At 41.0% G+C, this 70,254-nt stretch overlaps 6 protein-coding genes across 12 annotated transcripts in view; 4 read left to right on the plus strand and 2 right to left on the minus strand.

Annotated features, from left to right (window-relative positions):
- Positions 1–9,925, plus strand: part of gse1 (Gse1 coiled-coil protein) — a 240,123-nt gene extending 230,198 nt beyond the window's left edge. For all 7 annotated transcript variants that reach the window (XM_021312087.2, XM_021312086.2, XM_021312090.2 and 4 more), the window contains 8 exons: positions 1,147–1,790; positions 1,886–1,998; positions 2,082–2,352; positions 3,242–3,355; positions 4,440–4,814; positions 5,713–6,063; positions 6,392–6,495; positions 7,029–9,925. In XM_021312087.2, the coding sequence (XP_021167762.2) occupies positions 1,147–1,790; positions 1,886–1,998; positions 2,082–2,352; positions 3,242–3,355; positions 4,440–4,814; positions 5,713–6,063; positions 6,392–6,495; positions 7,029–7,169 (2,113 nt within the window). In that variant the 3' untranslated portion in view covers positions 7,170–9,925. The remainder of the gene's footprint in view (positions 1–1,146; positions 1,791–1,885; positions 1,999–2,081; positions 2,353–3,241; positions 3,356–4,439; positions 4,815–5,712; positions 6,064–6,391; positions 6,496–7,028) is intronic.
- Positions 9,926–12,802: 2,877 nt separating this feature from the next.
- gins2 (GINS complex subunit 2) lies at positions 12,803–16,552 on the minus strand. Its single transcript, XM_012855105.3, has 5 exons — positions 16,368–16,552; positions 16,152–16,266; positions 14,034–14,133; positions 13,819–13,945; positions 12,803–13,107 (listed from the first exon to the last, which is right to left on the minus strand). Exons 1-5 carry the CDS (start codon positions 16,455–16,457, stop codon positions 12,979–12,981), a joined length of 561 nt encoding a protein of 186 aa, XP_012710559.2. The 5' UTR covers positions 16,458–16,552; the 3' UTR covers positions 12,803–12,978.
- Positions 16,553–18,866: 2,314 nt separating this feature from the next.
- emc8 (ER membrane protein complex subunit 8) lies at positions 18,867–22,417 on the minus strand. The gene is made up of 5 exons (XM_012855103.3): positions 21,903–22,417; positions 20,601–20,677; positions 20,427–20,496; positions 20,090–20,184; positions 18,867–19,970 (listed from the first exon to the last, which is right to left on the minus strand). Exons 1-5 carry the CDS (start codon positions 22,113–22,115, stop codon positions 19,811–19,813), a joined length of 615 nt encoding a protein of 204 aa, XP_012710557.2. The 5' UTR covers positions 22,116–22,417; the 3' UTR covers positions 18,867–19,810.
- A 25-nt stretch (positions 22,418–22,442) lies between these two features.
- LOC105919737 lies at positions 22,443–25,676 on the plus strand. The gene is made up of 5 exons (XM_012855107.3): positions 22,443–22,558; positions 23,279–23,355; positions 24,844–25,008; positions 25,148–25,279; positions 25,358–25,676. The coding sequence occupies exons 2-5, from the start codon at positions 23,280–23,282 to the stop codon at positions 25,492–25,494; spliced, it is 510 nt and encodes a 169-aa protein (XP_012710561.1). The 5' UTR covers positions 22,443–22,558; position 23,279; the 3' UTR covers positions 25,495–25,676.
- A 1,850-nt stretch (positions 25,677–27,526) lies between these two features.
- Positions 27,527–51,168, plus strand: dusp22a (dual specificity phosphatase 22a). Its single transcript, XM_012855104.3, has 7 exons — positions 27,527–27,822; positions 30,739–30,772; positions 33,883–33,965; positions 34,348–34,397; positions 39,693–39,767; positions 43,207–43,378; positions 49,625–51,168. Exons 1-7 carry the CDS (start codon positions 27,802–27,804, stop codon positions 49,793–49,795), a joined length of 606 nt encoding a protein of 201 aa, XP_012710558.2. The 5' UTR covers positions 27,527–27,801; the 3' UTR covers positions 49,796–51,168.
- Positions 51,169–54,748: 3,580 nt separating this feature from the next.
- irf8 (interferon regulatory factor 8) lies at positions 54,749–58,285 on the plus strand. The gene is made up of 9 exons (XM_012855101.3): positions 54,749–54,993; positions 55,127–55,337; positions 55,517–55,700; positions 55,805–55,905; positions 56,139–56,196; positions 56,604–56,657; positions 56,757–57,149; positions 57,256–57,371; positions 57,508–58,285. Exons 2-9 carry the CDS (start codon positions 55,167–55,169, stop codon positions 57,703–57,705), a joined length of 1,275 nt encoding a protein of 424 aa, XP_012710555.1. The 5' UTR covers positions 54,749–54,993; positions 55,127–55,166; the 3' UTR covers positions 57,706–58,285.
- The last annotated feature ends 11,969 nt before the right edge of the window (positions 58,286–70,254 follow it).

Consider the following 70,254-nt stretch of genomic DNA (forward strand, 5'->3'; position numbering starts at 1 on the left):
CAGTGGTTGGTGGGTTTCTGCAGTTCTAAAACCAGGCGGGTGTTAAGTTTTGTTTGAGGCAGTTCCAGGAACAAAATTAACCATTTCTGGAACATGACAGATGCTCCATTTCCCCTCAGACTTCCTTCTAGTGCTGAAATGAAGAAAACTGCTATGTATAGGTGCTGACGAAGGCTGTAATGCTGGATCCTAATAGCTCCTGCTTAGGAGCGGGAATTGATAAGGGGGTTTCAAACAGGCAGGGAGTCAGACTACTTGGACACACAAAGGCTAATTCTCAGCTAATCCTCCCAACCATGCACAGGATAAGCCGGGTACCTACCTCGCATTGTGAGGGTGCCTGTGTTTTTGTTGTTCATGATTCAGAGGTAAGTGTTGTGGTTAGTGCTGGCAGGACTGGAGAGCTACACACACACACACACACACACACACACACACACACACACACACACACACACACACACACACACACACACACACACACACTATCAGTAACCCTTCAGTGTAATCACATAATCACAGCTCAAAGGCTGCAGATTGTAGATATGACACACTTACTTATGCACATACACCCAGCATGCATAGATAATTAAACTGGCCATGCAGCGTGTGCAATGCTTCCACATTTTAATTTTGAAATAGACATGGGGGGGGATGTGCATCAGCCAACTACCCTTACTTCCTGCTACCGTTACCCAACCATTTATTGGTATATCTATTTGTTTATTGCCTTTAAAATGACCTTCTGTTTTTTACCATCCGTGTGTGTGAGTGTTTTCTCCTCTGGCACCGCGTCAGGAGGACGTTTCCGCTGGCCTCTGCTTCCCTACACAGCTCTCTTCTGTGCATGCCTCACTACAAAGGCCTAGCAGATCAAAAAAAGAGAGAGAAAAAAAAAAAAAGCAGCCTCTGTGTTGGGAGGAAAGTGTGTGCCTTGGCCACATCCTCACTCTGCTCAGGGCTACTCTGTCTGGGTTTGATAACGCTGCTCTGCACAGACACACTGACAGGCCTGAGAGGAAGCAGGCACGGCGCGCGAGCTCTGTTGTGTGTCCCGGCTCTGTGCGTTCGATTGGAAGTGCTTTTTTTGTTTGGACGAGGAATCGGGTTTTATTTATGCATCTAACATTATAATTTCCCCTGCAGGTCCATGCAAAACCACCACGACCCAGGAAGCAGGGACCATCACCCCCACTTAGGCGCCCCTCCGCCCCTCATCTCGCCCAAACCTTCGCAGCCCCCGCGTGAGCACCACCCTCCACCTCCGACGACCCTGTGGAACCCCGCCTCGCTCATAGAAACCACCTCAGAGTCCAGACGCAACCACGAGCCCTCAGGGATGGGCCACTACGAGCTCAGTCGGGGCCCCCCGGGGCCCTCCAAATATGAAGATGGAACTCGGAGGAGAGACTTGGCGGCGATGGAGAAATACCCCCCTCTCCGAGCTCCCCTGGTGCTCCCCGAGCACAGCACCTTCCTCGCGGATCTGGAGAAATCCACCCAGTCCTTCCTAAGCCAGCAGAGGGCATCCATGTCTCTGCCAAGTCAGTATGAAATGGAGGGCAGCTTGAAAATCAGTGCTGGACTGAAGAACCTCCAGGGACATGCGGTGCACAGCAGACACGGCCAAGGGCTCGGAATGATGGCAGGGCCTGGGATTGGACCGGTCACTGCGCAGGGGAAGGGTCCAGACACGGCGCTGATCTACGACGAGTTTCTCCAGCAGCACCGAAGGCCCGTCAGCAAGCTGGACCTGGAGGAGAAGAAGAGGAGGGAGGCCAGAGAGAAAGGTATGGGTCGCAGAAAGCGGGTCAGACGCCTCACACATCCTAATCTGTCATCTTCGTGCGAGGGAATAAGAAATATTGTGACACGGTTTCCGCAGGTTACTACTACGAGCTGGACGACTCGTATGACGAGAGCGACGAGGAGGAGGTGAGAGCGCATCTCAGGAGGGTAGCCGAGCAGCCCCCGCTGAAACTAGACGACTCTACAGAGGTAAGATACCAGAAAAGGCAAAAAAAATAAATGACCGAAACCAAAACTCCAGCACATTCACCCTTTTGTTTTTTTCCACACAGAAATTAGGGTTTCTGAGAATGTTCAGCCTGACCACCGTGAGCCAGCGGGACGAGCTGGTGCAGCAGAAGAGAAGAAAAAGGAGGAGAATGCTCAGGGAGCGCAGCCCCTCGCCTCCTGCCTCGCAGTCCAAACGCACGCCCCCGCCTCCTCCCGCTCAGCTCAGCACGCGCTTCACCCCGGAGGAAATGGACCGAGCGCCGGAGCTGGAGGACAAGAAGCGCTTTCTCACCATGTTTAAACTCTCTCACGTCACCGTGCAGGAGAGAAAAGGTCAGCCTGCGGCGTTAAAGACGCTTTAGTTCGTCACGGATAGAAAAAATAGAAAGATACTTTATTGGTACCTTCAGCACTGAAGTTTAACAGAACATTGATTGGCAAAGATATGATATCATTTAAAGCCAATGACAAAAATCAAATGGTTATGTAACACTCGTTTTCTTGAAACTGCTTTTATATTATTTGCTAAAAAGGATGCACAAAAATGAATGGATATGTTGCATGTAAAGAATACAGCATCTTTTAACTGCCTCAGTGGCACTAACCCGTCACTAAAACATACACATGGGTCACTTGGTGCGGATCCCATTTCAGCTGAGCGAGGCCCGTTTGGATCTTAAAAAGCAGGAGCTGGTTGCAGTCGGTTCTGCAGCCTGCTGATGCTTCACTTCAGATGAGCTCCGCTTGGTTTATTTGCACACTACACTCCTATGAACATGCTGACTCAAACCTCAAAGGAAATTATAAAAGGGTCAAAAAAATGATGTCAACTTGGCATCCCCGTGTTATACGCAGCGTGCGTCGAGCAAACGTGTGCACAACGAGTCGTTTTTTGCACCGGCCCAGTCCGAGGAGAGGACTCGTGTCAAAACAGTGTGCGCGCACGGAAAATTGCGTTTTTTAAGCCGTTTACTTATTGGCTTTTCTCAGTTCAAAGAGAGTTAGCATTCAAATCAAAGGACAACCTCATAACCTTGCATTTAAAGTGTCCAAAATGTCCTGAAAAGCTTCGGTGGTTCCGTTAAAGATGGCAGACATGGTCTGAACCGGTAGTTTAGGCAGAAGCCCTGCAGAAACGGCACTTTAACTGAAATGTGAGTGCATCAGCAATGGTAATTGAGAACCTCACAGACACGAATAACGTTGAACTGTTTTCTTTTAGACAACGAAAGGGTGGTGGAGCTGCTTCAAGCCATTAAAGAAAAAAGTGTAACCTTGGATACAATCAGACATGCACCTCATCCACTGTGCAAGAGCCCTCCAGCACACGCCTCTGGTAAGATGCTTGTCGCTTTTCCGTCACTTAAGTATTTCTAAGGCTTTTTATAGATTTTGTTCATGCATTTCGAGAGCTGTAACTGTACAGTACAGGACTGTCTCAGAAAATTAGAATATTGTGATAAAGTTCTTTATTTTATGTAATGCAATTAAAAAACATGAAATGTCATACATTCTGGATTCATTACAAATCAACTGAAATATTGCAAGCCTTTTATTGTTTTAATATCGCTGATTATGGCTTACAGCTTAAGAAACCCAAAAATCCTATCTCAAAATATTAGAATATCGTGAAAAAGTATACTAGTAGGCTATTCAACTAATCACTTGAATCGTCTAATTAACTCGAAACACTGCAGGGTTTCCTGAGCCTTGAAAAACACTCAGCTTGGTTCAGTAAACTAAATCACAAGCATGGTAGTGGTTAAGAGACGACATAAGATTCTCACAGTAACTGGTGTACTGACCATGGCATTACTGTCCTTGATTGGCCTGCCAATTCCCCTGACCTGAACCCCATAGAGAATTTGTGGGGTATTGTGAAGAAGAAGCTGAAAGACACCAGAGCCAACAATGCAAATGAGCTAAAGGCCGCTATTGAAGCATCCTGGGCATCCATAACACCTCAGCAATGCCACAGGCTGATTGCCTCCATGCCACGCCGCATTGATGCAGTAATCTGTGCAAAAGGATTCCCAACCAAGTACTGAGTGCATTAATGGACATTTTCAAATGTTTGATTTTGTTTTGCTGTTATAATATTTTTTTTTACTTGGTCTGAGGAAATATTCTAATATTTTGAGATAGGATTTTCGAGTTTTCTTCAGCTGTACGCCATAATCAGCGATATTAAAACAATAAAAGGCTTGTGATATTTCAGTTGATTTGTAATGAATCCAGAATGTATGACATTTCATGTTTTTTAATTGCATTAGAGAAAATAAAGAACTTTATCACAATATTCTAATTTTCTGAGACAGTCCAGTATGCTTGTACAGTAATGGCCTCTGACTGCAGTGCCACAGTAGCGATGATGCGGCGCTTGACCTCATCCTGAATAACATATGCTGAAATAATTGCAGATCCAGCGTTTACCCAGCACTCCTCTGAATCCGAAGACCACCATAATGTCAGACAGCATAGCCCTCCGTCACATTGCCCCGCATCCCCCAACGGCCATCCGAAACCCCTTGGGGACACCTTGCGGCCAAAGGCGCCCCCCTCCCCAGCTGTCTACCCAGACAAGGCCCGGGGGGCCGGTGACGGACCCATCTCCAAGAGGAGCTCCAGCTTGCTCAACAGCTTGCGGCCGCCGCTCCCCCTGCAGGGTAAAGAGGGACTCCACAGCATCAATGGGCGTACGAAACCCTGGGACAGCTTCACCCCAGAGGAATTCGCCCAGCAGTTCCACGAATCTGTGCTCCAGTCCACTCAAAAGGCTCTGCAGAAACACAAAGGTAATGAGCTTCCTGCGCAAAAGTGATTTAATGCACAATGTCGGTACAGTAACATCTGAGGCTCAATGCCGATATCAGTGGTTACTTCCACAATCACTGTTTGTTTATTTCAGCTGGTGGTTAAAATGAGGAGCTGAAGCATCACAGGTTCTCACTCACAACTCCATAAACAGACGTGACTTGATATTCTCATATATTAGAAACACATCTATTAGTCCTGCTGCAGGATAATTATTCATTTATTATGCTTGTTGGATGAATAATGTTAAGACAAATATACCCTCCTGAAAAATAGGTCGACTGTTTTATTTCAAATGTATTTAAAATAATTTTCAGCAATATACTGCCTTTATACTCATAATGAATACTGTGTGTAAATGTAACGTATAGTTGTTGTAAAATTACACGTTTTAAGTCTATTTGTCTTTAGACATAAACATTTGTATGACTGCAGGTTTACAAAATATGTCCAAACTTAAATTCATTCATTTATTAGACAATATTTAAAATTCAGAAATATTTTATCTTTGCTTGTTAATACTGATAAATATTGGTTAAGTGATGCCAATAATACTCATCAAAACCTTAAAACTAGACAATGATTATTTTTCTATGCTATTAATTTGCTGTTTTGTGGAAGAAATTTAATGATATTTTTATTAATTGTACATCATTACTTATTTGCACCAACCCAACCATGCCTCCCTATTTTGTAAAAACACTATATTTATACATATTTACAAAAAAAAAAAATGTATATATTTGTCCTCAATATAGGATGAGGAGTAGAGACAAATATTGGAATTTGGCCACATAACCTAAATACTGTAATATTATTACTACTAAATGAGTAACATCTGATGGATAATGATCTTTTTTCCGTGGTTTCTCTCTTTAGGAGTAGCAGCAGGTGTGTCAGAGTCATCTCACCCCCAGGAGTCGTCGGTCCACTATAACATTCCCGAGCTTCAGAACGCCCCCAGCCGTCCGCCTCCACCACTTTCACAGCCTCACTCCAACGCAGCATTGTTCCCCCTGCCCCTGTCCCACTCCCACTCCCACTCCCACGCTCAGCCCAATGGACAGCACTTTCCAATGCCCCTCCACAAGGAAGCAGCGGTGATGAGGGAGGACCTGTCTGGTCCAGAGGATTTGGAAGAGGACGACGATGAGGAGGAAGAGGAGGCTCCAGTTCCCAAGTGGCAGGGAATCGAATCTATATTTGAAGCATATCAGGAATATGTTGAAGGTGAATAAAATCTCACAGTTCTGCTGTTCGTCTGACCTCAATCATGACAGCTTGTGCTGTTTAGCTGACCATGAGCTAAATTTAGATTTCTTTTTAACGGAAAAATACATGTTCTATCAATAGATGTGTTGTAGCATATCTCTGCCACTAGAGGGCGGTATTTATCCTTTTCAGGTGAACATCTGAAACAGCCCTCTCGGTGGTTTCAGATGTTGAAATGAGAAGATGTGTGCGCCTATAGATGAAGCAGGAGATGCTTTACTCTGGCCTTCTACTTTACTTCTCACTGAACTGCTGTTCATTCTTCACCTTCTGCTTTTTCTCACAGAGCAAACTTTGGAGAGGCAAGTATTACAGAGTCAGTGTCGAAGACTAGAAGCTCAGAACTACAACCTCAGTCTGACAGCTGAGCAACTGTCTCACAGCATGGGGGTAAGACACACACACATGCACAGAACATATAATACGGCCATAATCTTAAAATTTCAAAGGTTTATAGGAGAAATGATTCTACATCCTTACATAACTCCAGCTCAGTACCCAGATAACCAACTTGTAGCCCCATTCTGTCCTTCCCTGTACAGCAGACCTCAAAGTGTTTCCGTCACCCTAATCATTAACTCGCATCCCATAGCTTCAAGTCAGGACTCTAGCTGAGCTTTTACAAAGCATTGATATTACTGAGTCAGAAGAAATGTGTTTATTCATTTTAAAGCTGTAGCTGCTGATCCTGTTCAGAAACATTTTTTGTCGTACTGGCTGAAATGGTCCTTCCATCCCGACAGCAGTCAATACATTTATATATTCAGAAAAAGGTTAGAAAATAAGGATGCAGAATTTTTTTTTCTGTGAACCCGGTGTGCTGCTTGGAAGAAAAAAAAAATCTTCATTCATTCATTCATGCATGTCCATAAAATGAAGGGATGTCTTCTCCCTCCTTAATGCTCGACTCCCCTGCCCCACAGGAGCTGATGTCCCAGAGACAGAAGCTGGCGGTGGAGCGGGAGAAGCTACAAGCAGAGCTGGAGCACTTCAGGAAGTGTCTGACACTGCCGCAGACGCACTGGCCGAGAGGCAGCCATTACAAAGGATACCCTCCTAGGTGACCCCGACATGCCAACCTGAAGACCCCGCCCCCCCCCCCCCCTCTGGCCCCAGGCTGCCTCCCTTTCAGACTTAACGTTTATTTTTTCACCGCTCGGTCCTCGTGGCTCCACGGAGGGGAATGTGGCTGGCTAGATGAGAGTGGTGAGTTAAATAGCTTGAGTGAGTGAATAAACCTGTGAATGCACAAGAGAGAGAGGACCATTGAGTGAAGGACAGTTAAGTCTTCGGACCGTGGCTCGCCAGGGACTCGTCTAAAAGCCACTGACGCGTGCCAATGTAGCCAACCCTGAGGTCAGCAAGGCAGGAGGAACCTGAGGATCACAAGCTGATGCCTGCTGGTCCCGCTCTTCATCTCCTGCAGTTTAGTCCCTGCATCCCTCACCGCCACACAGACAATCCTGCCAATGAAGGAGCAGCTGCCCCCCACCCCCCTCCCCCCGTCCTCCCGAGGGGTTTCATCACAAGACTTGAAAGCTCCAAATCTCCGAGCGAAGGCTCCCGGCCCGTCGGGACTGAATTTTCCCACCGCAGCCACGTGAGCTTTTGGCCTGGAAATGCACTTAAGAATAAAAGCTGAAGAACTACCTGTTGGTACTGTGTTACGACAAAGAACTATTCAAATTAGGGAGGGGGGAAAAAAAACCTTAGAAAATGTACATTTTTTTGAAAAGAATTAAGGAAATGTTTTATTTCAAAACAGAAAGTTTGAAAATAAGAATTTTAAAGGGTGCTTCAGCCTTGTATTGTACATAATATGAAGACTTAAATGAATTTTGTATGTTTTCATTACTTTAATCATTGTTCTTTTAAAAGAAAAAGCCTGCCATTTTTATATGTTTATGCTTTTATTTGGGGGAGGGGGGGTTGAAAAAGAAAGCCTTGCTTGTAGTGTTTTTTTTTTTTTTTTTTTTTGCTGCTGCTGGCCAGAAAATGTTCCACAGGTGGAGTTGAAAGCAGGACGCGCTCCTGCTTCCTTTCTGTCTGGACTCTGAGCAGCTGAGACCCGGCCACAGCCCACCTCATCTCACCTCTGAGCTCAGCAAAGCTGGCTCCGAGACCCTGAGACGGGACCCCTGCCGTCTCGTCCCCGCCCCGCGCGCCCGCCTGTTTTCACTCCTCTCCTACGCTTCACTGCCGCTGGCATGCCTAGTCTGTTATATCCTCGTCCATAAACCACATTCAGGTGCATCCCAATACTTCAAAACATCATTGAGAAATTAAACCCCTTTCAGTTACAAAGAGATTTTTCTTACATAGTTCTATATTTTAAGTGACTATTCTGGTTAAATTTGTTGCAGCAGATTAAAACAAAACATTTTCCTGGAAATATATTTTTTAGACAGACTGTACTGTTTCTGCGCTCAGAACTTGGCCGACGCTCCTTCAGCGTGATTTACCGGCCCGATGCGGCGTTGCATGGAGGCGATCTGCCTGTGGCTCTTTCGAGGCGTTCGCAATCGCCTGTTTTGAGTTGAATATCCGAAATTATCTTTTCGATGTTGGTCGAATTTATCGGGATGCACCTTTTTTAAGCAGCCAGCAGGCGACAGTGCTTCTTGATTCTTTATCTAAATATCGGATCTCTAGAACTCAGCATTGGCACCACAGTAATTATATTTACGCCGTACGAAATTAAGCCCTCGTCAGCCATTAAAGAACACAGTGCCAAAAAGAAAAAAAAAAAACAAGATTTTTAAGAATCTTGGCTTTGATTAGAGTTGCAATTGGAGAAGCCAAACTTTCAATCAAGAATCTTCCGCTCATTGCTTGTTGTCGTCTGGAAGGATCCGGCTCTGCTGCCTAAAGCTGTCGGCATGTTCTGAATATTAGCCCCCCAAAAAAAATTAAAAATCTCTCGCGCGTAATTGAACTGGACCAGATTAAGAAGGGTTTGCTTTCACGTGTTTACATCCTCTGCCCTGAAATCTGTCCGCCACTTACAGCGACCTGCTTCCACCACCGCAGTCATTCAGCCTCAGCTTTAGGGTCTGGATGTGCCATCTGAAAGTGACACAGCCGTGTCCTTGTTTTTAAGGCGTTGACGTGAAGCCTTTTTTTTTAATAAGAAATCATTTTAAATGTACCTAGAGGCGATGTATAACAAAAGGTCGAAGCACAACTACGCCACACGAACCCCCCATATCACGTCCAAGTGCCTGAGGACATTGGGAGCATGTGAGTGAGTCGCAGTCCACATCTGGAACATCATCGATCAGGGACTTTCCATCCGAGTATCTCACACCTTTTTAAATAAGTCAGAGAGATGACACTAAATTAGTTTACCTGAACACATGTCCCTTCGTTTGCAACCTGTCTTTTTTTTTTTTTTTTTTTTTAATGAGGCTTGAACCAGATGAGAGATTTTAAAAGGTGCGGTCTGTTACTTTTCCACAGCAGTAGAGCCAACCGTGCAGCCTATTAGCAAACGAGGACGCCCGCATGCCGAGGTAAGCTGCCAATTAGCCGGAGAGGAAGGTGCAGGAAGATAAGGCTCTTACTCAGCCTCCCTGGGTCTCCGTCTCCAACCCACGCACGCCCATGCAAACAGCCCTGTTACTCAGTGGAGGATGTCTAGATGCTGTGAAATCCTGTTATGTTTTTTTGTTTTTTTTTGTTTTTTTTTATGTACTTGTTTAAATTCATCATAATGTAATATATTCTTTGTTGAATGTAGTAATTAGGTATTTATGAATATATGGCTGTGATTTCAGACAAAAAAGAAAATAAAATACTTCAAAAATGTCAAACATCAAAATGAGTGGGTGTTTGTGTCTGAGACGGGGTTTTTTTCTGGATAACTGATTCCCAGATTGTTTTATTTGAACTTCATTACAGGTTATAATTTTACAGGAAGTTTATATTTTGAACGAAAAGGCTACTTTGGTTAGACCTTTTCCTTACAACTCTGCCTATTAATCTCATTTAAAAATGTATGCTTTGTTTTTTTGTAACCATGTTGATCTTCAAACTACAGACGACCTCAGTAAAAGGATATATATATATATATATATATATATATATATATATATATATATATATATATATATATATATATATATATATATATATATATATAATATTAAAAGTCTACCCAAACCAGCCTGACCCTCTGTGAACCAGTAATTGCAGTAAAACCTAAGAACTGGATGAGCCTCCTTGGTGGCAGCACCAGCCATCAAGCACCCGCGCTAAGCCCCAACAAATCTTTAACATCACAGGGGAACTCTTCCTTACAGACATATTCAATTCAACCACAGCATATCCATTGGATTCCATCTGGACTTTGACTAGGCCAAATTATTTTTTTGTTTTGTTTGTTTTAGCAGAGAATTTAACTGTGGCAGTTCAACTATGGATTATTGTCCTGCAACATCACCGTAGTGGACTTGAACTGAAGGTAGCCAACTTGATATTTTCCCTCAGGGCTTAGACGTCTCATCCGTTGTGACAAGTCACCTCAGTCCTCATCACTAGTGCCACGGTTGACTGCAGGGATGTTTTTTTTTTAAAGGTGCTGTTAGTTCTTCACTAGATGTAATGGTGCACGTCTTTCAGTATGTTCCTTTATTTCATTAGATCACAAAATATTTTCCCCAAAATGTTTTTCTTTTTTTTTTTTCTTTTCTTTTTTTTTAAGGCAACAGTGGGACGAGCTTTATTGTCAGCAGAGGTTTTGGCCTCAGAGCTCTGCCATGGATGCCGGCCTATTTCCTGTTGTTGGGGTCATGTGAGGCTTAACTGAGGTCCGTAAGGCATTGCAGCGCCTTAAATGCGGTTCTAGGTTCTTTCATTACCTCTTGGATGAATTTGACAAGTTTGCCACTCCTTTGAAAATGTTCATGTTTTGTCATTTATGGACAACCTAGTAATAACTTTTGTCTTCAATCAGTACTGCTTTTCTCTCAAGACGCATTTCTCCTGTGTTTCAGTTCATGTTTCAGAGGACTCCAGGTATTTCTGTTTTTGTTTAATTGCTTTACACTCATTGGTAATAAATTCTCCCCTACGCTTCTTAATCTTTCAGGATTTGTCATTTACACTATATTGTCAAAATGTATTCGCTCACCCATCCAAATAATGGAAAGCAGATGTTCTCACATTGCTTCCACGACCAGAGCTGAGTAGAATCAAGCCCCCATTTATGCAAACATTTATGAAAGAATGGGTCGCTCTCAGGAGCTCAGAGAACGCCAACATTGTTCTGATACAGACGGCACCGGTAGGAAGAGACCAGTGGTGAAACGTCCTCGCTCCTAAATATTCCACAGCCAACTTTCAGTGGTATGACGAAGTGACTGAGAACGACAGCAGCTCAGCCTGTCGCTACACACCTCCAAACTTCTCGTGGCCTTCAGATTAGCTGAGGAACAGCAACCAGAGAGCTTTATGGACTGGATTTCCCTGGCCAACACTGCAAAAACAGACCTTAAATTAAAAGTTCTTAAAATTTGGGTTTGGGATTTGATTTGAGCAGGTAAATAAGATTATCTGCCAATGGAATGAGTATTTTGACCCCTAAGATAATTAGAAATCCTGCACCTGAAATAAGACGATGGAGTTGAGTTGTCCCCATTTTAAGTGCAAAAATCTTATTCAATTGGCAGATCATCTTATTTAGCTGCTCAAATCAAGGACAGATACACTAATTTTAAGAAAATATGACTTATTTTTAGTTCCACTTTTGTAGTGCAGCAGTTGCATCCAAGCCATTCATCACCATGTGCTAAGCGTTGGATGCAGTGGAGACGCGTTCTCTGGAGTAACAAATCACGCTTCTCCAGCTAGCAATCTGATTGGGTTTGACGGTTGCCAGGACAACTGTACTTGTCTGTCGATATTGTGTGAAGTTTGATGGGGGGGGATTATGGTGTGGGGTTGTTTCTCAGGAGCTGGACTTGGCTGCTTAGCTGATTTTGACCAATTCCAAGCTCCCAACTCTGTGTGAAGAGTTTGCAGATGGCTCTTCCTCTTCCAACACGACACCAGAGCTCAAAGATTCATAAAGACACGGATGGGAGCGTGGTGTGGATGACCTGGACTGGGCCGCAGAGTCCTGACCTCAACACAATAACAACACGTTTGGGATTAATCAGAGCGGAGACTGGGAGCCAGGCCTTCTCGGCCAACATCAGTGCCTGACCTCACAAACGCGCTGTAGCTGCAGCGGATGGACCAACATCATATTGAACCTTATGGATTAAGAACGGGATGTCACAGGGCGGGGGAACGAATGCTCCTGGCAATAAGGCACGCGTTGCATCCACAACGACCCGGGGCGTAACAGACTCCATGTGGTTCGATGGAAGCTCAAGGCCAGAGAAATGCTTCAGGCAAATTTCCCAGATTGACGATTTACGTTCCACTGGGGCATGATGCATTGCATTCTCAGATCTTTTAGCCCATTTCAGGTGATTCACTCCACAGGTCTAGCAACAACAACAACAACAACAGTAAGGTTTTCCCCATCAGCCCTACAGACGTTATCAATGTGCAGGAACTGCTGGAGCACCACAGCACAGAAAACTACTCAACATGCACAGTACATTTATTTTGCCACGTGGTAAAAACAAACAATGAACAACCATTACACATTTACATTAACACTATTCATCACAAACAGCTGATCCATATATTTTTTTTTTTATAAATGCTAATCTTCCTCACAAAAGGCGTGGGATTCCTTAAAAAAACAAACCGCGGCTTCCAGAAATGCAGCGCCTCGTGAGTCGCAACGGGATAGGTCAAAGGTTAAAGTCCGGTCCTCTTAAAAATCTCCGGGCGACATCTGTGATTCCTCGGCGATCTGGATCAGTAGTCGGCGAGCCGGCTCTTGGCTGAGGCGGGCTGCCGGTTGGAGCGCAGCTTGTACATGCAGTTGAGAGAGTCGAGGAGGAACTGGCGTATGGTGTTGATCTCCATCAGAGTCAGGTTGTCCAGCTGCAGAGAGACGGACACAGGGGAGAAGACACTGAGACCTGGCGCTCTGACACTTGACAGCGAGTATCCCCATCAGGCGTTTGCCGTTTCTAAACCCGCAGTATTGACACGTATGAACAGACGAGGAGGCTTTTAAAGAAACACGGTGTGGTTTTTTTGTCAGCAGATGTAATTCAGGTAGATATTGCTCGCCTCCATCAGCACACCCACAGATGATGATAGTTGTTAAAAAAAAAGTAGAAACCCATCAAACATTTATTGACTTTTTTTACGTTACACTGGGGGATCCTAAAGTGGCCTTTCATCTACAGAGTCGGCTGCAATATCAGAGCGAAACAGGGAACAGCCGGGACACGGGCTAAAGGGATAAAAGGATCATCCGAAGTATTCTGCGGCGCGGCGCGGCCATGACTGGTAATCCTGTTACGAGGGAAAGCAGGTGCTGCGAGCTCAGGTTTGCCAAATTAACGTGGATCACCTGAAGATGAACCTAATCACATTTCCTCTGCTCCGCGTCTCATTTCCTGTCGGGTACGGCTGTAGTGGTTGAGCTTTCCTCGATGGAAGACGAACGACAAGTTTTTATATACCCGACCTGAAAATACCCAAAAAGGCAAGAAACGGGGGCGTGCTGCCGGGAGTTCGGGTCTTATCGGCAGTGTATTCCCCCCCCCCGCTGATGAATCTTTGTGATTGAGTGATGGGTGTTACCTGAGCATGAGCCTCCTGCTGCCTGATGAAGCTGTCGGCAGACAGACGCAGCTTAGCGATCCGGGTGTCCCAGATGTCTTTGACCAGCGTTCGGATCTCGTCCGCTTTAGGAATGTTGTCGGAAGCGCTGCGGAAACAGAAAAATGGTTGCGTAAGATCTGTGTACGACGGCCGACGGGGGGGTGGAAGGCGACACGGTTACACGTGTGACTCACTGGTTGAGCAACAGCTTGGTCAGCTCCATATAATATGGACTGGGAGCGGGAGCGAAGGCCTCTTCTCTCCTCTCAAGCTCTCGCATCGCCTCCAGTTTCTCTGCAGCGGGGAGGAAGGCATTAAAGACAGGAAGGCGATGCCAGAGGGAGGAAACGTGCACACAAAAAAATGCCTTTGTGCTAAAACTTGTCTGTCGTTTCAGATTCTTCCCCCTGTGGATCTCTCTATGCCGTTTCTGATATCATATATTTTTTGTTTTATCCATCTTAAAAAAAGAAAGTTTCAATAAAACAAAGCAATAATCAAACCTTGAACAGACGTAATCCCTTATCTGATCTAAACAGGATCCCCTACTGCAAAAAACTCACCACGTTTTGACAGCGAAAAGATGTTTTAGCACCAAAGAGTTGGTGGCGTTAGACATGTAGTCCTATCTCTGGCTAATTTTCAGTGGGTCTATAAAAAGTTCTGTTGTTTCAGGCCTGAAATCAAGACCGTCTACAGCAGATGAAGGTCCTGGCTGTAGGAAAGAAGGGATAAAGGTCCATCAGAGCGCTGACACAGACCCGGCATCCTTCCCTCAGCTTTAGCTCCTTCTAGTGGTAAAAAAAAAAACAGCTGAACGCTTGTGGCTTTTTATGACTGAATAATTTCGCTGCATCATCGGTTTGGACGAATGAAGGATTTTGCAGGATTAGGAGAAATCGTGGTACCGTTAAAATGAGCGTGACTCCTTTTTTAATGTTTTCCATTTAAAACAGGAGTGGTGGCCTAGTGGTTAGAGCACAGAGCTTCAGTCCCAGAGGTTCTGAGTTCAACTCCCACAAGCTGCCATTCTGGGTCCCAGAGCAAGACCCTTAACCCCCAGTTGCTCCCCAGGCGCCACACAGTGGCAGCCCACTGCTCCCCAAGGGGATGGGTTAAGATGCAGAAGTGAATTTCTCCATTGTGAGATCAATAAAGTTCAATTATTATTAGTATTATTAAACGTAATGCAAAAGTTTTTTGTACACCTTGAACATTTCCCCCCACATTTTCTCAAATTACAACCCTAAAACATTTTATTTCATTGGGATTTTTAGAGGTCGACTATTTGAATGGAGTGGTAGCCCCGTTTACTCCCATACCCCTAAATCATATCCAGTGCAGCTCGGCTGAGCGCAACTTATTCTGAGTGTTTTCACAGCTGTTCTGTTTAGAACTTGGAGGTTCGTTAGAAAACATCAGCGATCAAAAAGCAACACACCAGGCAGGCCGGGTTAAAGCGGGTTTAGGTTTTACACCAACAACCCACCAAAAACTTTAGCGGGGCAGCCAAAAGGGACGGAGCTCTATAGCTACAGTGGGACTTGACAGAGAGTTGCTCTCTCCACAAATCCGACCCAAAAACAGTCTACTGAATAAAGTAAACAGCTGGAAGATGATTCTTTGGTCAGATAAGACCAAGATTTTGGTTAACAACTAGCACTGCGCATCACTGTCAACACACTTCGGTAAAACATGGTGATGGCGGCGTCATGCTGTGGGGATGCCTCTCTGCCGGTCAGAGTTCATACGAAGGACGAAGGAGCTCAATACAGGAAGAAACAGTGTGAAGGCTGTGTGAAGACAGTGTGAAGAAACAGTGTGAAGGCTGCAAAAGCCATTCAAGGCTTTTGCAGCCTTCACAAAGACTAGGGTGGAGGCTCACCTTCCAGAAGGTGAAAGGCATAGCTAGAACGGAGCAGCTTAGATCAAAGCACATTCCTAAATAGAAATGGCCTAGTCAAAGTCTAGGCCGAAATCCAATCGGATACTTGTGGCAAGGCAAGTCAAGTCTGACGAAGCTGGAGCCACTTTGCCAAGAAGAATATGCAGAAAAGTCTCCATAAACGCAAGGTTGGTAGATTAATTGTTGCAACGAAAGTGGGGTCTATTCAAGGGGGCTGGATACAAGCCACACCTGTCAGATTTTAAAAAAAAAAAAATCATGTAGCGTTTTAATTTCATTTCACAGGTATGTGCTGCATGGAGGGGTTGTTCTTGTAGAGAGACTGAATGTGTGTGTGTGTGTGTGGGGGGGGGGGGGGGGTATTAAGAAAGTATGAAACGATTCCTCACTGTTTCGGCAGACCTACCGACATCCATCCACTCAGGCGGAAGAATCCGACATTTCTGTCTCTGCTTGAGGTTCAGCGCCAACCACACGGGGACATCAACAGGAAGTCCGGGGTTGAAGGGTCCCAGATCGCCCTGACCGACAGACAGACAGACAGACAGACAGACATGGACGTAACAATGTAAGTTTTCAGCAGCGTGCCGCCGACACAACAAGTCGCTCCGGGCGTGCTTACCCCGATTAAATAGATTTTATCCAGGCTGAAGTTCGGGATTATTTTCACAAACTCTTTCTCGGATAGAAACTCAACCTCCGAAGGATCCATTGTTCCCCCGGACCTTTTCTCATCCCACGACTCTCTGCCGAGAGTTCCCGCGCTAGCTGAGCAACAAACCCAGAGAAAACAAATAGTGGCCGACTACGTCATCACCCGGAAGTGTGACGCCACAAGTCTTTTTCTTTTTCTTCAAATTTATTGGCGGTTTTTAAAAACGTTAAGCTAGCATTACAGCCACCAACTGGTAAGGAGTGTGGACCACATGACAAAAAAAAAATTATATATATATATATATATATATATATATATATATATATATATATATGTATCCTATTATACAACTTACTCTGTTTAAAAAAAATCTAATATAACCTGATATCCTCTGCTTCCTGATTCCTTCTGCAGTAAAACAACAATATCAAGTTTCATTTTCATGTTACTAAGTTTCCCAATTAACTTGTTTCTCTGAATCAAATATTTCCTACAACTCAAAATAACATTTTCCACTGTCTCATCTTCCCCACAGTCACATTTCCCTGTCTGATGTTTCCCTTTCAAAAATAATGATCAATTCAATCCTGTGTGTCCTATTCTAAGTCGTGAAATAATTATCTCTTCTCTCCTGTTTCTTTCTGTTCTTCTCATTTGTCCAATGCTGTTTTGGATTTTATAAAACCACCTTCCTCTCTTTTCTTCTTCCCATAACTTTTGCCACCTCTCTTTTGTTTAATTATACGCTTTATTTCTGTTATACTAAAACTAACATTAATATCTATCATTACCTTGTTGGTACTCTCCTTAGCCATCCTGCCTGCCATTCACCTTAATCCCGTTATGTGCCGGAACCCATACAAAATTTACCATTAGCCCCATCATATTTATTCTGTAGTGTTTGTTGTATTTCAATTAATATCAGGTCTACTGTCTGACTGATTATTTTGCAAACTGACTAATGACGAACTCGAATCTAAGCAAATGATAGATTTTAATGGTCTTACCTCTTGCACCCATTGAATTGCTAAAAGCAAAGCAAGCATTTCTCCTATATATGCCGAGACTCCATTATCCTTTTCCCTACCTTTATTTGAAACTGTGGTACAATAAATGCTATCCCTAACCAGGGGCCTGTGCCCCTGTAGAACTGTTGCTGGCCCCTGTTATGGCCCCTGTACTAAAAACATGATATTAAATTTCTTACAATATTAAATGCTGACAAAGATATCGTGACCCAGTGGTCATTTGGATCAGTTGTATTTTTTTCGTTTATGTTTTTACCCAATAATAAAATAACAAAATAATTAAGAAAGAAATATTTAAAAAAAAACTAATTTAAAATTAAGCTTTTTCACGTTAAGTTCCTGCTGTATTGATAAAAGATCAGGGGTCTGCAACCTGCAGTTCCAGAGCCACAATTGGCTCTTTGGCTTACTTAATATATTAAACAACGAAATGTTGACCTGTTAAGTTCCCCCCCCCCCCCCCCCCACCCCAAATCTTTTGTTCTGTGCCCCTGTGAAAAAACACTGGCCCCACCCTGGCCCCCTGCTAAATTTGGTCTAGAACCACCACTGTCCCTAACTTATTAGCTGTTTTTTTTCATGCACCACAAGTCTTCCGCCATTGCGTTGAAATATGTTTTAAGTACTTTACTGCTTTGTGTTTTCTTTCGGCAGGTGGGTTTAAGAAAACTATATTATTTGAACGGCGTTGATTGTCCAGTAAGTGACCTGCTGATAATGACGAAACCGGAGGTCCTTTCGGCTCCTGCATGCAGGTGCCGCCACAACACACTTGACGAGTTTTATTTATTTTTTTTTTTTTTGCGGTGTATGCCCATCCTGATGCAACTGGGATTCGAACCCGAACACCCCAAATTTAAGACAGTCCACTACAGGAGGACCAGCACTATGAGACGGAAACCCCAGCTGCGCGCCACTAGATGGCGATGTTTTCTACAGTCACCTTGTTACATTTATGTGGCCTGAAGGTAACAACTAAAATCCACTTAGTAATTAAATGTATTTAACACTTAAAACTTGTGTGTTAAAGCAAGATCCCCAAAATGAATTGTATACATAAATGTACTAGTAATCTTTTGATCCAGCACTACTGATCTACTTATTTAGTAGGCCACATATTGCAGATGGAAGATCAATATATTCATTTGCTGTAGGGATTCCACCTTAAAAATAAAATACATTTCCAGAAATAAAATAAACCTTGACAAGTACTTTGGATTTTGGAGTGCTGGTCAGCATGTCATCTTGGTTTTGCTCATAAATCATTGTACCTCATTGTATTCATAACAATCATGATAAAACAAATTGTTAACTGCCTCTCTTAAATATTAAGCAAGGTTTTCTATATTTTCACTTCACTATTTTAGTATATAACAAAAATTGTGTATGCTACCGCCTATCTGCTCCACCACTGTGTTAGACTAACAAACAAAGACAGTTGAATAAAAGACTGCAAATTTATTTCACAAATGGAAAAAAAAGTTCAGCAAGTACCTTGACACTCTCAGAAACCCTTTTCATTTTACATTCAGTTCATAAAGGTTCTGCAAAAATGCCATGTTTTTTAAACAAATTTGAGGTCAGTCCTGAACAGTTCTATCATTAAATACAAAGGCAGCTTTATAACCTGGAAATCTGTATATAATTCCAACAATTAAGTGATTTAGAGAAGTCAATTAAGGACACACGGGCTATAAGCAAGTTATTCAGAGAAGCATCTAGAGCAAAACAAAATCCACACATTCCTTTGACCTGATGCAGTTCAGAAATTTAAATAAGTATGGCAAATCCAAACCTATCTGTACATCTTCTGTATAGCCAAAAACTAACATCCAAAAACATTGTAATGAAAACAAGAAAAAAAACACAGTAGTGTGTAAGCATGAAAGTAGGCCAGAGTAGGTTTTTACAGCATCAGGGTACATTTAAATATGTGAATCTTGTTTTGAACCTTAAAAAAAGATTTCACATTTAGATGTGATCTCTATAGATGTATTCTCAAATTTTAAAATAAAATCATTACCTGTGCTTTATTAATAAGTTAGAACTTCACTTTAGTATGGCTACTAGCTATTCAATTTTCCATTATTCCAACGCTCTAGATCTTTCGCACATATCTGAATAAACAAACCCTTTCGAAAACCAAAAGAACAGAAACGTTTATTTTAAGAACAAATCGCCTTTATCGCCTCCGCATCACCTTGTAAAGGTGGACAAGGGCCAACAGTGCATGTGTGGCGCCTGCACTTGAGAGATTTCGACCAGGATGATCAGTGCTCCGCCGATTTCTTTCAGTGCAGGAGGTTCTCAATGTAGCATCATGCAAGCGAAAAATGGCCGCAAAATTTCACGTGGGGCTTCCGAAGACTTCAGCGGCAGGTCTTAACAGAGATCCAGGACGGACTTGTTAATGGCGGGGTTGGTCCAATCGTTTCTTAGGTCATCCAAGTGGTTGTCAAAGTCAATCAAGTTCTCATAGGACCTGCCCACCAGCAGAGCAGATGTGATCGTCTGTGCTTCGTTCCAGTCCTCAAAAGCGTCCCTAGAAGACATGAAAGTATGCGCCCAGTAATCAGCTTGCCACTCTTTTAGTTTTAGAAAACACAGCGTTTGTACGCAGGGAGCAAAGAACCACGTGAAAATTTAGTCTCAGACACTCACGTTGTTACTTCTCTGTTTTTCCACTTGTTTTCAACGTGATCGTAGATAAATACGATGGGCTCAAAACAGCTCATTGTTAATCTGCTGCTGTCCACCTGCAGAAATAAGACGGAGGAAAGGACAGGGGTTAACGGGACGATAGGATCATCGGGAAAGGTCCACTAAAGGTGATGTTGATGCTGCTAATGTATCCGATGCGTTTTCAGGTTTGCTCTTTAATTCTTCGGTATAGTAGGTTCTAATTTTACCTATAAAAACTGAAACCTTAACAAAACATAAAGAAAATATTGGACGCTTTGCACAAAAAGCAAGGCTAGTTTAAAGGACCGGACGTTACCATAACGATAACGGCTTCATTGAAGTTCTCAGAAATCCTGGCAGCCACTTTTTGTGCAACCTGGTTTGGTCTGAAGAGAGGGGAAAAGATGCAACACAGATTAATCATGGGTTTAGTTTTAGTGAAAAAGTGAAGGGGGGGGGGGGGGGGGTGTATTTGTTCCGATCTTTCTACCTTGAATCCTGTGTCTGTTCATTGGCTTGATAATATCCGACGATAACGTAGTTATTTTCCTTACACCAAGAATCGATCTGGCATGAGAAGGAAGGAAGCAAACACATAGGGTCAGAATGGCAGCCCAGGCCAGATTAGGTTTATTTGCAAGAGGCAAAGAACAAAGCTATCTTCACTTTAATAAATGCACAAAGTTGAAAATATTTTCAAGAAAATTGTGGTTTTGTTAAATTATATATGATATCTACTGGATTAATTTTGAGAGCTCCAGTGATATTTCTAATCTCTAGTCCACCCTATAAAGTCATTTTTGTAAGTTAATTAAGTTCAATATGTAGATCACATCAGAACTTTACTACAAGAAAAAAAAAAAAAAGAAGAAAACAGAGAGGTGCATCAATTAACCGGCCAATGATTGGAACTGGACAATTTTTCTTTTCATTGGTAGGTAAACAATGAAGCATCAGATATTTTCCTATTCAGTAAACGTTTCAAAACTAAACGCGTCCAACATTTTCAGTCAATACACATTACTACTGGTTGTTTTGATACACTTTTTCAAACAACCAGAAATATAATAATAATAATAATAATAATAACTTAAATAAATCACAAGGCTAGAGACATACTTTCACGCATACACAGTGGTGATCTTGTAATTTGTTAATTTTCTGTTAGATCCAAAACGGCCTCTATTGCGTTGTCATCATATTTGTTACAGTTTGTAGAATTAAAAAACAACAAACTGGAGTTGGTGAAAACCCAAATCGACATAAAATTAGAGTCGACCAACAAAAAGACGATCTGTTTATTTGCTACAAAACACAAAAACAACCTTTGCTAGCTTCTAGTTTGTATAACCCACATTTTAAAAGGAATAATAAACTTCACCCTGATTTAAAAATGTTTGCTTTCATTTGCAGTTATCAGTGGGATCACATGGAGGAAAATGTTTCATTAAGAAGCAGTCCAGTACACTAAAACCACCCGTCCAGACATCACAATAACAATTATAATATTTAATAGTACCTTAATAAAGAATCGGACCTATGACCGACCCCTTCCCCTCATCCGTGAAGTGCACAGGAGGAAGTGGAATAAAGAAAAGATGGTGGCAAGGACTGACCCGCATGCAGAAAAACTGTCACAACTAAATGCATTCCAACATGTCAATCCCAGAGAAGCCTTAAAATCAAACTAAGCTCGGCCATTTTTGCAGCTCTTTTCAAAAGAACGCACTACACCCAATCCGATCAGCAGCATCAACTAGAAGCTAAGTGTGCTTTATGCGTAAAAACTTACCAGTGTCAAAGCTACTTCCAGCATCGGTGCCAGAGCTAGAGTGCCGTGGAAAAGAGGGACACAGTCCACGCACAGAACGGGACCACCGTGGCCGTCTTTCTTCTTCTCTTTGGTCTTTTCCGCCACCAGCAACCCGTTGACAGCGCAGTGGGGATATTTGGCTGTGTGTAACAGCATTTTACAGTACGCCTGACTAGTCAGCTGAATATGCATGTCTATCACAAACAGGTGGAGGGACAGTTTCTTTCAAAAGTGTCGGAAGTGGCTAGCTGCGGCGAGGAGCGTCTGGTGCTGCTAGCTATCCTTACCAATCATGCCCGAAGAAAAGTAGAAATAAACCACAGCGGTTCCCTTTTTTTTGCCTATATATTAAGAGTCAGTTATGGCTTCAGAGTAGAGCAGATACGCTTGGTATCTATTGGTAAGTATAACAGTATTTTTGTAAGATGATTAACTCGTGTTCAGTCAGAGAAGCTAATCTTGCGTCCACCTTCCACTCGTTTCTGAAGCACTAGTGGTGCCGTAAAGCCGACGCGCGTTGTCGTAAAGTGCCGACGTACGTGCTCAGGCCCCAGCAAAGGCCTGACGTTCTTCCGCCCCGCAGACCCACTTCTCTTTCAGACCATCGGCGGACAGGAGAAAGGGAGGCGCTGCAGGTCGTTTGTCTATTATTTATCTATATCGCTTTGATTGTATGAAAACTATATCACATTTAACTTTTATTTTACGATATGACGCTACGGATGTCATATTAACACGCAGCACATCCGGGAACAAGGCAGTTTAACTCGGTCACTTTGTAGAGCGCGTCTGAACCAGACTGAGCTAATTTCCCGGTTAGCTTTTGCTAGCATTCATAGAAAAAAAACGTTGCACCGGCTGGAGATGTCAATGTACAAAATGTTTTATTGCTCAGCCATAGGTTTAAGAAAATTATTTTTTACCGCGTAGAACATGATTACCGCCATAGTGTTGTATTTAAAACGCTGACAATTTTGGTCATTTTTTTCCGGGGCGCTGTGACCTTGTGTTTGTAGCTAATGCTAACTTTAGCTTAGCTTCACAATGAACGGGAAACCTTCAGCTTGGTCGCACAGCTTCAACAATATATCCGTTTCCCTAAATATAAATGCCATGAAATTAGTTATATTAATGAAGACCCTAAGCAAATTATGATTTAGACCGATAAGAGCTTCATAACGAGGGTTATACGTGTATATATTATATTGTTCCCCACAACAAACCTTCTAATATCCGATGCAGATGCGGGTATTCACCGGATCCGTGATTTAAAACGGACTGCTTTTATGTAAACTAAAGATGTAAAGTGTAAAAAATGATTTTGTTTTTCAAATATTATCTCATTGTTTCCACAGAATGCTGGCAACAAGAGCCCTGAGCCATATTGGCAAACGTGCCATTTCTACATCTGTGTGCGTACGTGGAGGGCATGGTAGGTCACTGTGCCAAGCTGAACCCTATTGAATATTTTCCTGTTCCGGCTGTTGGTGCAACAATACGGGGACTTGGTGCCAGTTAAAGTTTAACGGCTCTTAAAGGCCTTTTAAAGTTTCTACTAGACTTCGTTGATCCATAAATGTGATTCATGTCGTCTCAGAAGGTGGCAGCAAAGATTTCTGCACCTGCCGTGTTTCTAACACGGCGTTTTAGGTTCTCCTGTTGGCAAACAATCGTCCTGCAGCGAGAGGGGTAATGTGAGCTAAAGGAAGTGCTCCAGCTCTCATTTCTTCACACTACCTGAATACAGATAGGCAGTTGTATCACTGGAAGCTCCTACCTGAAGAGCTAAGGAGAACTAGCAGCGTATTTCAGACTGGGCATTCTGTGGTGAATGTATGTGTGTAGATGTTTTGTTTTTATTTTTTATTGCATTATTAAATGCGGCATAGTGAATAGAATGGCTGGTAATGATGATATGCACGTGTCTGACATCCCACATGGTCTTTTTAAATCAGCATTATACAAATCCTTGAGGCAGCCGATGATACAGCTGTAGCTGTAACGATCAAGTGACGAAGGAATAGCAACCTGTTTTATATTCTTTTTTTGTTTTTTAAAGCTTGCTGGAGTAAAAAAAAAAACTGTTGAATATGTCACCAAGGATTTAATAACCCACTAGATTAGATTCTATTTCAGAGAACTCAGTAAATTCTGCATTAAGGACGAAGTACTTTTTCTTGTCATTTTTTTTAGTTCTTTTATTCTTATTAACCCTGATGTTACTTAGTTAACTGACCTTTACAGGTGGCCAGTAAGGCACTCTGACTTGTTTTTCACTAGTCATTTAAAAATATTCAAGTATTTATATTGAATTATAACATCATCAGAGAAATTCTACCTTACCTTGGAGTGACCTGTGTACTATTACTCTCCTTCAGGAGTCCTCATTTTACATTATCATTACACATTTCTGTGGATCTAAGCTGTTGAGTTCTCTCCAAGCTGCCTGTTGCAGTGGCATTTATCATATTTTCAAATCAAATCATATTGTGACGTAGGTTTATTGTCTTTGTAAGTTAAATTGTTTGAAAATGCTTCCAGGTGGGAAAAAAAACAAATTAAATGTATCAGAGCTAAAGTGATGTTGATATCAACATTGCAAACAGTCTAATTAATAATTGTCTGTTCGGTCATTTGCTTTTACAAACATATGAGAACAATGTGATACAAGTCATTACTTTTGTGCCTGGATAGTTTTTTTTCGTCAAGCGGTTTCTCTCCTTGTGCCGGGTCACACGGCATACACTGCAATGAGTTTGATTAGAAGAAATCAAATTGTGACCGTTTTATGTCTCATGGGTTGGATCGTTTCAGCCCAACATCCCTCGATCTAAACTCACACCACCTCCCTGCATCAATACCCCCAAATCAGTGCTTTGGTTTGAACAGTTTCACATGAGCCTTTGTGTAATTTCTGCAGGTGTTGCTAAGGTGGAGGACTACACTCTCCCCCCCTACTTTGACAGGCGGGAGGTCCCTCTTCCTGATGTGGCTTATGTGCAGCAACTTACACCCGAACAGAAGTCCCTGAAGGAGAAGGAGAAAGGCTCCTGGGCTGCACTCAGTAATGAGGAAAAGCTTGCACGTAAGGGTTAATGACAGACAGCCTTTTATCTGTTTTTGCTCATCAAAACACATTTTGCAGAAGTAAAAAAGTGATATTCTTTTCTTTTTTTCTAATATGTAAAAGAATGAATGTAGACATGTGTGTCTTCCATGTTTAGTGTACCGTATCAGCTTCAAGGACAGCTTTGCTGAGATGAACCAGGGAACAGGAGAGTGGAAGAGCGTGGTTGGGGGCATCATGTTCTTCATGGGCTTCACTGGCCTGGTTGTTCTTTGGCAGAGGAAATATGGTAAATATCAATAAATCTAAGGCATAGTCTTTCAGTTTTCTTGCAGTTTAGTGGTTAATTAATTTGTTCTCCCTGCAGTGTATGGACCTGTCCCACACACATTTGACAAGCTGTACAAGGAGCAGGAACTGCAGAGGATGTTGGACATGAGAATCAACCCAATTGAGGGCTTCTCGGCCAAGTGGGACTACGAGAACAAGCAGTGGAAAAAGTGATGTGCCAACACCATCACTGCCTTCGCTTGGATCTTGGCAAATCTAACTCAAAAGATGCAAGAATATCTATATTTCTGATTTCATCGTTTGTTCCCAATACTGCAATCTGTGCGTTGTGGAAGACCACTTCCTCCTAAGGTCCCCGTGTATAATAAAATAAAAACGCGTTAAACCAACAAAAAGCTCTCCAGTTATTTCTTTACTTTGTTTAATCTGTTTACTTCTTTACTCTGTTTTCCAAAAGTGAATAACGATTAGATGCGTTTAACGCCGTTTATATAAAACATTCAGGTATTCAAGATTAGCCTTCTGTGCGTTGACCTCTGCATGCTTGTAAACTTGTCAATTCTCTAATCACCTGTGAGACCAGGCTAATATTTGCACAAACTTTTAAGGACAAATTATTTAACATGTATTTAAATGTTTTTGGAAGTCATAAGAAGCCCAGTTAGTGTTAAAGCTGTCGTGATGGACTCGGGTATAATGCAGCACAAATCTTTAGTTTAACCCAAGTCTTTACTGCTTCGTTCATTTTGGTAACAAACTTAAATCCTCTTTTTGTGCAACAAGTAGGCTTTTTCAAAATAATCAGAATTTCAGATGGCAGTGTAAAGACCCCTATGATGGACTGGTGCCCGTTGAGTGTAACCCTCCTCTGGCCCAATGACTGGGAGATGTAGGTACCGACCAGCATGAATACGCAGGTATAGACGATGGCTGGATGGAATGTAAAAGTCTTGACTCGGCTGGATCCAGGACTTATTTCTGCTTTATTTCCGGTGTCTCCATATAACATGGATGTAAACTATATAAGGCAAAAAAATGTCGTCATAGATTACCTTAAAATCAGATGTCTGTAATTAGTTCTGCGTTGTAGAACATATACTTAGCTGTCTGTTCGCATAGCTATTTATTTCCATCATTTACACCATAAATGCTGATATAAGCTAAATACCACTTTTATTCCATCAGCTGCAAACCTGACTGCTTCCCATTTTATTTGTACTTGCTCCAAACTTCAGACCCAGCACACTGTTTTTTGCCCCTCTGTGATGATTTACCTTTTTCATCACTCCATTGGTTCAACTAACAGCTCTCTTTTTGGGGCCATTTGGTCATTCAGCCCTATACAGCAGCTCCATCGAGTGTGCAGGGTCTATTACAGGTTTGTATGGGTATTTATTTTAGAAAGGCAAATTACAGGTTGATCCCTTATTTTGTCTCCAACACTGATTGATTCCATAACTATTACTCCAGACTGAGTGAATTGATTAAATTAGTTTTCCTAAAAAAGAAAATGTTTTACATTGTTAAGGTTTTTTTTTGGTTTGTCTTTCCAAAAAAAAAAAAAAAAAGAAAAACTACTGAAGTTCTCCAAGAGCACTGATGTCACATTTCTTCCCAGGAATTGAAACGACAAGCCAGAATCTTGTCTAATGATACAAATAGTAATAATGTAGGTATTGTAGCTATAGTTAGATTTGTTTGATCTGGGTTTCTGCTGATAGGATACTGGGAGCTAATAGCTTACCTGCATGGTGGTTTGAACAAAAAGTTAAATGTATATTTGGATTGGTATGTCCTCGATGGTACCACCACAAATAAAAAAAAAAAAAGTGCCGAAGCCAAATAAATTCTCTTAACGTTTTAGCTGAATATTTTAGGGAAGGACTCAAAGTCTGGATCAAATACCCCTTCAGCTCATGAATAGAAAGTCTATCCTCTGTGAATACAAACAAAGACATGAAAATGGAATCAATTTTTAAATGGATTTCAAATTTTACAGCAATTTTCATTCATAATTGTTAAGTACTATCACTTTCCATGTGTGTTTGCGTCCTTGAAAATGGTTGCTTTAAAAGTACCTATTCTGACTAAAGGTTCAAATATTTATTCATTTATTTTTTTGACAGTGCCATAATGACTATCTTTGATTGCAACAATTGTGTTCCGTGTTTGGAAAATGAGAACAGGTGTGTTGTACTTTGTATTATATGTTACAACGGCCTGCCATAGCGGTGACTGCAGCTTGCCACTTGCCGGAAGAACAGCGCGTGTTCACGTCAAAACAATCCGGAAGACACTGGAGCGGAGACGAGGTCAAGGCTCCAGTGATCGCAAATGTTCATGGAAGCGGAATCTGATGCACCTCTGGGTTACCGTGCAGAATAGGCGTCGGCCGGTGTCAGCTTTATGAGCCAGAGCTGACCCAGTCCCGCGTCACGGGTCGGACTCCACGTCCATGCGTACATACCGCAGCTTTTCCAGGTACTATCCGAACTGGTGTGGCTCTGGTCCGGGGACATCATGGGAAATGGAATGAATAAGGTTGGTTGTGCTTTGCTTCCTGTGGTGCTCCGTATCTATGCAGTCAACACTTCACAGCACCTCTAGACACAATTCAGAACGGAGACTCGTTTGTGGTAAAAGCTAATTACCTGTTTGTTTGTTTGTTTGTTTTGGGGGAGGGGGGGGTGTTGCAAGACTAAGACTGCTAGGTAGGGGGCGCTATGCAAATGTGTTCTTTTTATTGCAATAACGTTTTATTTATATAGCGCCAGTCCACAACACATCATATCAAGGCACTTTACTGCCAATTCAATCAAATCCTACAGACAGATTGGTCAAAAAGTTTCCTATCTACGGAAAACCAGCAGATTGCTTGACAAGCAGCATTCACTCCTCCTGAAAGAGCGTAGAGCCACAGGGACAGCCGTCTGCATCTTCAATGGGTTTGCAGCAATCCCTCATACTGAGCATGCATGAAGCGACAGTGGAGAGGAAAACTCCCCTTTAACAGGGAGGATAAACCTCCAGCAGGACCAGGCTCAGTGTGAACGGCCATCTGCAGAGACCGAATGTGGGTTAGAGAAGACAGAACAGAGACACAAAGGCACAGAAGCACACATTGATCCAGGAACCTTTTCAATGTTAGAGAGGATACTGTGCTGATTGGCTATGTTACCTTCTTTGAGGATCTGGTTATTCCTCGTAGACTGTGTCGGACTTTTTCCAAATAATCAACCTTGGTTCTCCAAAGCTGTCGAGAGAAACAAAAGTCTTACTCAAGGTGACGTGGCTTTGTATAGTGTCCTACAAAAGGAGGCGAGAAGGACTATCAGATTAGCTTAACTTAATCAGAGAAATAAAGTACAGGGTCTCTTCACATCAGGAAAATCCCGTCCAGCATGGGAGGGTGTAAAAACAATGATTGGCATGGAATCCCAAAAGAAGGCCACCATCCCAAATGGTGTCACTGATGCATCTGACTTTGACTTTGCTAATGAATTGAACACTTTTTTTATTTTTAAATCGTTTTAAAGTTCACAATCTTAAGCATTAATTGTCTGATTTTCTAGAGGCTGCCCCTGAGCACAAAGACAATGTGCATTTAGATAAGGACACAGTCCTCCTAAAGGTGTAAAGGAGAGGAAAAGTCCCGGTCCTGATGGTATTGGGGGGGGGGTTCTCAAAAACTGTGCGGAGCAATTAGTAGGTGACTTTTGTTATGATTGTTAAATCTCTGGAGCTCTGCAAAGTACCCAACATCTGGAAATCTTCTATCCTGGTTCCCGTACCACAATCCAAGTCACCTAAGGAGCTAAATGACTTCAGGCCCGTGGCACTCACTTCTCCCACTATGAAAACCTTTGGGAAAATCATCAAATGGGAACTTTCGAATCGCACCCAGTCAATGCTAGATCCACTCCACTTTGCCTACCGAGCAGGAAGAGGGGTGGATGATGCCATTGCCTCCTTGCTTAACACGGCCCTCACTCACCTTGAGGGGGTCAAACATCTTTGTGGGGTTTCTTTTCATTGAGTTCTCATCTGCTTTAACTCCATCCAGCCCTACTTACTGGCACAGAGACTCCAATCCAGCAAGGTGGATACTGCTTTGATCCGGTGGCTAATTGACTTCCTGATAAATAGAACAGAGCGAGTCAAAGTGAATGGCTCTCCGGTTGATGCTGTGGCGTCCTTTACTGGTGCGCCTCAGGGTGGCATCTCATCACCTCTGTAGTTCGTTCTAGACACAAACATGGGCCAAAGTCAGCGGGAGAATCATCACATTATTAAGTTAGCTGACGATTCTGTCATTGTGTCCTTGTTGAATGGCGATGCCCCAGATCGGTGACCAAAGCCAAAAAAGTGTTGGCAGACCCCATACACCCCCTGTCTAAAGAGTTTAAGCCCCTCCCCTTAGGTAGGAGAGCCGCCATACCAAGGTGTCAAACCAACAGACTGAAAAACACTACAGTCCCTACAGTCGCTGGCTTTTTAAACAAATTAGATTCTCAGGTCCTGATTTAAGGTTGCTATCTAATTGCTGGACTTTAACTTGTAACTTCAGCTTTTATCATTAATCTTTACTTTAAGTCTTAGCTCCAGCCTTACATCTTTTACAAATGTGTGTTTTAGATATCTTTTATTAGTCACTTCCTATCCTTCTGTCTTGTCTATTGTCTGTATTGTTTGTGTGATGGTTGCTACTGCTAATACTTACTTTTTGCAAACGCCTGGCCCTTCGGGGACCTAATAAAGTAAAGTCTAAAGGGTAATGGCAGATGATCTGCCCCCCTAGATGGTGTCACAGCTAAACAGAAATCCAGGCCAGATGCACCTACCATGAAGAGATAGACAGAGCGAACATACATTTAAAAGCTGAAACAACAACAAATAATGCAAAATTGGAGAATTCAGCAGAGTGAGAGAAATAGATCTGCAGGTCCTCCAGCAACCTCAGCCTATAGCAGCATAACAACAGAGATAGCTCAGGGTAACAATAGCCACTCTAACTATAAGCTTAGTCAAAAAGGAAAGTTTTATATCTTCAGTTTTTTTTTTTATAAAGAGAAACAAATAATACATTTACCCTAAGGATGTGCCTCATTATGTCCACATACCTTTGGGAAATCATTTTAGCAAAAACTCATTAAGATCTTGCTTGTAGGAGATTGAAAAACATTGCACGTCATCATAATAACATATTGAATACAGGCAGTAAGTGAGAATTCAGTTTTCCTCCTTTTTTTTTTTTTTTTTTTTTTTTTTTTTTGAGTGGCAGTTCTGGGCCAAAAGCTCACCCCTTTCTCTGCATGGCCCACTTCAATCCTTGTATGGCTGTGAAGATCATTTGCTAAGTTCTTAAGCCTTAAATCCAGCCTGGCCTGACCCGGAGCGAGCGCGGTTCTGGTCTCTGGGAATGAATGACTTTAATTCAACATGTCTGCTGCTTCACAGGTTGTTGATGGACTCTACCTGGGCAACATCAGAGGTAAGACCAACATGTTTTAAAATGGAATCCTAGAAAATACAGGCCTTTCAGTCAGTGTAGCTGTGTTTGATAGCCGATAGCATGAATATTTCAGATTGTCTCTCATCGACTGATGCAACACACACTCTTAGAGTCTTGCATTAAATCAATGTTATATGCTATTATTTTATCTCAGGGTCATTGGGTAATACTACACTATATACTTTCAAATGTAAATGCACCAGTATGCATGCTCTATCTTCATGTTTTTTCACTGATTAGACTGCAGTAAGATTCAGTGGACGTGTGAGAGTTATAATCGTGGGTTTGGCTAGACGCACACCTTCTTCCCAGCAACTGTGGTGTTACATTTCCACTAATATTAGCTCCCTCCACACGATGGCAGAAGCACCGCGGCTAAAATGGGTCCAGCTGACACAGGGCTAATCTGTACTCGGCTTTCAGCCGCACTGTTCAAAGCTCTGTTTATTTTGTGTAAATTATTCACCCAGAAGGGTTGGAAATGCATATCCTCGTTTTTGCAACTTTGTGTTCAAGTGTGTCGCTCAGAATAGTTCTCCTCAGTTCAATGTCCGAAATGAGGGAATGGGTGAAAACAGCAGCTGAAGATGAAGCTGAATGTAATCCTGAAGGTGAAGATGTCGTATCAGTGGATTGATCCAGCGAGGAACAGGAAGTCAAATAAATGTTGTCTGAGAGCAATAGCCTGGAGACCTAGCAAACTGGCACCTTACTCGGGGATTTAGAAAGTGCTCTGTGGCGAGCAACAGCCTGCTTGACTTTCACCGCGGTGATGATTGTCTACTTGGGACAAAAACCTTCATTCAAAGCACAACAATTGTAGCAGCGTTCTGATAAACGTTGACAATAAAGGTTTGACTCCATTTTAATCTGGTTGTGTGACGACGGCATCCAATGGGCGGAGCTAATCCAGCTCTGGAGCAGTTTATCAAACTTCAGATGACACAATCTGTAAAAAGAGCTACGGGTGTAGCAGACAGCAAAATAAGAACAAAACTATGTTTAGTTACGATGAACGCTGATTTTTATTAGATTTTTACTTTTTATAAGTTTTAAAAGCTCGTAACTGTCAAAACAGTTTTTAAAAAGGGAATCTTTAACACTTGGCCTATTTGTGTAGCATCTTTATTTTATTTCTATGTATTTTACTATATTCTGTGTAAGTATCTTCAAGTACCATGAAAGGTGCTCTATAAATAAAATGCCTCTTGTAGTTATTATTATTATTATTATTATTATTATTATTATTATTATTAATATTAAACATATAACATTCAACATGAAAGTCTATCATATTGTTGAACTAAATTGAAATTTAATTCAAATAATTGTGCACATGATAATAGCAACAATGAGCATATTATTTACTCCTGCATCCTTTTGCTCTCTGCTCATTGCACTGTTGCATTATTGTCTCAGTTTGTCCTCTCTGTTTATAGTGTGCTCTTGCAGACTGGGCTAGATTTTTATTACTGAGTTATTGTAATATTGTATAAGTAAACCCATATTGTACAATCCAGGGTGAAATCCCTTGCATGTGTTCACATACCTGGCAAATAAAGTTGATCCTAATTAAACTCGAGGTTTATTCATTGCTATGTTCATATCTTGACAAACTATCAAACAGTTGATCTGTAATGGTTGTGGTTGATAATCAACATTTTTGACCAGAACTCCTGTTTATTTACTTATCTGTTTTTAAAAGAGCTACTCATATGACTCTTTTTTTTTTTTTTAAAGCGTTAGAAAAAATATAATGTTCTGGAAAAAAAATATCAATAAATGAGACTTGTATAGTGCTTTTTTTTGGATAATCAAAGATGCTTTCCAAAATAAAAAAAAACATATACGAAAATCATACTAGGGAAAAGCAAGTTTAAATAAGTGGGTTTTAAGATCTGAAGAAGTTCTGCAATGGCTCTGATTTCCTGATGGTGGGGGCAGCAGTAGTGAAGGCTCGGTCCCCTATGGTCCAGTGTTTGGTGCGGGTGATGGGTGTGAGGAGGTTGGTGTCTGCAGAGCGGAGCGGCGGTGGAGTTTCAGAAGGTCGGTCAGATATGGAGGGGCCATATTATGACGGGACTTGTAGGTGAGGAGAAGAACCTTGCATTGGATACGGTATTGGACAGGGAGCCAGTGAAGCTGTTGTAGGACAGGGGTGATGTGATCTCTGGACCGGGTACAGGTGAGTAGGCGGGCAGCGTAATTCTGTTTTGTATTGTAATTTTTGGAGATGACTGAAAGGAAGACCATAGAGGAGGCTATTGCAGTAGTGAGTCTGGAGGTGATGAAGGCATGTCTGAGGACTTCAGCTGCACACTGGGAGAGGGATGAACGGATGTCACCATGTTGTTGACTCTGTAGGTTTCCTGGACTTTCAGACACTGGATTTAGAAAAGGGATGTAATACTGTCAGGTTTACTGATGGGAATACTCAGAGGGATACACTTTCTCGCTGTTGTACCTATTTGAAGCTAATCATTTCATGTCAGTCTTGAGTGTAGCATTGCTGTTTTGTCATGTCTTTACTTGTAACGACACATTTTTTGTTGTTTTTCACACCTCAAATGTGATTTGTGACATGTTGAAGAATCATAACTCCTCTGTCGGTGCCTAATTTCCTCTTAGTGGATCTCAAGGTTTTGGGGCCGTTCTCTCTCAAAGAAAGCAAACCTCTCCTGAACCACCTCATTGGTACACGGGACATGTTGTTGTTGTTTTTTTTTCTGCAAAGATGCAAATAGTTCTTTTTTTAGACTCTGAGTCAGCAGAGGTTATTGTCAGATGATGGCGTTTCATAGATCAATGCCTACTGACCTGTTTTGGTATCTATCTATCTATCTGTCTGTCTGTCTGTCTGTCTGTCTGTCTGTCTGTATTATATCTATCTATATTATATCTATCTATATTATTGTATCTATCTATCTATCTATCTATCGTTCAGCAAAGGTTATTAAGCATAATTCAGTCCACGTTTGTGGATATTGTCATTCCATCTGCATATTTTCCCCTTGAAAGAAGAGGTTAAAATAACTAAGCAAACAATTCAATAACTGCCTGACTGACGTTTCTTATTTTTCTTTTTGCAGATTCGGAAAACAGAGAGAATCTCTCCAAAAACGGAATCACCCACATCCTTTCTGTGTACAACAACGCTAAGCCAGTGTATGAGGTCAGTGAAGAAACCAGCCTGCAGGGTATTTTTCTTTTTTTGTCTGTTCCGTGGCGTGTTTTTAACGCATTAAACCAGCGCTAATTTTTGTAAAGGCCTGGCCTCTTTTAATAAGTGTAGTGCAGCCTTTCAGCCGGCAGGGGGAGCAAGTGACCTTCAGTTGAGGTAAAAGTCAGCGTCAGAAACTGAAAATTTACTTTCTGGGGTGTTGGAACAGAGAAGGAGCCAATGTCAGATGTTCTGCTGCTGGTTTATTTAACATAAAACTCAAAGTTTATTATGAATAACCCACGACACATCACATTAAGCAGAAATGTAGATAAGCTATAACCACAATTCAAATGCAGATATTACTTTTTTTTTTTTTATTCTTGTTTTACAGGACATTACATACCTTTGTATCCATGCAGCTGATGCATCCAGCCAAAACCTGTGAGTAACAAATGGGCTTATTTTATCAACGTTATCAGTTATCAATACTTTGAATTAAACGAATGGTGTCGGAACGAAGGAAAAACTGGGCAAGCTTAAAGTTAATATTTCCCAATTATTTATCTGTGTAATGGAGGTAAGATTTGGAGATTCTTTTCCTTCAGTATTTACATTAAGTTTTCAGGTTTAACATATTATGACATTTGGGAAAAAAACATTTTTAAAACATTTAAAATGAGGTAAATCCCACTTTAAGAGTGAAAGCATCAAATTAAGGAGTAAAGGGTTTCTTTAGCAGTCGTTATCTTTAATAACTTATCCGTCTCTCGTGTCATTGCCCCCCAGGGTTACTTTAGTTTATTGATGTTTGTGGACATTGGTTTATGTGTAGGTCTCTAAGATCTACATGCAGTATTTCAGTCAGGTTCAGTCGTGGACTCTGACTGGTTCATTGGTTTATTGTACATCCTTGATTAGTTTCTTTTTCTTTTTCACTGCTGTTGTTCCTGACCCATTTCCATGCAGCCGTCCTCTTTAGGAGGGATGCTGTTGTTTTTTTCACATTTTACTCCAGAATGCTTAGGCCATGCTCACTCTCTTGACTGTGCTGTGAAAGTTCAGCAAGCACAAACGCTCTCCACTACCAGGTCTTTCAGTCAACGTCTGGTGATTTTGCTGATATTGTTCAGCTTTTTACCAAGCTTGGTGCTCTGGGTTATTACCAAACATTTCAAATTTGTGACTATTTTTCCAAAGAAAATGTTCCCTAAAGCTTGTGGTTTATGTAGAAGCGGCTTTGCAAATCTAAACTGTATTATGTTTTATTTTGAAGAGGAGAGGCTTACATGCATACTTGATTGGCTTTTTTCCCCTCTCTCTGACTTTAATATTTCCATCTTTATCATACAACTGGAGGCCCAGACAGTCTAAAATGTTTTTTTTTTTTTTTTTTTTTTTTTTTTTTTTTTTTTGCAACTTCTCTGAGCATTGCACAGCCTAACCTCAGTATGAACTTTTATGGGATGTAAACATCTGTGAAGAACAGCTGCTGTCTTGAATGTTTCCTAGCCGTTTTACATGTTTACATGTATATTCAGGTCGTGCAGTGGACACTTTCACCCAATCATCTTACTTTTGATGGAGATTCAGCATCTTTAGCAAGTGGCACGTCTGAGGATCAAATCCCTAATCTTTTTAAAGATAGAGAAGCTTTCTGTGAATGAGCAGTGGTTTTAAGTAGTTGTGAGACTAAAATTGTAATAATCAGTAAATTAGTTTGGCAGCACCTAGATGCTACCATTTACTTTAATTCCTATTTGAGCTGGAAGGGGGAACTGAGTTTGCATGTGCTGCTGCTGATAATGCCACAAGGTACAATATAATGAGAGGTTGTTTATCTGGCCTAGTCAAGATAAGATGTTTATATGGTCGTTAATATAATTATGACAGTTCTGTCTGACCTTTCCCACAGTTTAAAGTCCATTTAATGAAAGTTGTGCATCATAGAATAACAGTGTTTCCAGTCCACCCATAGCTGCACACTGCTGGTCAGCTTGCTGATGGACAGCCACTATACGTTTCTGTTCTTTATAAGAAAGATGGATTCAGCTGTTTGTTGTTTAGGCTGAATTAAAATATATATATATTTTTGTTGACTGAGTATTTACCAAGCAGGCAGTTAGAATCACTGTGTGGTTCTGTTAAAATGCTCTGCGTATACAGAAAAGCAACCTAACGGCCCAGTACGTGCGTTACCAAAAATAGAATTGAAAAAATGAAAATGAGCGCACTGGAAGAACTAAAACAGGTCCCGCTTTCATATTGTACAATCTCCGTTTCGTCACATTTCCTCCCGTTTTCCCTCAGAGTGATTTTCGTTTTGCTACTATAGCTGGGCCGTCCATCTTAAACCATTTTCTTTAAATGGTTTTTCTAGCTGGAATGCCTAATGTTCTGAACGGATATATTTTTTCCGTGTTGTTCGGTTTTGACAAATGAGAAAAGCCAAAGAAAATTAAAGTTTAGAACTTACATTTACTTCTAATAAAATAAACATTTCTGCATAAATTGCAACTCAAAATGCCTACATTTCGTTAGGCAGATTAAAATATTTCAAGATGATCGACTTCCTGAGAGACACACTTTCTTCAGCAGCCAGTAAAGTTGACTTCTGAACTGGTGAAATTAAGAAGAAACCTGCATAGAAGTTTTCAAATTTTGCCACGTGGACCAAAGTTGTCAAGTGAAAACTTCTTGCAGGCCGAAAGAAAGTGTTTTTTAAACAAAAACTTTTTTTTTCCAACTCAGCATTCACTATTGTTTTAGTCATTCAGTATTTTTGGGGATGTGTAAATCATTGTAGATCTAACGTTTGCTGCTCATTTGCCTCATTAAAATGAAGGCGTCAAGGTTGCAAAATCATTATGACCTCAATTGGGAAAAAAAATAAATAAAAAAATTTGTAGTCTATTCTCAGCAATAAGAGTAAAAGGCAATGGATAGGTGTGTTCCAATCTTCTATAAAATTATACACAATGCAAAAATCCTACTTATTAGTAGACAAGTACTTTATTTGGTACCTAACATTTTACATTGTAAGAACGTTTTAATATGTTGGGAATAATTTTGCATTGATTAAAAAATCTCCATCTTCATAAACCACCTGTGCTGGGGGGCATAATATGTGTAATTCTTTCCGTCGGTAGGTGGGGCGGCATATATCCCCTGAGCCACACTTTGGACCCCTCTGGCTTACAGCTACATAATAAAACAAAATTTGATTTCTTAGAATATTAAAGTATTACATCAAACTAGTGAAAAATATATAATACAGAAATGTGGGCTTAAAGAACAGTATGTTTAATATCTGCTTAAAGGTTGTTATTTTCGAAAGATGCTTTAAATCTGACAACAAGCCTCATCGTAACACATATTCTAACTTACTGAAAAGTACCTGCGTTATGCTCCATTGTAAATGGCAAAAGAGGTTTCTGGGACCCAAACTAGGATCCGGTTCCAGAGAAGCAGAGCCTGAGGGGGAAAACGTTGCTTCTCCAGTGACAGTTAAACCAGCCGCAGGTTATATCTTCTATGTTTTTGTGCTTCGGAGGCAGGTGAGCTGCTGTCATTTCAAGTGCCATCGGCTGGCATGGCTGCATGTTGACAGAGACGCGAGCTGCACCCCCCCGTCCCAGTAGCGGCTGCTGTCGTCACAACACATTACTCATAAAAGTAATATCTGTTTCTGCGAGGTTTGCGACTTCCTGTGACACCTTGCTCAGAAGGGGGGGGTCCTTTGGTCACAGTCTGCAGTTGGCGCATTAATGAGCCATCTTCTTTATTGCAGAGCACTCTGATGACTGATTGTGAGAGCAGTTTGACAAATGCCAACTTTCTGTTTAGGGCACCGGGCGACGTGGTTTCTAAAGGTGTCTGTGCCGTTTCTGCCAGCATAGTTTAAAGTGGCAAGAGTGGTCGAGTGCATTTCCGAGGCTTTATGTCCTGCGATGCATTGACGGCTGCAAAGAATTGATTGTTAGGTCCGACCAAAAAATCTCAACACGGCGGAGTTTTCCCTGCTTTATAGGCTGCTGATGAGGAAGATGACCGAGCGCTGCACGGCGCTGGTCGGTTCAGCTGCCGGAGTCATCCGGGGTCTGAAGAGGAACCCGTTTTTAGGTGAAACGCTTAGTTAATGAGAATCTAACTGTTGTGGCTGTTTGGCTGCTCTTGATTGGGCTGGGTGTGGGTGGGGTCTGGTGCGGTGGGGTTGTCTGACCCACTGTCGCAATCAGGCGTCCTTCCCTCCGGCAGCAGAGGAAGGAAACCTCCCAGTGACATCTGGCTGTTTGCTTCGACCACCCAGGCCTTTATAATAAGCCCCCTCTGTCACAATCACTGGTCTGACTGAGGAGAGGGTGAGGCCAACCGCCGTCCCGCCACGCTTGCCATCACACAGGGGCCCCTATGGTCAGATCTGACGGCCCTTCTTATGCCTTATTACGTGACAGAGAACAGCATTAGTGGTCTGATGGGCTACTGACTCCGTCTGTTTTAAGACGGACTCTACTCTTTATTAGTCTTCACGGACTCGAAGCTCGTTTTGTTGTTCTCGAGCTTTCGGTTTTAACGCAAAGCGATCACAGACCGTGAAGGCATCAGCCGATTTGCATCAGCATTTCCAAATTTGTGCAAGGTGTCCTCAAGTCCAAACTGGTGCAAAAACTAAGCAGACCATTGTAATTTAAGGAAAAGAAAAAAGGGATAATCAGCGTAAAATATGCCAAATATATACCGCAGATTTGAAGAAGCTCTTTTTGAATTTCAAACATGCAGCAGCTTCTTCCAGCTTTATTCTCTTTTTTTTTTTTTTGTCTTATTAAAACCTCAAACTTCTCTGTCACAAGTTAGTTTTCTGCACATCGAACAAGACCGCCGGAAACCTCCGTGCTAGGAGGACAGAGCGAAGTGCTGAGGGAGACGTTTTAAAGAGGAGTTCGGATCTCGAGCAGGAGGGGGGAGGAGGAGGGGGGGGGGGGATAAAACCCGAAAAAAAAGCGACGGTCTATTTTAGCTCCAGTCTGTTACTGAGTCTGCTGTTGAGTAACAAGCATCTGCTCCTCCAGAGACGGCGTTATCAGCCACACACTTCTTGATTATGCAAAAAAAAAAAAAAAAAAAAAAAGATATCATTGTTTTCAAGATGTCTGAGGAGCATTTTTCTTTTTCAATCCCACATCAGCTCTGTCCTGGTGCTAGTTCATCAGGAGCTTTACTTTGTAGTATTTCTATCAAAGCTTGAATGTGATGTCATTTTGCACATAAAGAAAAAGTAGACGGCTACTTCCTCGTCTGTCCCGGCTGTCTGTGCCCTGGTCTACCACAAACTCTCTGTTTGAGCAGACCCAACAGTTTTCTCATATGACACGAGCGACTCCTGACAAGCAGTTTCCTAGAACAGATTGAAAGCTATTAAAACGACGCCACGTTGCCATGTAAACCACTCAACCCGTTTGCAGTTTCCAGCGCTACAGTCGGGACGCCATTGTAATTTCTGAAACACTTTGGGAGCACCTTTCGCTGGCCTTTAACGGAGTTTCGGTTCAAGGTGTCTCTTCTCAGATCCCGTTAAATGTAACCCATTTTTAGCTCCACAACCTCCATCACAGACAAGAAGCTTCTCTCCCTTAATTCCTGAGCCACTTTACTTATTTATTTATTTTTTTCTTATTTAAGACGTTTATTTACTTGTGTTGCACAGTCTTTCCTATTTTTTTCTTGTGCGTTTCTTTCCAGGCTGCAGCATTTCAAACAGTGCATCGGCTTCATCCACGAGTGTCGCCTCAACGGCGGAGCCTGTTTGGTTCACTGGTAGGTTTTTTTTTTTTTTTTCAGATCCGACCAGCTTCCTCATGGTAGCCGGGGTGTCAGGTCATCCCTCTAAATAAGGGTTACGAGAAAATCTCTTTCCTGTTTAAGGTATTTTTAATTAAAGACATGCTCTTTAGGTTTGAAGCTTACCTGCACTCATAATGGGCATGAATGCCGTATTCATTTTGGCTATTCAATGATGCAAATAAAGCCTTTTTTGTTGTTGTTGAGGTGTAATTATCAAATAACTTTAATTAAAAAAATGGGAATTGGATGCACAGGTGAGACATAATTGTTGATTTAGGCTTTTCTGTCCTGTATGTACAGGTTCCAATACGTAATATTTGGGTGTAGTTGCACCTTCACCACACACTGCTTGGTTAATTTGATTGGTCCCGGCTCAGATCTCAGTACTAAGCACATTGTGCCACTTTTCAATCTGGTTCAGGTTTGGACCATTTCTGAGAAAAACAAAAAAAAACAACTTTATCCATTCCAAAACCAACTTCGATGTGTGTTTCACATCTAAACCGGGCCATTGTCCAGTCTGAACACTCCCTTGTGTCCAAGTTTCCACCCTAGGTCGGAGAAAAGTGGTTGGAATAATGAGGAAAAGCCCAGTAGCCACCGAGGGGCTGGCCTCTTACAGACAGCAGGGCCCCTGCCTAAAGTAAAGCCTTGTTTGCATTGCCGATGATTGAGAGTGTCCCAATAAGGAGAAAACCACCCTGCTCTAAACCAGCTTGTCTGAAATGTGCAGTTCTGCACATGTTCATGGTCTCTCTTTCTGATGCACATTGCCATTTTCTGTTTTTCACGCAGCCCTATTGGAAACGGGCTTCTTGACCAGTGCTTCTCTTTTTATCTCTTCCATGCGCTGAAGCCTTTGGTTGGTTGAGGGAGATGACCCTGGTTCTCTGGAAGGCTCCTCCTTGTTGAAAGGGAGTGGTTTCTCTCCACTGTCGCAGCATGCTTGCTCAGGAGGTGGAATTGCTGCAAAGACATTGACTCGATGCAGTAGGTTGGATAGATGACCTTTTATCAAATGAGAGTAAACACTGAGTTTGACGTCATTATTGCAGCGAGAACTGAATTGGAATCAGTTTTATTTCTGTCTGATTTCATTAGATATTTCTGTAAATAAATCAGTTCAATTCAATTTTATTTATATAGCGCCAATTCATGAAACATGTCATCTCAAGGCACTTTACAAAGTCAAGTTCAATCATATTATACAGATTGGGTCAGATTATACAGATTGGTCAACATTTCCTATATAAGGAAACCAGTTGATTGCTTCAAAGTCCCGACAAGCAGCATTCTCTCCTGGGGAACCGTAGAGCCACAGGAAGAGTCATCTGCATTGTACATGGCTTTGCTGCAATCCCTCATACTGAGCAAGCATGAAGCGACAGTGGGAAGAAAAACTTCCCATTAACGGGAAGGAAAACCTCCGGCTGAACCGGGCTCAGTATGAACGGTCTTCTGCCTCGACCGACTGGGGTTACAGAAGACAGAGCAGAGACACAACAAGAGAGACAAAAAAGCACAGAAGCACACATTGATCCAGTAATCTGTTCTACATTAGATGGTAGTAGCGGGTGATCTGTCTTCTCTGGATGATGTCACAGTTAACAGAACGCCAGACCAGGTGTACCTGCTATGAAGAAAAAGAGAGAGAACAGAAAGTTAAAGCAGAAATGACAACACATAATGCATAATTGAAGAACAGTAGAACTCAATAGAGTGAGAAAATTAGATCCTGATATCCTCCAGTAGCCAAAGCCTATAGCAGTAAAACTATAAAGGTAGCTCAGAGTAACATGAGCCACTCTAGTTATAATTTTTGTCAAAAAGATAAGTTTTAAGCCTAGTCTTAAAAGTAGACCGGGTGTCTGCCTCACGGACAAAAACTGGGAGTTGGTTCCACAGGAGAGGAGCCTGATAGCTAAAGGATCTGTCTCCCATTCTACTTTTAGAGACTCTAGGAACCACCAGCAGACCTGCAGTCTGAAAGCGAAGTGCTTTGTTAGGAACATACGGGGTAATCAGAGCTCTGATATATGATGGAGTTTGATTATTAAGGGCTTTATACGTTAGAAGGAGAATTTTAAATTCTATTCTTGATTTAACAGGAAGCCAATGAAGGGAAGCCAAAATTGGAGAAATATGATCCCGCTTGTTGATTTTCATCAGAACTCTTGCTGCAGCATTTTGGATCAGCTGAAGACTTTGAACTGCATTTTGTGGACTTCCTGATAGTAAAGAATTACAATAGTCCAGCCTTGAAGTATCAAATGCATGGACTAGTTTTTCAGCATCACTCCTGGACAGAATGTTTCTAATTTTGGCGATATTCCGGAGGTGAAAAAAGGAAACTCTGGAAACCTTTTTAATATGGGATTTAAATGACATGTCTTGGTCAAAAATAACACCAAGATTTTTTACTTTATTACCAGAGGCCAAGTTAATGCCACCCAGATTAAGTGATTGGTTAAGAAGTTTATTTTTTGAGGACTCTGGCCCAAAGATTACAACTTCGGTCTTGTCAGAATTTAAATGCAGGAAATTTAAAGTCATCCAGCTTTTGATGTCATCAAGACATGACTGCAGTCGAAGTAATTGATTGGATTCATCAGGATTTATGGATAAATATAGCTGAGTGTCATCAGCATAACAGTGGAAATTAATCCCATGCTGTCTGATAATCAGTAATTTAAATAAATTAAATAAATCAGTATTTAAATAAGATCTTGGAAAGTACCTTAGGATGACAGGTGGAAACCGGTGCCATATAAGTTGTACAATAGCGTTGTATAAATATCTTCAGGAGAGACAAAGACTCAGTCCACAAGAAATAAAGGTGTCGAGTGAGGACACAGTACCAACTCCTAAGCATGGTAGGGCTGAAGCGTCACGGTGAGGGTCTGTTTCACTAGCAGGGCTACTGCTGCGTTGCACAATGTGGAAATCAAAGCTGGGTTGAAAACAGGAGAGCGGCGCGTTTAAATCAGAGAGGGTTCAAGTATCCGTCCAGAATTGTCAGAAGCTCGTGTTTGTGGTTGAGATGCAACTTGCCAAGGGGGATTTAACCCGGTATTAGTGGCCGTGTTTGTGTAAAATCTTGTGCCAGTCTGGTTGCGATAAAATCCACGATAAATTCAAAGTTGTGCATCCAACTCTTTTTTTTTTTTTTTTTAATGGTTTAACGTTTTTTGCCGTACGGTCATTCCAGAGCGCTCTGTTTCATTATTGAAGCGGCGAAATTGCATCAACGAAGCCCTGCGGCATGGATGCTTATGATGAGTGTATGTAAACTTCTGACCAGCTCAGTCATGGCTCACTGCCATGAGCATTTGTTTTCTTCCCTGCTTAGAATCTGATTTGACGTGTCCGCTGTTTACCAGACTGAGTTGCGACTGTTCCTGTGCCGCTGTAGCCTTGCAGGTGTGTCCCGCAGCACCACCATGGTGGTGGCCTACCTGATGACCGTCACCCACTACAGCTGGGAGGAGTGTCTGACCGCCGTCAAGGCCGTTCGCTCGTTCGTCGGCCCAAACTGCGGCTTCCAGCAGCAGCTGCAGGAGTACCAGAACACGCAGGTCTCTGAGGTAAAACATGACGAATGCAAAAGAAGGAAGGGGGCAAAGTCTTCTGGCGGCTTCAGTGCTGAAAGCTACAAGTCCGATGGGTCTTAGGGTGAAGTGTTCTCAGTGAGAGCTGCAGTAAGGTTAACACTCTGTAAATAGTTTGATGCGTTAGTTGTGATTCACTGCTCAGGCCGGGGCAGGATGTGTCGCATCCAGCCATCGCGGCGCACATGTAGACTGTGGTTAACCAGACAACTGTTAATCGCTGCCATCTCACATAGGCTTAGAACCGTCTTCCAAAACAGGTTAAGTTCTTTTTCTTGCAGAGAACAACACGCAGCTATGATCTGTTTCACTGTACAGTAGAAGTTAGAGATATACAGACCAAATCAATAGATTAGGTTATTATTAAAAAGTGCGTTTATTCCAGTAACTCCATTCACTATGTGAAGCACGTCATTTAGATTAATTGCACAAGGACTCATGTTCTCAAACCTTTATTTCTGTTAATTATGACGGTGTTCTGCTTGCAGCTGATGAGAAAAACAACATATAGCATCAGAGTATTTCTCTTTTTAGAGGGATAGCAGCCTATTATTTGGATTAATGAGATATAATATAAAATGTCTTATGTTGTGTCAATCTGTAGACCTGTTACCATTAAATTCTCTTATTGCTGGAGCCAGTGGCTCAATAAACATGACCACATACTTGGGCTAAGGGGGCATCCCTGTCAACATCCCATCTCAAGAAAGAGTGGTTGAGATGAGCTTCCATTCATTATAGTCCTGGCTGTGGAGAGCGATATGGAGACCTCAGACTCCCAGTCATTTAATCATTAAAGCCAAAATGTTTAAGAGTTAAACACAATAATTCCCAACAAACCGAGTCAAAAGCCTCGCCATCAAGGCTAATAACTACAGATTCATTATTGCTGTTTCTGAGGTGATCAGTGAGGTAAAGTGACCGGCTCATATTGTCGTGGGTCTGCCTGTACCTAACAAAGCCTGTGTGGTCAGTGTCTACGAGGTATCCTCCGGGCGTTTAGCTGGTATCTATTCATATAGTTTATAATCATTGTTAAAAACAGACATGGGTCTGTAAGAACTGCCTTACCTGGCTTAGGAAGCACTGAAATTACTGCTTGGCTTCATGACACAGGGGCATATCTTGCATTACAATTATGGTTAAAACCTTTTTAAGCTTAGGCTTTATTATCTATAAAGATTTTATAATATTCTGATGTATGACCATCAGCGCCTAGCATTTTATTTGACTTTAGTTTTTACATGTTCTTATTTATTTCATCAACTGTTATGCCCTGAGCTGTCCCGTTCTGCTCTGTTCTTATGGATGTTAGGTCCGAGGACTAAAACCCCTCCTATTTCAGAAGCTTCGGGTTGAGCATATAAATTGGAGTAGTATGTGTCAAGAGATTTCTGTTTGCAGTGGTTGCCAAACATATTCATACCCCTTGAATTTTCCCACATATTATCTGTCACATTACAACCATAAACCTAAATATATTTTATTGGAATTTAATGTGAAAGACCAACACAAAGTGGTTTTATATTTGTTCATATTTTATAATCATATGTCCGTCCAAGCTGAACGTAAAAAATATGTCATTCTCAAGTATGTTAAATGGGGATGAGGGGAAAAAAGTAGAGTTTTATCATGAGGATGCAGATCTCTCCATATCTCAGTCATGCCTAATTCATTGAGCAGCTTTTTGAGTTGCTTCAAGTTTTGTCTTTTTTATCGTATTTGTGAAGAATCCATGTTTGGGCACATATGAATCTTCCAATCTCCTCCATATGTTAACACACCTCAGATCGCCACCAAAATTAGGTAAAGAATTGCATTAATTACCGGTCTATAGTTTCCTGGTGGCCTATAAACATTCACTAAGGTGACTTTGTTGTGGTCAATAAAACCTTTGACCAGTACCTATCGCCCAGATGTAAAGGTAACTCTGCTTGAAATTAATATTGTTACACTCCTCTTTTCTTCTTTCAAAAGATATTTTGTCTTGTCATGTTTGGTATTTGAAATATGTGTTTCTTGCCAAGATGTAATGTCCTGTTTGTTTCTCGTCGTTTCAGCATCAGCCGTACTTCATGTCGGCCACTTGCTGCTCCGTCTCTTCAACTCGTTTTTTTCTCACATGTGTGTGCCGATTTAGCGGAGTTATAGGTTCATTTCTTCTGTGAAATCTGTTAGATCGTCTTCAGTAATCCCATGGTTCCTGAGTACTCCTGTCGGAGCGGACCGCTTTTATCTCTGCAATATTGTTAGCTTGAATAGCATTTATATCCTCGTTAGTTTGGTGGCCAGTGGCGTCTTTGTTTTCTGACCATGAATTGTCGGTGGGGTCTTTATTTTGCTTTTGTCGCCGTCTTATTCCTGGCTTCCATGTTTCAAAAAGTTGTTTTAAACTTAGAATGTTCATACTTTGGAGGGACACGACCACACTGGAGCTCCCGAGTTACGCTCTTTGTTTCAGCACCATGCCGGAAGTCTCTTCAAAAGGTGCTTTTAATCTGACACTGGAGCCTCATCGGTATACATGTTCTAATGTACTGAATATGACTTTAAAAAGATCTAAGCAATCTGATTAGTAAATGGAGTCCAGCTCAGGTTAAATCCAGCTGGTTAATGATGGCCTCTGATGTTTTTAGAGAACTTTGGTGAACAAACAGGTTCCTGAAGACTATTAAACACAGCAGACGAGTTGGGTACAAACTACTGGAGAAGTTTAAACCAGGGTTAGCCACCCTGTCAGGTTAGGAGGACAAACCTGTCTCGGCTTGCTAGCAGATGTGTCTCTGTCCACTTTCAGATGATGGACAGCACAGTGCTTGGTGAGAGGCTCAAAGCCTAGGATATTATTTTACAACCTAAGGAAGGCATTATTCGGTGAAGCCTCCAAGAGGCCTACAGTATCTCCTGAGGAGCTGTGAAGACCCACAAATTCAGGCGTTAGAATCTTTTGTCAAGACAATTTTATGTGTGTGTCTCACAAATCTAGAGTTTATGTGGCAAGCCTTTGTTGAAACTGAGCCAACAGAAGTCCTGTTTGCAGTTTGTTGCAAGCCGAGCAGGGAACACACCAGCCATGCAAAAGAAGGCGCTCTGGTCAGATGAGACAAGAATTAAGGGTTGTGGTTTATAGGAAAAACACTGTGGTGAAAAAAACTGACACTGCACATCCAACTGGAACCAAGACCCCCACTGTGAAATATGGTGGTAGCAGCATTATGCTGTGGGAAATCTTTTCTTCTGAAAGCCATTACTAAATACAGTTCGACGCTGGAAGAAAACGTGCACAAAAACCTGAAGGTTCACCTTTCAGTTTTTTTAGATCATAACATATGCAAGTGGTAGAATGGCTCAGTGAAAGTCTAGACCTAAGTCCATTTGAAAAATCTGTGTCAAGATTTAAAAGTTGACGTTAACTGATGCTCTTTCGCTAGTCTGACTGAGTTTGTGCTATTCTGCAACAAAGAATGGGTGAAAACTTCAGTAGTGGAAACGTAGTAAATGGTGGTTCTTCAAAGTATTGACTGAGGGGAGCTGAATACGCATGACGCGCTTGTCAGATTTTATAGTGCTTTATGTCCTCTGTCACATAAATGCCAATAAAATACCCAGAAGTTTGCAAAAGGGGGGCAATGCACTGTATATCTGATATGGTTTGTAAATTTCTTTGAAGGTAGAAAAGTCAAAGTCCAAGTAAATTAAAAGTGAAGTAAATTTAAAAGTGCTACATTCACATATTAGGTCTGCACAGTTTGGTTCTTTTTTAAGAGAGTTTGTGGAATTTTTCAGAAGATGATGTGCTGTGCAGAATTGATCATGTCCAGTGCCAGCTTGCAGCCGCCGGCCGTCCACAGCCCGTATCTTTTGCAGAAGACACGCAGGGTGTGTGATTAAATGACAGCGGTGTGAAAGAAGGGGAACTGCGGGGGGTTTGCTTGGATTGCATTAGCCTGGGTACTGCTCATCACGTGTTAAGCATTACTGTCAGCAGCTTGCGACATAACATGACTAAAAAAAAAAAAAAAAAAAAAGGCGAAAAAACCTGCTCATTGTTTGGAGACGTTGCACTGATTTCTAGGATTTAAGAGGAAATGTGTGTTCTGCATCTGTGATTTTCCCACGTGTGTCAGAGAGAAAGTAAAGCCTCCAAAGATGATTTTTGTTTGTGTGTGTCCAACATGATCCTGTTATGAAGAGCTTTGAATTATTCATCTAAAGATTTATTCATCTTAAAGTAGTAAAGATCAGGCCGAACTCAGTGACACTAAACATTGGTGAAGCTGTTAGACCATTACAGTTCAGCCGATCTCTACCGTGGAACTGGATCGCTGTGTTATGACTCAAACATTTTGAAGGTTTGTTAGACATTAAAAGGGGTTTTGTTTAATACTAAGCACCTTTTATCAAGGATCATTTGTTAGTCCCTCAGAGCTGAGATTTGTGTAGTTTTGAAATGTCTGGAAAAGTTTGTAATTTTCAAGATCTGAATTAGTGAGGGGAAAAAAGAAAATTGACTGTGGAAAAGTTAGATTATCCAGACTTTTACCTTCTTTTTTTTTTCATTTCTAAAAGGACAAAAGTTTATTAATGCAGTGTTTTGGCACTGATTAAATCAAAATTGCATTCTTTCACTCACGTGTATCCATCGCTCATTGATTTTTAACATATTACGCATCAGTAATTTGCTTTTTACTTACTGAATGAACACGCATTTATTATAAAAAATTACTCACTACCTATTTGGTCTCTAGACAACTTTTAAACTGGGTCTAAAATGTCCTAAAACAGCTATATTATTCCAGACAAGACGAAGGTGAGATCATTATAATTATTTCATAATTTGTAGAAACGTCTCATAATACGGCTTGACTACAATTCATGTAGGTTCAAAGCTCACCTTTTGGGCTTAAATGCCCAGAATGTTCCTTTTTATTTGTAGAAAATTTGAAGTATTAATTCAAGTCTTAAAAAGTAAGGAATGATGTTATAAAAAATGATGTAGGATTCTTTTTAACAGGTTCCTGTTTTTGTCCAGAAGCTGGTGAGCTTTGAGTCACACCACTTTGGACCGTTTGCCTCAGATGAAGTAGTGCCTTAGAAGGATCCTGGTCTGCAGAGTCCTCAGTTCAGCTGTGGCCTTAAAATACTTTGTGGCCTCTGTCAGGAGTCAGAAAGTGTTTCATGACATTTTGCCATTTCCTCTTGATGTTATCTCGACTCTGGTTTCATCTCATTTTTAAATTCATAATTTTTTACAGCTGTGTTGATGTCATGAGTCAGGGCTGTGCTTTTTGGATGAATATGATATGAGAGCACAAGTTTTAGGAGGATGAATGTATTACTTTCACAATGACTTTCACTTCAATTTATTCTTCCAGCAATATATGACACAAAGTTGGTGGATAATAATCCCTGAGTATAACTTTAAAGATTGGAGCTCCTTTTGTTCCTTCTCTTGATGTTAAAGAAACCTTTATTTATTTATTCATTCATATACATGTATGTATGTATGTATTATATCTATCTATCTATCTATCTCTTAATTTGTACTTTGACTAATTTTTAAACCAATAATTATTCGCAAAAGCTATAATAATTAAGAAATTAGGAGAATTTTAGTGTAGATGTTATAAATAAAGAGTTTCAAAAGCATAAATCACATCCTTTTCACGGCCATCGTTCAGGTTTTTACATTATTCTGTGTTGGTATCAGACCACTGTTCTTGGCACAAATGGAAGCTTTCATTTCAAGTGGTCGGCTACTTTCATCTGACCCAGATTTAAAACCAGGTGTAGAACCGTTTTATCCTTTCCTAAACCCGTTGTGAGGGTGGTTTGAGATCATTGTTTCAACGCCAGACTGCGCTCCTCTTTCATCCATCAAGCTGTCTGTTTAAGATGTAGTTGAAAAACCTTGGAGGTCGTTCTCCATCTTCTTTGCTCGGCTTTGAGCGACGCATGATACACTGGTTCTCCAGCATCATTTAGTTTATAAAATGTTTGCTCTTTGGTAGTTCTTTGCTTTTTCTAGAACATCTGGTAAAAACCAGATCTGTCTGGATTGGTGTCAGACTAGAGGCAATTGTTTTATTCACAATTTATTTTTCATGGACATGGCTCCCTTTTTTTTCTTTTTAAGGCAAACCACAACTTTGTTTAATCTAAAAAATGAAATGAAATGAGGCAATGAGGAGTTTTGTTCTTTGTTTCTCCCTATGTCTCCAGTACCGAGCATGGCTTCAGTCCAGCTTCCGTCCCAGTCCGTTCAGTGACCAGCAGCAGGTGGAGGCTCTGTTGAAGCAGTTCGCTGAGCAGCAGGAGAGCCAGGGGAGAGGGGCGGACCACAGCTGGATGAACCGGGGAATAGACACTGATCGTCCGGAGGGCAGCAGCTGAAACCGCTGCTCTCTGCTACATTCATGTCCTGGGTCATCTGGAAACCACTGCTCTGTACTCAATTTGAACCTCCAAACTTAATGCAACTTTAGAACTTTTTGGAAATACTAAAAACTTGGATTTACAGATTTTTTTTTTCTGAGGGGGGTGGGGGTCTGTCACAGCTGTTTTTGATCTCTGGATCTTGATATAGAAATGTACTACAGACTTGAATTCCTATTATCACTGAGCACTGCCACTAAAGGGGTTTAGGTGCTCATGGACGCCTTATAATAAACACCCCAGCACTTTAGACAAAGTGAGTAACTTCTATGTGTGTGTTTTTTATTTTTTTATTTTTTTTCAATCATTGATTAAGCAGCCTTAAAGAAATTGAGTGATTAATGTTTGCCTTTATGAAAATGAGATGAATCTTTTTTTTTTTTTTTTTTTTTTTTACATGCACTAGTTCAGGTTCTCAGAGGTAAAAATTACACATCAAGCACATGTAATTAAAGAAAAGAAGAGGAACAAATGTTTTATTTGGTCATGCCGCCAACACCAAACTCCAGTACCCGGACCACACTGTGGAACTTCCTGACTTGGTGCAGATTATGATCATTTTGTAGCAGGACACAAACCTGGTGGGCCGAGTAGCCCATAAACTCCCACTGTCCCTGCTAAGAAGGTAACTTTATGCACCTCATCAGGCTTTAGGCACAAAGAAACAGAACGGTGAAACAATACAGCCAGAAGGTGACATTTGGAGATAGACTGAGCCCCAGTAATGGTAGTTCACACTCGTTGAAAATGTTTTAACATTTGCAAAATGTTACTTGAGTGGAAGGAAACTCCCATGGACTTAGAAGAGTAATTCCTTCTCCTTTCCAAACACCCGTCTTCCTTTTAATAGATCTTTTTTTAATGTGATAGTGCAGATTTTCATGTGACTCTTGTTAAATTTCTGTTCTGTGTTTTTAAATATGTATTTATGGTTCAATTGTTGTATTTTATTAAGAAATGCCAAATAGCAAATAAATCTGAACCTCATGACATGGAGTGCACAAGCCAAGTTAAAGCATGTAATACAAAAACAATTGAAAAGGGATATGGACCACATGAGAGATTTATTTCCTCTAAAGCATCAGATTTAATTGAACATCTGATGGTTATATGAGAAGTGTATCAGCATGCACGGGTGACGCAGCGTGCTATTGGCCCAGCTCAATTATTAGCTGACACTTTTTAAAAACAAAACAAAAAACAATCAGCATCTTTACCATGTGCAAAATCCTGAAGACTTTACACCAGGGGTGTCCAAATGATTCAGTTTGAGTGACGAAATTGTGACATCAAAATCGTTCGAGGACAAAAAAATAAATAAGATAACCAAACAATTGTGATTGTTTTTTTTTTTACCTGCTTCACAAAATAAGATAATTTTAAAGAAACAAATTATACTATTTGTATTTAGATGACTTCCTATCCAAAGTCTGCATTTTAGTGAAAGTGGTTAGTCCTATTTACTATGCAATTACAGCTAATTAGAAAAAAGTTATTAAAAGACAAATGTTTTTTTTTCTGTTGTACATAATGTTCAATTCAACATTCATTTGTGAGATTTTAATCTTGTCTGTAACATTTTTTCCCCCCTAATTTAAAGTAAAAAGCTGCTATCTGCACCAGCCACTAGTGCTGGTCAGCAAATCTTTCTTTAAATGTAGTTTTATTTGGGGGGGGGGGGGGGGGGTATTTAAACAGGTTTTATTTCAATAATTCAAATCACACTAAGTTTGATTCATGATAAGGATTTATTACATGCTGAGTGACACATTTAACCATTAATTTTGGATCAGTTTGATGAGTATGGCTTACAGTTGGAAATGTAAAATTTTGATTTCTCTTATAATTTAAATATCAAACCAGAACAATAACAAAAATTAGAGACGGGCACCAGCACCCCCCATAGTCCTGCATGGGTAAGCAGATATAGACAATAGATGGAAAAAAACAACATTTATAATCCAGTAATTTCATGGCATGGCCTACTCAACCATGAGGAACTGCTGCTGCTGACTTTACAGTTGTTAGGCAGACGACAGCAGAATCGGGGGGAGGGGAGGCCAATGAAAGATCATTGCCTCAGAAGCTGCCTCGTCCGTCACAGAGTGTTGTTTGCAAAACTTGTAACGGAAAAGTGAGTGGAAGGAAAACGTCTTGTTTTAAAAATGAGGACAAGCAAAAGAAAGATGCACAGCCTGGGCTTTGCTTCACACAGAGGATTGTGAAGCAAAGCCCAGGCAAGACCTAATGATTCACCAGGAGAGGATGACGTGAAGTCAGTGCCTCAAGAACCACCACATCCACTGCCACATCCTGTGCTAAAGGGGAAAAAGGATTGGACTGTTTCTCAGTCTTTTGGAAATCAATGCAGCAGTTCATTCACTTTTAAAAAAAAAAAAATCAGTTGTATGTATTATTAAACTTTTTTGAGAGCCTCAACTTTTTTAAAAGCAATGGACCATAATAATCAAAATTAATAGAAAGAAACACACTATATATTGCTCAGCGTGTACTCAAGCGCCATAATATATGAGTTTTGATGTGTTCATGGATAATAAACCAATATTTCAATGATATTTTAATCTGTTCAGATGATGCTCGGAGCTTCAGGCTGGAAACTGATCTTATGAACATGTGTATGGCTACGGTTGGGCATGTTCAGGCATGCAGCTTCCCGGCAGCACACCCAGATGTTGTTTACTGTGTTACAGGAGGACAAACCGGATTACATTTACAGTAAGACTGGGAAAAAAAATCCACTACACTACACCTAACTGGTTATTTTAGGGGTTTTCAACAAGGAATACAAATTATCTTCCGTTTATAAAAAACAAAAAAAAACAATGCCAAATCATTTCATTATTTGCTTTTTTTAAAGTTACTTGCTTATTTTACCATAGAGCATGTACTGTATTTTGGCTGTAATGACAAAAGGTCCAATTAAAATTCAAATGTTCATGATTCAGAAGTTGAATCTCAGAAATGCTTAACATTTTTGCTTTGAAAGTGAGAAAGCCTGTTTATTCAGATAGAAAGAGGACCTTTGTTGAAAATAGTAAAAAAATAAATAAATAAAGACATCACTCAATGCTTTAAAAACGTTTTTTTTATGATTGTGTGGCATTATCGGTGGCATTATTCCAGAAAACCTGGACATTGAAGATTGATGTGTCCAGTAACCAGGCTAACCTCTATTACTAATAAAAGCTAACAATTTCTCTCTTTTTTTCCTTTCAATCCTTATGTCTTCACAAAAGAGGTGGTATGGCACAGTCAGAAATATTCAATGGGATGAAAACCTTCAACAGTGCTTAGAAACTTTATTATTATTTTCATATAATTTTGGATTTTGACATCCATGTTGGTGAAAAACTTGGAAAAGGGAGCCTTTCAAGTGATTTATCCAAACTTGAGACTTGAAAACTTCAACTTTTGGCGGAAAATGGAACACTATTAAATTGCCTTTAGGCTGAACTGATTTATTTGTCTCTCTGTTCCCTGTTATTATGCCAAAAAAACTGACTACACTAGTTTATGTCCTGGATGTTTAAAATTTTCAGTATGGTGGTATAGCTGGAAACCTAAGTAGTGCAGTAGTGTGGTGATATTAGACCTATAGGCTACTTTGACATACAGTTGCATTGAAAATACAATCGGTTCAACATTAATAACACAATAAATCACTGGTTTTGGTATAAATGATGTATGGCTTAGAGTAATAACAGAAAACCAACAGACCCAAGAGTATTGCTCCCGCATGCTGCTCATTTTATGTATTTGATCCATGAAAGAGGTGCGTTTAAAATGATAGATGTGTATGGTTAGATCAGCGACGATATTCATTCTTTGAATGATCAGATTAAACAAGTGGCTTTTATATTTGGAGAAAGGCGGCAAATCTTGTGCACGCTGGCTATAGTGAATTCTTCTATGGAAATCATGAAATGGGTGGGCCCAGATATTGCTTTGATATTAAAACAATTACATTATTGGGGAAAGGAAAACAAGATAAAGCAGAAAATGACAAGTTTCTCATCTGAAATAATCTTAAAATATGAGAAAATTACATTAAGAGGATAAAATTGAAAAAAGAATGGACTGACTGATGTAAATGATGACCCGTTTCTTGCGTACCAAGGGTCATGGATCCATCAGAACAGTTGAAGGGGTTTATTACATTATCATGAAGAGGAAATGCCCTTGAAATGAGTTTTTCAACAAGACAGGGACTCCAAAGACATCAGTAGGTGAGCATATTGGCTGCTGATCAAAAAAGTTTGCTATGGAGAAGTCAGTTCAAATCTTGTACCTTAGATCTGGAGCCCTGTAGAAAACTTGTGTAGGTGACATATTATCCTGTTTCTGAAGCAAGAAATACAGAGGGAACAGTAAAATGTAGTCCGCTCATCCTTTTATGGTTTTAAATAATAAATGTTTAAGCATGTGTGCAGACAATGTAATTTTTTCTTCTTAGTATATGTAAAAGACAATTTTTATGTTTTCTTTTCTTGATTGGGGGGGTCAGCTACCTGTGTGTCGGAGTTATTGGAATGTTTTATGGAGAAGACAGGTGATAAAGATTGTATGGCTCTTTTTTCTCCACACAAATATCAATTGTGATACCTATTTTTAATTACAGCCACCATCAGCATGTTCTCTAGTGTTTTTTTCCCCCCCATAATGAATATTGACTGATTTTTCTGAAGAAATCTGGATCACTGTCCACTGTGGCAGCGCACAAGAACCGCTTTATTCTTCTTTTTTTTTGCGTTTCAGATTTGAGTGGGCGCGGAGAGGAACGCACAACCACCTCACCCTGCCTGCCGTGCAGAAATCCCCCACTTCACACTGTAACTTGTGACTTTACGGCTTTTTAATCAGTGCACTGCGTCGGCGTCGCCCGCTTTACAACCCTCGCTTGTGTCAGGCCATTTCTTGTAAATACCCACAGTTCGCAGAAGAAACTCTTCCTGAATGGGCCTGAGAGACGCAGCCATTGGCGAGACCGAAGCAGCTTTGGCAAGCCCCGCCCCTGCCGTTTCATTCATGTAGCACAACAAACGTTACGGGCGCCTCGTCCAGGAGCGCACTTGATTTATTCTGAGGCATCGATCAGCGCCGCGCACAGAGCCAGAAGCTCGCCCAGCTGTTTGACTGTAAGTGATTTTACTTTTGGTTTAGCCGAGACACCTGGAATAAACGCGACTTACGTTTAAGAGTTAATCTAACAATACCTGATAGAGTGATGGGAATGATCGAGATGTTTATTTTAAATTTTTTTGTATTTAGGTGAAAGGGAACAATCTGAGGGGACAGGCGCGCTGTCAAGATGTCAAACTCGGGAGGCCGCAGATTGAAGCAGTGGCTGATGGAGCAGATCCAAAGTGCGCAGTACTCTGGGCTGCAGTGGGAGGATGAAAGCCGCACTATGTTCAGGATTCCGTGGAAACATGCCGGGAAGCAGGATTACAACCAAGAAGTTGACGCATCTATTTTCAAGGTTTGACTTCCCTGGAAACAATCTTCCCCCCCCCCCCCCTTTTTTTTCCTGCTGCTCTGCCAGAACAAAAAAAAATTGTTGGAGAAAAAGTTTGCTTTATTTTGTAGTTTCAGAAAATTACCAACAAAAATCTTTCTTTTTTTTCCTTGACATGTGTTTGCCCTTTCCCCCGTCCACAGGCCTGGGCTGTGTTTAAAGGCAAGTTTAAGGAGGGGGACAAGGCTGAGCCGGCAACTTGGAAGACCAGACTGCGCTGTGCCCTCAACAAAAGCCCTGACTTTGAAGAAGTGACCGAGAGGTCACAGCTGGACATTTCCGAGCCCTACAAGGTGTATCGCATCGTGCCCGAAGAGGAGCAGAAGCGTGGGTTTTCCCTTTAAACCGTGCGTAATGAAGGTCTTCCTGCAAAAGACCTTGGAAGAATCACAATGTGTTTTTTTTTTTTTTTTCTTTTCTTTCACCCTCAGACGGCAAAGTACCAGTGATGCCCATGACGGGTACCTCCAGTTCTGGTGAGCTCGCAGACATGGACTGCAGCCCTACAGAAATAGAGGAGCTCATCAAAGAGGTATAAAAAAATGCCTTTCGCATGAAAGAGTTCCGTCTTCACGATCGCTTTATGCTTCTTGGTGCTCTCAAGTTCATCACCTTTCAGCATTTTTCAGCTTTTGTGACACTCACCCCCTCTCTCTCAGTATCACACTACATTTGCCTCTGACACTTGTTGCACCCAGTGTGCATACCTTCCTCCTATTTGCAAACTCGCAAATGTGAACTGAAGTGTGTCTTTTTTTTCTGCAGGAGGAGGGCTGCAGCATTCAAGCAAGTCCCGAGTACTGGTCCCAGGGCAGCATAAATGGTAAAACTTGCTCTGTTATTGATTATTTGAACTGGTTACACTTTATTATGTGCTGTGCATGCATGTAATCACCTGCACCTCAATTTTCGCCTAACCTTGTAAGACTTTAGGGACATCGGCTTTGTTTTTCATACAAAATAACCCCCAGCGGAAAGATTGGCCGTTTGTCCCAGCTGCTGTGGGTGCTAAATACAAGCTGTCTGTCGCTGCTGAATTTGGCAGTGGAACAATTGACTAATATCCTGTTTAACTTTGCTGACTTAAGTGATTAATTCTCTGTAAATCGTGCTAACGGAATGCTATTTCTGATGATGCAGCAAAGCAGAGGCATGACTCCAGGGTTGTGTCCACTGCGGTAAAACAGGTTTTAAATCTCGTCTTCTTTTTTTTTTTTTTTTTTTTACAAGTCCCAGCTTTCCCTCTGCATCAGGACCCAATGCCATCAAGCAACCTCGGTTCAGGTATGAGGACAGCACGGCTCGCTCTGAAATCCATGAAATAAAAAAAAAAAGCATTCTCGTATTCTCTGTTGTTCCTGAACCAGTTTTCCCTCTTTCCAGCTTTCTCCCAGTTGGTGATCACTTTCTACTATGGAGGCAAGCTGATGTACAACACAGTGGTTACTCATCCAGAGGGCTGCCGGATTTCCCCCCAGCAGCACCTGGGTCGTGGCGCCCCCTACAGTTCGGACAGCATGCAGAGCGTTCACTTCCCCCCGGCAGAGCTCATAGAGTATGACCGGCAGCGCTACGTCACCCGCAAGCTGCTGGGTCACCTGGAGAGAGGCGTGCTGGTGCGAGCCAACCAAGAGGGCATCTTCATCAAAAGGCTGTGCCAGAGCCGCGTCTTCTGGAGCGGGCTGGGGGACGGGAGCTCCCAGTACGGCTCCATGCCCGGGAAACTCGAGAGGGACTCTGTGGTCAAGATCTTTGACACGGGGAGGTTTTTTCAAGGTGAGCGCCACTGTTTGGATAGGTCATGCATCCTCATCACAGGTGATGGAGGTTAAGGAGGCCGAATGCAGTTTATTTATTTATTTTTTTGTCATACATGTTGCAGCTCTCCAGCTCTATCAGGAAGGTCAGATTCCTGCTCCCGATCCCTCGGTGACGCTGTGTTTTGGAGAGGAACTGAACGACCACAGCAACGTCAAGAGCAAGCTGATCATTGTGCAGGTAAGACTTATCGGCTCACAACGGAACAGCTACGTAAATCTGAATCCGGTAAAGGTTACTGACCGCTGATGCTTTAATTCAACCAAAAAACAACAACAACAACATCATGCATATCTCTCTTCTCCTCCAATGACAGATCACCATGGTGAACTGCCAACACATGCTGGAGTCCCTGAACATGCGTCGCTCGCAGTCTTACAGCAGCAACCCGAGCGTGGAGATGAGCGACGACGTGGCCACCGAGCAGATGGCCCGGATCTACCAGGACTTGTGCAGCTACAGCGTTCCTCAGAGGCCCGCGTGCTACAGGGACAATATGCCCATCACCGCCTGACCGGTCTCACCAAGATTCACTTTGAAACATATCCGACATCCTTTTTTACATGTTTCACGCGTACTGGAGAGGTGAACCGAAAGAAAGCATCATCTCTATTCCCTCAGAGTAGGACTTTTAGAGGGAGGCCTGGTTTCAAAGCTCCGCTTCCGGTTTTGCATGTAGTTTATGTTGAATCCATGCGAGGTACATACAAACGTTATCATTTTTTTTAGGCAGTATGTTACAAACGGGTATCGATAAATACTTCACGTCGCCGAAGCTTCATCGACTCCAGGTTTGTATGAGTAGGCAGTTTAGTTCTCACGCTGGATTTTACTCGTTGACTTTTTTCATAGTTTTAGAGGTTCAAGATGATTTTTTATTTTTTTTTGTCAGTGTGTGTCGAAGTAAAACGCCGCCGAATATCATTTCATCGCATTCTATCGTATTTTCTACAGAAAATGAAATATTTTTTTATATTAATTGACATGAATTGCACAATGTTTTGGATGCAATGTGGCATTAAAATAAGGATAGGTTTTACTATCAGACAGTTATTTGTGTGAACCGTGTTTCTAATAAAGACTTTTTACTGAAATTCACGTGTGCCTGTCTTTCAACAATCATCACGCAGTGTACAGGTTGAGTTTTGAGTCACCTCTGGGTGAATTTGAGGAAGTTCACGGGGCAAAGATTCACATCGGATCATTTCTCCCCACGCTTTCAAACGTTATGTTCATTTTTAAATTTTAAGCCTTCCCAGCTCATATAAACCTGTCTAAATATGTGCCACTTAACAACACCTGTAAACCAAGAAGCAAGCTTTCTTTTTAAACAAATGCCTACAACATGTTTGTGTCTGCTCCTTCCACTCTTTGTTTAATCGGGCGTGAAACCAACATTTAAAACATAACTGCGCAGCGGGTCAAGCATATTTCCTCTCTGCCTTCGGTGTCAGAATTGTATTCATCTGATCTAAAATATTTAGCTCAAACCTTTACTTTCACAATATTGTTCCGAGCGTCTAATGCAATTTAAATACTTTGTTTAATTAAATGTCAGTGAATATTGTTTTTTTTGGACTAGGATCTGAGACAGCGATGCGTGTGCTTCATACGACAGTTCGCTACACAAATACAGGTGCATCCCCTAAATTAGAATATCACTGAAAAGTTGTTTTATTTCAGTAATTCTACTCCAAAATCATATATAGATTCAGTACTCACCGACTGATGTATTTTCAACATGTTTATTAATGGCTTTGCCTTCCAGCGAATGAAAGGTCAAACCAGTTTGTCCAAAAATTTGAATATTCCATAAGACCGACAATTAAAAGGAGTTTTAACACAGAAATGTTGACCTACTGAAAAATATGTCTTTGTATTGTACTATATGTGCACTCAATACTTGCTTGGAACCTCTTTTTGTTTTAATTACTGCATCAGTACAATGTGGACATCAAGGTTGTGAATCTCCACCAAACTCTCAAATCCGCTTTGTTAAAACTGCACCGCTTTTCAACCACAGTTTTTCCTTTCACTCAATTTTCCAGTGTTGATCGTCGTGAACACCCAGCTTCTTCTGCTGCCAACCCTCCCTGGGAAAGAGTGTCAGTGACGGTGTAATTGAGAAGTGCCAATTCATCAGGTTTCTACATGATTGTGTAGTTTATAAAATGAGAATAACATAACATTTATTTACCAAAACATGTTTTTTTACTGCTCTAAAGTAATACCCCTTAGAAACAGAATGATGATTTATCATGAGCTATAAACAAACCTACATGACAGGAGGTTTTAAACTGAAACACTGAACAAGTACAAAAAAATTAACATTATGATAACATTTCTGGAGGTACATGTGCAGTCGTGAAAAATCTTAAAACATCTCAACAAATGTTCACATAACAATATTAAACCTCTAGAAAAGAAAGCTATATGATTGCACTTAAACAACAGCAATAAACAGTTTTACTTATTAAACTAAATATATTAACAAAAAAGGTATTCTTGAGTTAGGACACCCTGCTACCTGATGACCAGCGTTTTGTTGTTGTTGTTTGGCTAAAATGACATCAGTGAGACTTTTTGTTGCTATCTACCAATCTTTGAAGTCAGTCAGGACGTTTACTCCACTTTCAGCTATGAGATGTTTAATACTTTTACTTTTACTTTTATTGCATGCACAGCCAGTTTCCATTGGTCCCACAGCATTTCTGTGTGTGACAGATTGGGTTTAGAGTATACAGAAACTATGACAGTTCTACATCCTTGCTACATTGAGTTTGTTTTTTTTCCTCTGTTTTGTTGTCTAAATAATAAAAATTTAGACCCACGTCTGTCCAAAGAACTTTATTACAGAAGTTCTGGTCTCTGTCCATGGTCTCTCAGGTAAACTTCAGTCAAACTACAGGGGCAAATTGCTGTGAAGGCCAGACCTGGGGATGTAGGCATTTGTTTTGTCACTTATTTCACTTATTTCAAACTCTTTTGGGACCACTCGGGACCCATAAGCAGCAACATGCTTCTCTCTGAAGGCTTCAGAGATGTTTTGATATCACCATAGTATCGCCCCTTACTTCCACAGCAAGGTTTGAACAGGACAAAGCTCCTTCAAAATGCTAAAGAACGAGGTTTTAATGATAAGCACCCGATGTGATGCCCTTTTTAAATTTTAGCCATTTTAAGTGGGAGCAAAAAGCAAAGTGTCCTAAATTATTCCTCATCACAAAAAACAAAATCTCACTGCTTGAACAAAGGGTTCGCTAGAGATGTTACAATTATATCAAAATGTCTAAAGATAGAGGGAAACATATTTTTATAGAATTTGCATTTTGGGTACAAATCCTGGAAAAAAGAACACCACCTTCACATTTATATTTAAACAACTTTATTCAACTAAAAAGACAATTCTTGTGATTAACAAAAAAAAAAAAAAAATCTAATCATGGTGACCAAGAATATTTTCATCCAACAGTGATAGTACCTCTAAGGGGGATTTCTTGCATTATCATGGCTAAAAAAGCTTTACTCAAAGGGAACTCCTTCACCACTGAGATGCTCATTACTTACTACAGTATGAACACATACTGTTATTCACCCTGAGTTTTAAATTATGAAACTAAAACCCATATTTGAAAGTAAAAGAAGGATCTAGATGGGGAAGCTTTCACATATATTTTCCTGATGAGTAATAGAGAAAGGACAGGAACAGAGGTGACCAACTACTGCAGAGTGATTCATAGTGAGATTCTTCTCCTATTTTCCACCATTTTTCTGAAATGCCAAATGGCACATAGTGACACTGGAAAGGAAATGTGTGTCCTTAATGCATCATGTAGGCACACATCCACACACACACCCCCGCACAGAAACTAATGGTTCAGTGCAGGACTTGCTGGTATGCATCACTGTCTTGGTTCAGTTCAGACATTTTCTGGCAAAGAGCATAATTCTTGCTTTCATCAATAACAGAAAGTAATCCAGGTACTGAAGTAGCAAAGCCGCCCCAGACCATGACACTACCCAAAGTCATCAAAATGGCGATGTGACAGATGATTACTCTTTTTCTTATCTGTTTATCTCTTGTGAATTTCTTAAGATCGGGTCACCATGATGTGTTGCTTTTTGAGATCTTTCAGATAATTGTCAGACGGGTTCGATTTCGGTTTGATTCTGCGTGTTTAGCAGTAACCAGGCTTGTATGTGGTCTGTAACTCACCTTCCCAAACATTTCTCAAAATACATACAATAATCATTTGAAACAGCATTTTTATTGACTTGAGTTATCAATGTCTAATATCACAATTAGCTTGATATTCTGAAACCTTTAAATGAGCTTCAAACAGATCAAGTCTGTAAGGGGACAAATAATTTATTATAGCAAAGGGTTTGAATGGAATCCTTAAAAGTGGAGTGAACTGGATCGAGCTAAATTTTCATTTTATGTTTTTCACCTGAAATTATTTTTACTGTACATTGGAATGCTGCTGATAAGTTGAATTAAATCAAAGTGAATTTATGCTGAATTCTAATTCACCCTAAATCCACTTTATTGGCCAAGTGTGTCCACACAAACAAGAAATTGGACTCCGGTTTCAATGTACAAAGCAAGGCAAGTTTATTTGTATAGAATATTTCAGTGATAAGACAGTTCAAAGTTGTACATTAACAGAACATAACAAAGGAAAGTACATTGCAGTACAAAATAATAGTGGCAGGTCAAGATAAGTTGGACTACAAACTTAATCTAAAGATGTTTCAGTGAACTACAACAGTTTGAATTAAGCATTAACATTTAAACTCTTAACAAATGTGTTTTTAACCTTAATTTACATGAACTCAGCATTCCAGCACTTTTACAGTTTTCTGGGAGTTTCTTCCAGATAAGTGGAGCATAACAACTAAATGCTGCTTCTCTGTGTTTGGTTCTGCTTCTGGTTCTGCAGAATAGGCTGGAACTGTCATGGTTGAGTTTTGGTTTGGCTTCGTTTTTCTGTTATTTTCATTGTTTCATCTCATTTGGGTTAGGTTTGACTTTATTTATTGTTAGTTTTCATTGTCATCAGTTATTTTCTGTCATCTTCACTTCACCTCCTCGGCAGTCGGTCACACCTGATAACAATTTACTAGTTAATTAGCCAGACCCTTGTTCCACCTGTTAGTGCTCTATTTAAACCTCCCTCTGCCTTCAGTTCAGCACTGGGTCGTCTTCTGTTATCCACCACTCCATGCCAGTGAATATTCCTCGGTTTTCGCCTTGGAAGATCTGTTTCTATTTTCTTGTTCAAGGTTAGTCCTGTCAGTCGCTCTGAAAGACTTTGTGCCCTGCTGTTGTTCCTGGAGAAGCTCCGCTCTGTGCCCTGGTGTTGCTACGAGGCCTGCTAGCCGAGCAGCACTATGCTTATAGCCACCGAGCTATTATGGACTCTCACTCTGGGCCGTCAGCTCCTGCCATCATCTACATCCCTGACCCTCTGCAGTCATGATCCTCCGGTCTTCATCACCCGCCATCCAGCACACTTCTGCAAATAAAAACTCTTAAACTTTTAGTCCCATGTGCGCTTCCTGAGTTCTTCAGTAAACAAACCATGACAGCAACCAGAAGACCTTAGTGGTCTGGAGGGTTGATGCACTGATAACAAGTCTGTGATGTATTTAGGTGATAAGCCATTCAGGGATTTAAAGACTAACAGAAGCATTTTAAAGTCTATTCTCTGAGATACAGGGAGCCAGTGTTGAGAACTTGGGTTATGTGTTCTACTTTCGTAGTCTTAGTGACGACTCAAGCAGCAGCATTTTTGATCAACTGCAGTTGTCTGATCCACTTTTTTGGCGGACGTGTAAAAGCACAGTTGCAGTAATCCAACTAAAAATAAACGCATGGATTAGTTTTTCCAGATCCTTCTGAGACATTAGTCCTTTAATTCTGGAAATGTTCTTCAGGTGATAGGCCATCCTTGTAATTGTCTTTAGATGCTTTTGGATGTTCAGGTCTGAGTCCATCACTACACCCAGGTTTCGGCCATGGTCCGTGGTTCTAGCTGAAGCTGTGTGCTAACTTTTGTTCGCTCCTCTATCGGTCTAAAAACTATTAAGTTTTGTTTTTATTCAATTGAAGAAAATGTTGCCACATCCACACATTTATTTCTTCTAAGCATTTACTCAGCACTTGAATAGGTTTCATAGTCACCTGGTGACATGGTGATGTAGAGCTGTGTGTCGTCTGCATAGCTATGGTGTTTTTTTTTTTTTTTTATGATCTGAGCTAGAGGGAGCGTATAGATGATGAATAGGAGGGGAACCAGGGTGGACCATTGGGGAACCCCACATGTGATTTTTGTCGCCTCTGATGTAAAATTACCTACTGACACAAAAAAAAATCCCTGTCCTTCAAGTAGAATTTAAACCAGTTAAGAGCTGTACCAGAAAGGCCGACCCAGTTTTCCAGGCGCTCTAACAGAATGATCGACAGTATGAAATGTTGCACTAGGGTTCAATAATACCAGCACAGTGGTTCTTCCACTGTATGCATTTATATGGATGTCATTAAACACCTTGATTAAGGTGTTTAATTGTTGAAACAGCTTTTTCAATCATCTTACTGATAAAGGGGAGGTTTGAGATGGGCCTGTAGTTCTTCTTTTTGTTCTTGTAAATATCTATAAATATTCAATGTTTTCACAAAAGAGGAAGACAAGGTTGAATTAGTGCAAATAAACATGATATCGATCTGGGTACTCTGACTGTCGAGTGTTCATTAGATTGACCGCAGGGGAAAGAAACTGTCTCTGAGGTGACTAGTTTTTTGCAAATAATGCTCTGCAGTTTTGACGCAAAGGGGAAGGTCTAAACAGTTTGTGTCCAGGATGTTTAGGGTCTGCAGAGATTTCATCCACTCTTTTCCTGACCCTAGACCTGTACAGATCCTGGATGGAGGGAAGGTCAGTCCCGATCACCCTCCCTGCAGACTTGAATGATATTTGCAGCCTGACCCTGTCCTGTTTTTGAGAACGAACCAAACTAAAATGTGATAGATGTCCAGAGGACAGACTGAATGATGGCACTGTAGAAGTTGACCAGCAGCTTCTGTGGAAGGTTATACCCTTTGAGTTCCTGCAGGAAGCGTCAATGTGTGAGGAGGACCATCTCAGGCACAGAGAAAGGGTAAGATGAGATTTATCTCCTTAGAGTGCTTAATTTTAGGATAATTTAATATATATAAATTGTATGTTCTGTGTTTGAATGAGGACATCAGGGTCTATTTTTCTCACTCTGCTGAGTTCTCCTACTGTTCTCCAATTTGCATTGATTGTTGTTTTTTCACCTTTTAACTTTTTGTTCTGTCTTTTTTGTCTTCATAGTAGGCACACCTGGTCTGGGGTTCTGTTAGTTGTGACATCATCAAGGGAAGGCAGACCATTCGCTATTACCATATAACATAGAAAGGAGTCCTGGATCAATGTGAGCTTCTGTCCTTTTGTTTATCTGCTCTGTCTTCTTTAACCCCCAGGCAGTTGAGGCAGATGACCGTTCACTCTGAGCCTGGTTCTGCTGAAGGTTCTCCTCCCTGCTAAAGGGGAGTTTTCCTCTCCACTGTCGCTTAATGCATGCTCAGTATGAAGATTGCTGCAAAGGCATCAACAATGCAGTGGCTCTACACTCTTTCAGGAGGAGTGAATGCTGCTTGTCAAGACTTGATGTAATCTACAGGGTTTCCTTAGATAGGAAACGTTTCGACCAATCTGTAGGATTTGATTGAATTTGACTTTGTGAAGTGCCTTGAGATGAGATGTATCATGAATTGGCGGTATATAAATAAAATTTCTTTGATTTTTTTCTCTACCAGCCTGAGTAATAAGGGTACTTTCTGCAGGGTCCTCTCCCCCTCTCACTTGCTGTAAGTGAGAGGGGGAGAGGAAGAATTAAAGCCACACGGTTGTTTGTCCCCGTGCTATTCCCTACCCACAGCCCATATTACAGAGGTATCACTGAAATTAAACCCATAGTGTTACACTAGCAACAAGAAGTGATCCACAGCGGACACAGTGTTGCTGAGCAAGGCTGGGTAAGGGAGTGTAGGGGTTATCTTCTGGACGTCCACTGTAATTTCCACTATCGTGAGTGGGTTAACCCTCAACCTTATGTTTCTATGTTTCTAAAGGGTAGGATGTTCCATTTGTTTCTGTGGATTAGGGGAAAGTCTTTGTTCACCCCAATTTTCTTCAGGGATCTTTATGTATTTAATATATGGTTAAAAACTTGAATATAGTGTTTTGAAAAGAATATACATGATTGATGTATTTTCATCATTATATTGTCACTACATCAGTTAATTACCTGTCAAAAAGGTACATTTAGCTTCATATTTCTGTTTTTTAACAAGCACAAACATGATCTATTCAGCAGCTTGAACAAGATGTACGAGCACATCAGGTCATGTATGTGAGAAATGATGATGTACCAGTTTCTTGAAGAAGTGTCCCATCCCAAGTAGGGTCATTTTAATTACTACCTAAAATTATTTGCATAATAGATACGTTGTTTTACTAGTGAGTAAGTCTGTATATTCGTATCTCTATTTCAGTTTCACAAGTCACCAAAAAGTGACTGTTTTAAAATTGACAGTCTCTGAGTATGTGTGTGTTTGTTTTCAGTTCCCATACAGAAAGTGCTTTGGTTTCTACAGGTCATTTTAACACTTTTCCATATTACTGAGTGAAATCCCAAATGAAAATAAATCTAGCTTTCAATAAACCTTGCCAGAATGTTTGAAAGCGTTCTGAAAGCGTTTGTTATTTCGAAATGGGCAGATATCCCTTTCAGGAACAAGACACAATAAAATACAAACAGTCCTTAACAAACATATACATACCCTATGAACTTTTTCTCATTTTGTTCCATAAGAACCACCATATTTAGTGTATTCACCTGTGATTGTTATGGTAGAAGCCATAGCAGTGCAAAATTATGAAGCTAAGAAATTATTTTAAAAATCTTTGCACATAAAACTCAGACAAGTGTGGCGTACATATCTAGCCTTCTTGAGTGAATATGTTGGAGAACCACCTTTTACAGCTGCAGGTCTTTTGGGGGTAGGCTTCATCCAGCTTTAAACGTCTAGAGAAGACATTTCTAAACTATTGTTTAATGCAAAACAGCTCAAACTCAGTAAGTTTCTATGGACGGCATTTCTTAACATATATTTTCAGGATGTGCAAAAGAGTAACACATAAATGTACTTCCAACTAATTTATTCCATTGTAGCTCTTACTATACGATTAGAGTCATCATCCTGTGGCAGGGTGAGCCAGGATTGGCTGACACTTGGCTCATACGTTCAGGATTGTTGTTATTGTAGATCTTTCCTCTCAGCAGCTGTTGAGGTTATTGCCATCACTGGTGTTAACAACCTCAATAAGTGTTTGTCACCTGTGCTGTTTTTTGCAGTCTTTTTCATACTTGCAAAATAGTTAGTTGGTGTTTTAAATGCAAAACACCAAATGCACATTCCTTAAAATTAGCCTACTCATTTGTACACTACTGTCATTTCCTGAGCATGCTAGTTATAAGAACCTTATAGTATTTTTTCTTGTGTTATAAATTTGCTCTTTGCTGCTGGTTCAACAGAATATCCCCACTGTGGTAAAATAATAGATCTTTCTGTTCTATTATTTCTTCTGCATTTACCTTCACCCATCTTCACGTTAACTCTGGTCAGTCTACCTCTCCCTGCTGAAGAAGACCATCTTCACCGGGTGTTGCTGCCACCACCACGTTTTATGGTACAGATGATGCATTCAGGTTAATGTGTTCGTTTTCTCCCGCGCGTGGTACTTTGCATGTGGTCCACAAAGTTTCATTTTGGTTTCATCTCACCAGAACACCATCTTCTACACATTTTTTTGTGTTCCCTACATGGCTGAAGGCAACCTGTGAGCTGGACTTCAGAATCAGAGTCAGGATTAACTTTGCCGAGTTTGTGGGTACAAACAAAAATTTTGACTTCAGATTCCAACGATGGCGTTGTGAAAAAACATACAGGGTGACAAGTAACAGCGAGCAGAACAGCAAACTGCAACCTACAACAGGAGAGACGTTATTCAGGGGGAAAAAAAGGTAGGGGCAGTGTGTGTATGTGGTGGACCAGCAGATCCACCTCCTGTCGGTATGCAGACTTATCCCCGTCCTGAATCACAATGACAGTGGTGTCCTCTGCAAACTGTAGGAGTTACACAGAGGGGTCCGCAGATGTGCAGAGCGAATAGAAGAGGGAAGAGGACACACCCCTGGGGGGTATGGGTGTTGAATGTTCTTGGGTGGGACAGGATGCTCCTCGGCCTCACCTGCTGCAGGCGGTCGGTCAGGAAGCTGGTTATCTGCTGACTGGTGGGGGGTGGCACTGTGAGTTGGGTGAGCTTCTAATGGATGATTGTGTTAGTGGCTGAAATGAAGTCTACAAACAGGATCCTACCGCATGTCCCTGGATGGTCGAGGTGGCGCAGGATGAAGTGCAAACCTAGGCTGACCCTCTTATGGCTTTCTTCATGCCGCTCTTCCATACATGCCAGATTTGTGGAGTGGAAACGTATTTGCTGGTTTCTCAACAGATTCTCCCACCTGAGGTGCAGATCCTAGTAACTCCTTTTGGAGATAGCATTTTAGGCTTTTAAACTTTTTAACCAATCTCTCTGTATTATTTGATAGAATCCCTCCATCCATCCATTTTCTAACACGCTTATCCCTATTGGGGTCGTGAGGGGGGCTGGTGCCTATTTCCAGCTGTCAATGGGCGAGAGGCGGGGTACACCCTGGACAGGTCGCCAGTCCATCGCAGTATCTGATAGAATCGACTTTGTAAAGTGCCTTGAAATTAGATATTTTGTGAATTGGCGCTATATAAATAAACCGAATTCAATTTTCAATTCAATTTTAATTAAATTTTATTTATATAGCGCCAAATCATGAAACATGTCATCTCAAGGCACTTTACAAAATCAAGTTCAATCATATTATACAGATTGGTCAAAAATTTCCTATATAAGGGAAACCAGTTGATTGCATCAAAGTCCCGACAAGCAGCATTCACTCCTGGAGAAGCGTAGAGCCACAGTGGAGAGTCGCTGCATTGTACATGGCTTTGCAGCAATCCCTCATACTGAGCAAGCATGAAGCGACAGTGGGAAGAAAAACTCCCCATTAACGGGAAGGAAAACCTCCGGCAGAACCGGGCTCAGTATGAACGGTCATCTGCCTCGACCGACTGGGGGATACAGAAGACAGAACAGAGACACAACAAGAGAGACAAAAAAGCACAGAAGCACACATTGATCCAGTAATCTGTTCTACATTAGATGGTAGTAGCGGGTGAGCCGTCTTCTCTGGATGATGTCACAGTTAACAGAACGTCAGACCAGGTGTACCTACTATGAAGAGAAAGAGAGAGAGCAAAAAGTTAAAAGCTGAAATGACAACACATAATGCATAATTGAAGAACAGTAGAACTCAATAGAGTGAGAAAATTAGATCCTGATTTCCTCCAGTAGCCTAAGCCTATAGCAGTAAAACTATAAAGGTAGCTGAGAGTAACATGAGCCACTCTAGTTATAAGCTTTGTCAAAAAGGAAAGTTTTAAGATTAGTCTTAAAAGTAGACAGGGTGTCTGCCTCATTAAAGGAGACATTTGCAAAATCCACTTTATCAGCCCTTAAATACTTTTTGCCACTTCACCACTAGGTGATACTTAGTGTTTCACGTAAAAATAAATAGAAGTTTCTGGTTGTAATCTTGAAAAAATAATATGCAAAATACAATTGCAATGAAGAATAAACACATTTTAGAGACACAATTAGATATGTCTAATCATTTCTTTACTCAATGAGTCACAGAAAATCACCTTGTTGAAGAAGTCATGTGCACTTCATATGATATCTGTGGATAATACCTTTCACTCAAATTAGAATAGCGAGTGAACGGTTCATTGAACAAACACACAGATGGAAAAGGGGGTCTCACTCACTGTGCGAGCGCGCACATGTGTGTGTTTGTGTGTGTGCGTTATTATAATGAGGCTGTATGGTTTAAATTCTGCAGAACAGGAAGTTTAAAAAACTGTCACAGAAAGCTGACTCTGTCTACCCTTGAAAGGCACACGATATGTTTAGATGCAGCATCAATTTCCAGTAAATTCTTATTCTAGGCTACTGTGGCCTAGAAGACACAGATCTGACTGAACTTAGTACCGAAGGCCTCCTTCAGGGTTTCATAAATTTAATAGTAAGCTGATATAAAAATAATTTGATGAACTGAAAAACCAGATCACGTGTTTGGTCCGTGTAACATTGGCATGCGTAGGCAAGCTTCCTTTTATTATCCAAACCAACCTTACAGTGTCATTGTACCATATATATATATATGTATATATATATATATATATATATATATATATATATATATATATATATATATATATATATATATATATATATATATATATATATATATATATGCATGTTTGAATGTTACTCTTGTGTTGGATGTTTTGCTGAAATTCTGGCCAATTTTCATTTACAAAGCTGTCATTGGCCCACTTCTTTTTTTAATCCACTAAAGAGAACAAAAAAGTAGAAGAGGTTAAAGGGTTTGTTTCCCCTCCCCTCTGACAGGTCAAATCCAGAACCACCTGGGTCTTAGGGAACTTTAAATGTTTTAGAAATTCACACATCTAATACAAGCTGCACTGACTAATCAGCTATGTCATTGTTTACGAGGAGTGTTGCAATGAATTTCATCACATGGTGTCGTGTCTTTTTTGGCTGCTGTGTTTTTAAATTGAATCTGTGCTGTACATTTTTGCAGTCCTCAAGTATAAATGTTTAGACTTTTACTATTTTGTTGTCTGTGGTGACCTGGACGCTCTTGTAAAAAAAAAAAATTGAAGCATAAACCGTTTGGCAGTAATATGTGTTTTACATCAGTTTACAGATTTAGCCTTGTGTCGTCGATGTAACCTTGCTATTGTGTTTCCTGTTTTGAAGTGCATCATGATGACTGCGGTGTTTACTTTACA

This window comes from Fundulus heteroclitus, chromosome 4 (genome assembly GCF_011125445.2).
Source record: "Fundulus heteroclitus isolate FHET01 chromosome 4, MU-UCD_Fhet_4.1, whole genome shotgun sequence".
In the NCBI taxonomy this organism is placed as follows: Eukaryota; Metazoa; Chordata; class Actinopteri; order Cyprinodontiformes; family Fundulidae; genus Fundulus; species Fundulus heteroclitus.

Coding starts and splice junctions, on each gene's coding strand:
- irf8 (XM_012855101.3), top strand. CDS start 55,167: ATGTCAAACTCGGGAGGCCGCAGATTGAAGCAGTGGCTGATGGAGCAG. Junction 55,338..55,516: donor TTGACGCATCTATTTTCAAG/GTTTGACTTCCC, acceptor CCCCGTCCACAG/GCCTGGGCTGTGTTTAAAGG. Junction 55,701..55,804: donor GCCCGAAGAGGAGCAGAAGC/GTGGGTTTTCCC, acceptor TTTCACCCTCAG/ACGGCAAAGTACCAGTGATG.
- gins2 (XM_012855105.3), bottom strand. CDS start 16,457: ATGGATCCTTCGGAGGTTGAGTTTCTATCCGAGAAAGAGTTTGTGAAA. Junction 14,134..16,151: donor GCCTGAGTGGATGGATGTCG/GTAGGTCTGCCG, acceptor TCCCCGCTGCAG/AGAAACTGGAGGCGATGCGA. Junction 13,108..13,818: donor AGCAGGAGGCTCATGCTCAG/GTAACACCCATC, acceptor GTCTCTCTGCAG/CTGGACAACCTGACTCTGAT.
- dusp22a (XM_012855104.3), top strand. CDS start 27,802: ATGGGAAATGGAATGAATAAG. Junction 30,773..33,882: donor CTACCTGGGCAACATCAGAG/GTAAGACCAACA, acceptor TTCTTTTTGCAG/ATTCGGAAAACAGAGAGAAT. Junction 34,398..39,692: donor GATGCATCCAGCCAAAACCT/GTGAGTAACAAA, acceptor GTTTCTTTCCAG/GCTGCAGCATTTCAAACAGT.
- emc8 (XM_012855103.3), bottom strand. CDS start 22,115: ATGCATATTCAGCTGACTAGTCAGGCGTACTGTAAAATGCTGTTACAC. Junction 20,678..21,902: donor TGGAAGTAGCTTTGACACTG/GTAAGTTTTTAC, acceptor TTCTCATGCCAG/ATCGATTCTTGGTGTAAGGA. Junction 20,185..20,426: donor ATGAAGCCGTTATCGTTATG/GTAACGTCCGGT, acceptor TTATTTCTGCAG/GTGGACAGCAGCAGATTAAC.
- LOC105919737 (XM_012855107.3), top strand. CDS start 23,280: ATGCTGGCAACAAGAGCCCTGAGCCATATTGGCAAACGTGCCATTTCT. Junction 23,356..24,843: donor GTGCGTACGTGGAGGGCATG/GTAGGTCACTGT, acceptor TAATTTCTGCAG/GTGTTGCTAAGGTGGAGGAC. Junction 25,280..25,357: donor TCTTTGGCAGAGGAAATATG/GTAAATATCAAT, acceptor TTCTCCCTGCAG/TGTATGGACCTGTCCCACAC.